This window comes from Oncorhynchus nerka, linkage group LG9a (genome assembly GCF_034236695.1).
Source record: "Oncorhynchus nerka isolate Pitt River linkage group LG9a, Oner_Uvic_2.0, whole genome shotgun sequence".
Taxonomy (NCBI): Eukaryota; Metazoa; Chordata; class Actinopteri; order Salmoniformes; family Salmonidae; genus Oncorhynchus; species Oncorhynchus nerka.
This window is the reverse complement of record NC_088404.1, coordinates 49,810,840-49,882,928: the sequence shown is the minus strand read 5'-3', so window position 1 is coordinate 49,882,928 and position 72,089 is coordinate 49,810,840. Positions and strand designations below refer to the sequence as shown.

The window sequence follows — 72,089 nt, the reverse complement described above, 5'->3', positions numbered from 1 at the left end:
ACCTGTGGAATTGTCGTTAAGACACTAACAGCTTAGACGGTAGGCAATTAAGGTCACAGATATGAAAAATTAGGACACTGAAGAGGCCTTTCTGCTGACTCTGAAAAACACCAAAAGAAAGATGCCCAGGGTCCCTGCTCATCTGTGTGAATGTGCCATAGGCATGCTGCAAGGAGGCATGAGAACTGCAGTTGTGGCCAGGGCAATAAATTGCAATGTCAGTACTGTGAGACGCCTAAGTCAGCACTACAGGGAAACCGGACAGACAGCTGATCGTCCTCACAGTGGCAGACCATGTGTAACAACACCTGCACAGGATCGGTACATCCGAACATCACACCTGTGGGACAGGTACAGGATGACAACAACTGCCCGAGTGCTCATACTGTCTGTGAGAGGCTGGACTGAGGGCTTGTAGGCCTGTTGTAAGGCAGGTCCTCACCAGACATCACCGGCAACAACATCGCCTATGGGCACAACCCCACCGTCGCTGGACCAGACAGGACTGGCAGTTTTGTCTCACCAGGGGTGATGGTTGGATTTGCGTTTATCGTCGAAGGAATGAGCGTTGCACCGAGGTCTGTACTCTGGAGCGGGATCGATTTGGAGGTGGAGGGTCCGTCATGGTCTGGGGCGGTGTGTCACAGCATCATCGGACTGAGCTTGTTGTCATTGCAGGCAATCTCAATGCTGTGCGTTACAGGGAAGACATCTTCCTCCCTCATGTGGTACACTTCCTGCAGGCTCATCCTGACATGACCCTCCAGCATGACAATGCCACCAGCCATACTGCTCGTTCTGTGCTTGATTTCCTGCAAGACATGAATGTCAGTGTTCTGCCATGGTCAGCGAAGAGCCTAGATCTCAATTCCATTGAGCACGTTTGGGACCTGTTAAATCGAAGGGTGAGGGCTCGGGCATTCCCCCCAGAAATGTCTGGGAACTTGCAGGTGCCTTGGTGGAAGAGTGGGGTAACATCTCACAGCAAGAACGGGCAAATCTGGTGCAGTCCATGAGGAGGAGATGCACTGCAGTACTTAATGCAGCTGGTGGCCACACCAGATACTGACTGTTACTTTTGATTTTGACCTCCCTTTGTTCAGGGACACATTATTCCATTTCTGGTAGTCACATGTCTGTGGAACTCAGTTTATGTCTCAGTTGATGAATCTTGTTATTTTCATACAAATATTTACACATGTTAAATTTGCTGAAAATTAACACTGTTGACAGTAAGAGGATTTACATTTTTTGCTGAGTTTATATGCTGTGTGTGTGTATGTATATACTGTGTATATACAGTACCAGTCAAAAGTTTGGACACGTACTCATTCAAGGGTTTTTCTTTATTTGTACCATTCATTCATTGTATAATAATAGTGAAGACATCAAAACTATGAAATAACACATGTGGAATCATATAGTAACCAAAAAGAGTGTTCAAAATACATTTGAGATTCTTCAAAGTAGCCACCCTTTGCCTTGACATCTTTGCACACTCTTGGCATTCTCTCAACCAGCTTCATGAGGTTGTCACCTGGAATGCATTTCAAATAACAGGTGTGCCTTAAAAGTTAATTTGTGGAATTTCTTTCCTTCTTAATGCATTTGAGCCAATCAGTTGTGTTGTGACAAGGTAGGGGTGGTATACAGAAGATAGCCCTATTTGGTAAATGACCAAGTACATATTATGGCAAGAACAGCTCAAATAACAAAGAAACTACAGTCCATCATTACTTCAAGACATGAAGGTCAGTCAATCCGGCAATTTCAAGAACTTTGAAAATGTCTTCTAAGTGCAGTAGCAAAAACCATTAAGCGCTATGACGAAACTGGCTCTCATGAGGACCGCCACAGGAAAGGAATACCCAGAGTTAACTTTGCTGCAGAAGATAAGTTCATTAGAGTTACCAGACTCAGAAATTCTTACCCAAATAAATGCATCACAGAGTTCAAGTAACAGACACATCTCACCATCAACTGTTCAGAGGAGACTGCGTGAATCAGGCCTTCATGGTCGAATTGCTGCAAAGAATCCACTACTAAAGGACACCAATAAGAAGAAGAGACTTGCTTGGGCCAAGAAACATGAGCAATGGACATTAGACTGGTGGAAATCTGTCCTTTGGTCTGATGTGTCCAAATTTGACATTTTTGGTTCCAACTGTCATGTCTGTGAGACGAGACTAGGTGAACGAATGATCTCTTCCATGAAACATGGAGGAGGAGGTCTGATGGTGTGGGGGTGCTTTGCTGGAGACACAGTCTGTGATTTGTCTGTGATTTATTTATTGATCCAAATCAGTCAGGTTTCAAGACTAGTCATTCAACTGAGACTGCTCTTCTCTGTATCACGGAGGCCCTCCGCACTGCTAAAGCTAACTCTCTCTCCTCTGCTCTCATCCTTCTAGACCTATCGGCTGCCTTCGATACTGTGAACCATCAGATCCTCCTCTCCACCCTCTCCGAGTTGGGCATCTCCGGCGCGGCCCACGCTTGGATTGCGTCCTACCTGACAGGTCGCTCCTACCAGGTGGCGTGGCGAGAATCTGTCTCCTCACCACGCGCTCTCACCACTGGCGTCCCCCAGGGCTCTGTTCTAGGCCCTCTCCTATTCTCGCTATACACCAAGTCACTTGGCTCTGTCATAACCTCACATGGTCTCTCCTATCATTGCTATGCAGACGACACACAATTAATCTTCTCCTTTCCCCCTTCTGATGACCAGGTGGCGAATCGCATCTCTGCATGTCTGGCAGACATATCAGTGTGGATGACGGATCACCACCTCAAGCTGAACCTCGGCAAGACGGAGCTGCTCTTCCTCCCGGGGGAAGGACTGCCCGTTCCATGATCTCCCCATCACGGTTGACAACTCCATTGTGTCCTCCTCCCAGAGCGCTAAGAACCTTGGCGTGATCCTGGACAACACCCTGTCGTTCTCAACTAACATCAAGGCGGTGGCCCGTTCTTGTAGGTTCATGCTCTACAACATCCGCAGAGTACGACCCTGCCTCACACAGGAAGCAGGTCCTAATCCAGGCACTTGTCATCTCCCGTCTGGATTACTGCAACTCGCTGTTGGCTGGGCTCCCTGCCTGTGCCATTAAACCCCTACAACTCATCCAGAACGCCGCAGCCCGTCTGGTGTTCAACCTTCCCAAGTTCTCTCACGTCACCCCGCTCCTCCGCTCTCTCCACTGGCTTCCAGTTGAAGCTCGCATCCGCTACAAGACCATGGTGCTTGCCTACGGAGCTGTGAGGGGAACGGCACCTCAGTACCTCCAGGCTCTGATCAGGCCCTACACCCAAACAAGGGCACTGCGTTCATCCACCTCTGGCCTGCTCGCCTCCCTACCACTGAGGAAGTACAGTTCCCGCGCAGCCCAGTCAAAACTGTTCGCTGCTCTGGCCCCCCAATGGTGGAACAAACTCCCTCACGACGCCAGGACAGCGGAGTCAATCACCACCTTCCGGAGACACCTGAAACCCCACCTCTTTCAGGAATACCTAGGATAGGATAAAGTAATCCTTCTCACCCCCCTTAAAAGATTTAGATGCACTATTGTAAAGTGGCTGTTCCACTGGATGTCTTAAGGTGAACGCACCAATTTGTAAGTCGCTCTGGATAAGAGCGTCTGCTAAATGACTTAAATGTAATGTAAATGTAATTTATTTAGAATTCAAGGCACTCTTAACCGGCATGGCTATCACAGCATTCTGCAGCGATATGCCATCCCATCTGGTTTGGGCTTAGTGGGACTATTATTTTGTTTTTCAACAGAACAATGACCCAACACACCTCCAGGCTGTGTAAGGGCTATGTGACCAAGAAGGAGAATGATTGAGTGCTGCATCAGATGACCTGACCTCCACAATCACCCGACCTCAACCCAATTGAGATGATTTGGGATGAGTTGGACGGCAGAGTGAAGGATAAACAGCCAACAAGTGCTCAGCATATGTGGGAACTCTTTCAAGACTGTTGGAAAAGCATTCCAGGTGAAGCTGGTTGACAGACTGCCAAGAGTGTGCTAAGCTGTCATCAAGGCAAAGGGTGGCTACTTTGAATAATCTCAAATCTATAAAATATTTTGATTTGTTTAACACGTTTTTGGTTAATAACATGATTCCATGTGTTATTTAATAGTTTTGATGTCTTCACTATTATTCTACAATGTAGAAAATTGTAAGAAAAACCCTTGAATGAGTAGGTGTCTAAACATTTGACTGGTATTGTATGTAGGTATACCATCCATTCACAAAAATACTTTGCTCCAAGCAAAACAGCAATTCTACACCTTTTTCTACGGGGTAAAGAGAAAAATGTACGGTTGTATAGCTAATGTCATGCTATTCTACATATTTTGCCATGAGGCTGAGAGAAAATGTTGCTGTTATAATGCTAATTTCTTGCAATTCTACACATTTTGACATGGAGCAGAGAGACACATTTTCAGTTTTATAGCTAATCTCATGCTATTCTATGATTTTGCAGTTTTAAAGCTCTTTTCCTGTAATTCTAAACATACCTTTCTTTACTCTAAGGGGTCATGGACTTTATCACTTTTTTATTCTGGTCAGATAATTTATCTATTTTCTCTTCTTGTCATCCATATTGTTCAACTGACAGCCTCATGGTGATCCATGCTGTAGATTGTTTGGTCTGTTGGCACACTGTCACCCTGTGCGCATCAGTGCTCCAAGCCATTAGTCTTATCGAGTTCAGCTATTTATAACTGTATTAAGTGGGAGGAATTCACAGGGTTATGAAGGCTGTCATCTAATGATAGCACTGTTTCCACAAAGGCTGTGTAATGACTTTTGGAAGACTGTTTCAGTTTTATTTGTAGCATCATATGCGTACAACTGAGTTTTGCTCATGTCTGCTGAAAGTCTTTTTTGAACAATGATCCAGATGTATGTGCTAATAAAAATAATTCTGTCACTTGTTCATGATAGGATGTTTGTGCGTCTGTCATACTTACACTTTTGAGTGATCTAATGCTGCTACCACGAATGGCCGCCATCAGATCATCACGGGTAGAGCTCAGAGATGCTGGTGGCCGGGGTGGGTTGTCTTTCTTCTTTCGTGAAGAAGGCTTCAAGGCATTCTTCAGCTCCTTGAGAATGTCAGAGCTGCACTTCTTGTTGGCCCCATTTTTTCCCTTCTTGGATTTGGGTTTCTTTTGGCCTGATTGACCCTTTGTACTCCCTTCATGTTGTTTGATCATCTCTGCAATCTTCCTGGTTGGTGTATTCCTCTCAGACTGAAGGCCAGTGAGTGGGGGAGGTGGAGGAGGGATGTTATTTGGGGTCTGGTCATTCCTCGCATGTCTTGGAGAGAACCAGGGTGGTTTGTTTGAAGGAGGCGATCCAGAGAGGCCTGTTGTCCCGGCATCGGCCTTGGGCTGGACTATTGCTTCTGGATGGCCTTTCTCCCTCTGTTGTTGCAACCGTCTCTGCCTCTGTCGGTCCTGGTTGCGGGTGAGAATACTGGTGGCGGTCATCCTGGGGCCTGGCAGATCGAACTGGTAGCCCAGCTTGAGGAGGGTGTTGTTGTCCCTCAGGAGGTGAACCATCTCCATCTCAACCTGCCCCCCGCATATGTGCCTCTGGTTGTGGAAGCGCAGCTCCACCAGAGTACTGTTTTGTTGGAGCGATGCCATTAGCGCCAAGATTCCCCGGCCAGACACAAAGTTGGACTCAATGTTGAGGTTGGTGATGGAGCAGTTTTCTCTGAGCATCTTGGAGACGGCGAAGGCAACCCGGTCATTGGCTCGGGTGTTAGAAAGGCTAAAAACACGTACGTGTGTGTTGGCGCTCAGTGCTTCGGAGATACGCAGCAAGGTCTCCTGAGAGATGTCTTCGATGTTGTTGAAGTTGAGCTCGCTCATCGTTGGATCATTGCGAAGGATCCGTTCAAGTGCCTCGTCAATCACGATAGGGTTCCCACAAGGTCTCTCTGGAGTCACATTTAGGTTTTGGTCAGTCATTGTTGTTCTCAAGTCTCCCCTTTCAGAACAATTCCCTAGGTTTCTTGATAGGTGGTCAACAGCGTTCTGCCCATGTCTACCAGAAGTTGGTAAAGGTTCCTGTTTGCATTTGTCCTTCTTTTCCTCTTCATTTTCAGCCTCAATTGAATCATTCTCATCCTCATCTGCCTCGTCTTCACTCCCTTCCCTTCTATTTTGGCATTCCTCTTCCTCATCACTGTCCTCAGACTCTGTGCTGTTACTGTCACTCTCTGTCGCACATTCCTCTTCGCTCTTATCAGTCTGTCCTTCCTCCATTCTATCCTGTATTTTTGAACAGGGTGGAAAATTAGGTTGAGACCTAACATTCTCCAGTTACTGTCTCTTAATGAGGAACACCTCCAGAACTCTGTGAGCACACATAATCATTATAGCTGGTATTTCAGAGACAATGTATTTTTTGATTGTTTTCCACTAACTTATCAAAATAACACAGTAGGCAATGAACACAGTCTTCATATTGTTTGAACTCTTATACAACGATAAATGTTTGGCACACTTCATTTGCATATATACTTCAACCTTTCCCTTATAATCTTCAATCATTCTTATTTAAAATATTGAATCTCAAATTATTGTGATTTCTATCATTGGCAAAAGTAAAACCTCTTCATCTGTCTTTATCTTTTATTTTCAGATAGGCTGGTGGCAAAAGGTAATTTATCTGTAAAATTATACTGTAATGCAGAATATAAGTAATCGGCCATTTCAATCAGCGAGACACTGAATTCCAAAGATGTCCCTGCTATTTCACAATTAGAAATGAAATAAATAAACCTTTTCAAGTTACACCTAAAATATTTAAGTTTGATTGAAATAAATGGTATTTTTTTCATCACCGAAATAGGAAAAATGTTGTTAAGGAGTCAGACATATCAACCTAACTTCAGATTGTTTCGTTCTGCCAATAGTTTTTGAGATGCCTGAAATTGATCTTGTTGCATCTGGAAGCCCTCTGAAGTTAAGGCATCTATATAATAATATATATATATATATATTTGTTTTCTCTGGTTTAAGCCTTGAAATACCATCCCCTTTCTTACATGTTCAGGGGATGATTCAGATCTGTCATCCTCTAGTAGTTTGCGTGTCTCGTCCTCCCAGTATTTCAGCAGTGCCTCTCTGGAGAAGGTGCCTGTGGGGGTCTTGGCGGTCTGGTCTTTCTGCCTCAGCCCGATAGGTACGTTGTCATCCGGGTCCATATCCGCCAGCTCCCTCTCCAGCTCCTGAAGCTCCTCAAACGACAAGCCAGCCAACACCTCATCTTCATCCACTGATTCATACTTCTTCAGCTCCTTTCGGTACCCAAAGGTACTCATGATGGACTTGTCAGAAACGCTTGGATCTTAGTGAGGATCTTTTTCAACTGAATCTCCGCACACTCTCTTAAAGCTACTGGGTAATGGTAAAGGCGTGTGGCCAGGGGTGCTGTGGATGTAGGGAGTCTGAGAGGAAGACTGATGGCGAAAGAGAGACTCTGTTTGTCTAATCTTCCCAGCTGCCATAAGACCCTTAAAGGGAGGGAAATGTGTAAAGTGTCTGCCAATGATGTTCTTTTTTTAGGGTGTGGGGATCAACAAGATAGGTTTACAGGAGCAATGTGAGGCCACTTAGTGACTCTGAAGAGACCTATCACTATAGCTCGTACCCAGGGAGAAAAAAATAGACCAACAAAGCCTGAGGGAGACATCAAAGATTAACGTGAATGATGTTACATAATGTTTCAGAACATGCAGTACAGGTTGTTGGGTAAAAAAACTTGTTTCCCAGAGGAGGAAGAAGATAATGAACAAAAACAAATGAAAAGTGGGTATCTGTTTAGAGGGAGTAGACAAAACTACAATAATGGAAGAAGAACAAAAGAAAGTCATAAGATTAAATTTTAAAAAATTTTTTTAAATGGACACTGAATAAAGAAAGACAAATTGTCAATCCATTGCAATATAGTGGCTCTCTAAGCAGCTGATGGGTCAATTCTTAAATTGGGGTTGCATTTGCAGTCCTCACTTTTGCAACCATGAAAAACAGTTTAGCAATTTTTAAACATAATGCAAGTCCTTTACACCGCAAAACTTTATTGTTCATACATTGTTTAATGTACTTAGGACAAGCAAATTGGCTTAGTAGCATTGTAGTGACATGTTTTGTGAATTTATAGTTATCTATCTATTCTTTTGAATGCCACTAGAAAGTAAACAAACGTGTTTAATATTTTGTATAGCGCAATATTTTGTATAGCGCAATAAAAATAAAGATGAGTCTGAGCATGCCTGGCAGGATTGGTCCAACAAAGCTAAAGACCCCAGATGGGAGAGTATAATATACAACGATTTTCTCAAAGCTGCTAAAGCATGTTGACAACATCGTACTTAGCCAGTGGGAATTCGCTGGAGTACCCCCACCCAGGTTGTGGCGGTGCTGGCACCACTGACTGTGGTAACCCATGGGCGGGGGGAGGGTTACACACTCGGACGATCAGAGAGGGTGGGCAAATTATTGTGGCCTTGGCAGCACAGATTAATAAAATGGACTGACTGCACAGAGGTACCTGGGAAGAAGTGTCACAACGGGGGACCAGCGTGTGTGTCTGTTGGGGGGAAGGAGGGTAGCTGAGTTCCATCAGCTAGGACTAGACATTGTTTAATCAAATCTTACCATTCCTCCTCAATTTGGCATGCCTTCTCAAATAGCTACAATGGTATACACATTTCATTACATTTTACATTTAAGTCATTTAGCAGACGCTCTTATCCAGAGCGACTTACAAATTGGTGCGTTCACCTTAAGACATCCAGTGGAACAGCCACTTTACAATAGTGCATCTAAATCTTTTAAGGGGGGTGAGAAGGATTACTTTATCCTATCCTAGGTATTCCTGAAAGAGGTGGGGTTTCAGGTGTCTCCGGAAGGTGGTGATTGACTCCGCTGTCCTGGCGTCGTGAGGGAGTTTGTTCCACCATTGGGGGGCCAGAGCAGCGAACAGTTTTGACTGGGCTGCGCGGGAACTGTACTTCCTCAGTGGTAGGGAGGCGAGCAGGCCAGAGGTGGATGAACGCAGTGCCCTTGTTTGGGTGTAGGGCCTGATTAGAGCCTGGAGGTACTGAGGTGCCGTTCCCCTCACAGCTCCGTAGGCAAGCACCATGGTCTTGTAGCGGATGCGAGCTTCAACTGGAAGCCAGTGGAGAGAGCGGAGGAGCGGGGTGACGTGAGAGAACTTGGGAAGGTTGAACACCAGACGGGCTGCGGCGTTCTGGATGAGTTGTAGGGGTTTAATGGCACAGGCAGGGAGCCCAGCCAACAGCGAGTTGCAGTAATCCAGACGGGAGATGACAAGTGCCTGGATTAGGACCTGCGCTGCTTCCTGTGTGAGGCAGGGTCGTACTCTGCGGATGTTGTAGAGCATGAACCTACAAGAACGGGCCACCGCCTTGATGTTAGTTGAGAACGACAGGGTGTTGTCCAGGATCACGCCAAGGTTCTTAGCGCTCTGGGAGGAGGACACAATGGAGTTGTCAACCGTGATGGCGAGATCATGGAACGGGCAGTCCTTCCCCGGGAGGAAGAGCAGCTCCGTCTTGCCGAGGTTCAGCTTGAGGTGGTGATCCGTCATCCACACTGATATGTCTGCCAGACATGCAGAGATGCGATTCGCCACCTGGTCATCAGAAGGGGGAAAGGAGAAGATTAATTGTGTGTCGTCTGCATAGCAATGATAGGAGAGACCATGTGAGGTTATGACAGAGCCAAGTGACTTGGTGTATAGCGAGAATAGGAGAGGGCCTAGAACAGAGCCCTGGGGGACGCCAGTGGTGAGAGCGCGTGGTGAGGAGACAGATTCTCTGATTCTCTGATTCTCTGATTTGGATCAAGAAGGTCATTCTGAGAGAGATAGCGGGAGAGCTGGCCAAGGACGGCACGTTCAAGAGTTTTGGAGAGAAAAGAAAGAAGGGATACTGGTCTGTAGTTGTTGACATCGGAGGGATCGAGTGTAGGTTTTTTCAGAAGGGGTGCAACTCTCGCTCTCTTGAAGACAGAAGGGACGTAGCCAGCGGTCAGGGATGAGTTGATGAGCGAGGTGAGGTAAGGGAGAAGGTCTCCGGAAATGGTCTGGAGAAGAGAGGAGGGAATAGGGTCAAGCGGGCAGGTTGTTGGGCGGCCGGCCGTCACAAGACGCGAGATTTCATCTGGAGAGAGAGGGGAGAAAGAGGTCAGAGCACAGGGTAGGGCAGTGTGAGCAGAACCAGCGGTGTCGTTTGACTTAGCAAACGAGGATCGGATGTCGTCGACCTTCTTTTCAAAATGGTTGACGAAGTCATCTGCAGAGAGGGAGGAGGGGGAGGGGGAGGAGGATTCAGGAGGGAGGAGAAGGTGGCAAAGAGCTTCCTAGGGTTAGAGGCAGATGCTTGGACTTTAGAGTGGTAGAAAGTGGCTTTAGCAGCAGAGACAGAAGAGGAAAATGTAGAGAGGAGGGAGTGAAAGGATGCCAGGTCCGCAGGGAGGCGAGTTTTCCTCCATTTCACACATCAGGTCAACTCTCGAGTTGGGCTCGGGGATGGAACAATTGTTGAAGGTGTGTGTGTGTGTGTGTGTGTGTGTGTGTGTGTGTGTGTGTGTGTGTGTGTGTGTGTGTGTGTGTGTGTGTGTGTGTGTGTGTGTGTGTGTGTGTGTGTGTGTGTGTGTGTGTGTGTGTGAGCTCGCAGGGGAGGTTATAGGCGGGGGGGGTTATAGGTTATAGGTTGGTCCATGGGTGGAAGGGGAGAGAAGTGTAGAGGTGTTTGTGTGGGTGGGTGGGTTATTAAAATACGTTTATATATATATATATATATAAAAGTATTTTAATATATATATATATATATATATATATATATATATATATATATATATATATATATATATATATATAGTACAACCGAGGTAAAAGCGCTAGAAATGCTGTTTGCGTCTAATCTGGTTTTGTTCTGTAGGTGGCACCTTGTGCTCTTTTCAAGGGGTGAGGCCAATCTCTTAAAGGCCCTAGGATCCATGTGTACAGGGGTGGTCTGCCAGTCACCTAGACGACAACCCAACTTGGGATGGGAGGAGGTTTTAGCGGGTGAAAAATTGGAGGACAATTGGAGGTTTACTCAGTCATAGTTACAGTATGCTTAACAGTGCAGATATTATGGTACGCTATATGGGCGTTCAGTCATCTTGGTACTTTTTAATGGTAAGTTTACAAACATATTATTGTAAGTATAATTGAAACGTGTATCTCATTATGGTAAGTGGTGAAATAAGTATAGCTAGTTATAATTGTAATGGCTAAGCAGATGATAAGAAAAGACGATTGGTCTTTACCTGGCTAATAGAGAAAGAATATAATATCTATTGTTTACAGGAAAATCATTCTACATCTTTAGATGAAGTTGTGTGTAAAAGGGACTGGGAGAGGGGGATGATATACTTCTCTCATGGTCAAAGAAACTCAAAAGGGGTGATGACATTAATTCAAAAAGAATGTCTAAATGTGCTAATTGTCCAAACAGCTCGGCATCTTTTTAAATATGCTAATGGCTGTTAACAGATTTGGCTCATTAATCTATACAGTCCAAATTATGATGATCCACACTTCTTTGAAATATATATACTATTGTATCTCGCTTACAGGCAATACACAACTCTAATATTAAGTAGCTCAATGTTCTGTAAAGGAAATCACACTACAAACTATCCCCCTCATGCACTTAAATCACAAATATTATGGACATATTAGAACTAGTGGTTATATTGAGGCTCAAATATCCTGACCTAGTGAGATATACAGTACATGGAGGAGGCTCAATCAAGCTAGTCGTCTTGAATACTTTCTTATGTGATTCTCGCTGCTACCAAAAGTTCCAAAAGTGTTCAAAGGGGACAGAATGTGGTCAGACCATCAAATAATTGGCATACACATTACTCTTACAGAATGTCCACATGGCTGAGGATATTGGAAATGTAATCAAAGCCTATATGGATTACAACTTGTTTTTAACCAAGACACAATCATTTATAATAGACTTTTTCCTACATAACAGATCCCCTTTCAAATGTGCCTTCAGAGGCCATGCGATTCAGTACTCATCTTTAAAACAAAAAAAAACATTTTGGTCAAGAGTTCATATTATTAACTAAGGAAATAGAAGAACTAACCGTTCAGATGGATAGCAATAAAAACTGGACCATAGAGGCACAGAATATGTTTGAGGAAAAACAAAAATAACTGGAGGAACTTATTCAAGAAAGATCAAGTGTAATATATTATAAAAAATAAAGCCAACTGGATGAAATATGGGGGAAAATGCACCAAATTATTTTTAAATCTTCAACATAGTCATCCATGATTGACCAAACAATATATTTAAAGAGGAAGCAAAATAAACTCCATGACCAAAAGTATGTGGACACCTGCTCATCGAACATCTCATTCCAAAATCATGGGCATTAATATGGAGTTAGTCCCTTTTTTGCTGCTATAATACCAAACACTCTTCTGGGAAGGCTTTCCACTAGATGTTGGAACATTGATGCGGGGACTTGCTTCCATTCAGCCATGAGCATTAGTGAGGTCGGACACCGATGTTGGGCAATTAGGCCTGGCTCGCAGTCGGTGTTCTAATTCATCCCAAAGGTGTTTGATGGAGTTGAGGTCAGGGCTCTGTGCAGGCCAGTCAAGTTCTTCCTCACCGATCTCGACAAACCATTTCTGTATGGACTTCGCTTTGTGCACAGGGGCATTCTCTTACTGAAGCAGGAAAAGGCCTTCCCTAAATAGTTGCCACAAAGTATGAAGCACAGAATTGTCTAGAATGTCATTGTATACTGTCATGCTAAGATTTTCCTGCACTGGAACTAAGGGGCTTGAACCATGAAAAACAGCCCAAGACCATTATTCTTCCTCCCCCAAACTTTACAATTGGCACTATGCATTCGGGCAGATAGCATTCTCCAGGAATTAGCCAAACCCGGATTTGTCTGTCAGACTGCCAGATGGCGAAGAAAGATTCATCACTCCAGAGAATGCTTTCCCACAGTAGCAGAGTCCAACAGCAGCGAGCTTTACACTACTCCAGTCCACGATTTGCATTGCGCATGGTGATCTTAGGCTTGTGTGCGGCTGCTCGGCCATGGAAACCCATTTCATGAAGCTCCCGACGAACAGTTCTTGTGCTGACGTTGCTTCCAGAGGCAGTTTGGAACTCGGTAGTGAGTGTTGCAACCGAGGACAGACTATTTTTTACGCACTACGCGCTTCAGCAGCTGGCGGTCCCATTCTGTGAGCTTGTGTGGCCTACCACTTCATCCGTTGTTGCTCCTAGATGTTTCCACTTCATAATAACAGTACTTACAGTTGACCGGGGCAGCTCTAGTGGGGCAGAAATTTGATAAACTGACTTGTTGGACAGGTGGCATCCTATGACAGTGACTTCAAAAGCCATAGTCAATTGATCGATAATATAATATTAACTGAATGGTGGTATTAAAAAAATATACTTTAACTAATGTACAATGTACCATGTCCGTAAAATGTATATAGTATGTATAAGCTGGAAATAGAAGTCTTGTTGTCAATTAGTTTACTCCGATTGGGGGGGATGGTAGGGTTAGGGGAAAATAATAAAGAAGGAAAATATATACTGATCAAAAATATAAATGCAACATGCACATTTTTTTACGATTTTACTGAGATACAGTTCATATAAGAAAATCCGGCGACTGAAATAAATTCATTAGGCGCTATTCTACAGATTTCACATGACTGGGCAGTGGGGAAGTCAGCCCCAGCCAATCTGAATGTGTTTTTTTCACACAAATGGGATTTATTACAGACAGAAATACTCCTCAATTTCATCAGCTGTCCAGGTGGCTGGTCTCAGACAATCCCTCAGGTGAAGAACTCGGATGTGGAGGTCCCGGGCTGGCTGGTTACACGTGATCTGCGGTTGTGAGGCTGGTTGGACATATTGCCAAATTCTCTAAAATGACCTAGAGAAATTAACATTAAATTCTCTGGCAACGATTCTGGTGAGCATTCCTACAGTCAGCATGCCAATTGCATTCTCCCTCAAACTTGAGACATCTGTGGCATTGTGTTGTGTGACAAAACTGCACATTTTAGAGATGCACTTGGGTAATTATCATGCTGTTTAATCAGCTTCTTGATACATTTGAATCAAATGTAAAAGGACATTAAGCAGTAAATATTGTAATATGATATAATACCCTACAGACAGTGATCTAATATATATGGCAGTTACTACCCAAACAAGACCTGGCAATGTCCAATTTTGAGTAGATTGACCATGAACAGTTCAAGGTCCCATATTCCCCCAGGACATTTCCATGGGTTCCGCAAAAAAGTGAGCATAGGTGTGTAGCATAAATGCTAACGTTGCACTCTAGTGGAAGATTACAACATATTGGGTGGACAGTGAAACATCTAAGAAACTCTCAGGAAGACAATTGACTGAAGTATCCTACCTCCTCTGGCTCCTGTTATGTATTTTGTATTTTCAATCCATATAAAATCATTTCTGGTGTTAACATGGTATAATTCTTTCACATGGAAGTCAGAGGTCTGCCGGTCAGGTTAGAGTGCATGTTTGTTGTTTGCACTCCAGGCAATATATGGTTATAATTAGAGTTGACCTGTTTTCACTATCTGTCACTTAAGGAATGCAGGTCATCTGTCACTTAAGGAATGCAGGTCATTCCACTTCACTCCTGAAGTGTTGTGATGTTCCATGCAGCAATCAACTGGAGTCAGTAATCAGCATTAACCTCAATGTTTTGATAATCAAAATATTTAATTAGATGGCCAACATCTAGACAGGTGTTATTTTCAGTACTAACAACATAATATAAGTTGTTTTAAAAACAACAGCAACATGGGATGAGCCTTCTTGCCATGCATTGAATTCACTGTAAAAGCAAAGACGAACAGTAAATGAAAATAAATAAAATATTGAAAAACGACTTTGTAAAATGAATGTAAGACAAGTTTATGAATACAGATGATTGTTTTCATAGTTAAGTGGTCTAGTCTCTTTCTAAATAAAATAAACATACATACTCTTATTCTGGATCCAATTAAATGCTATCATTTACTATAAGAACCATCATCCCTCCTTCCTTATGTGAACTATTTCCTTGTGCCTCACCCTAACCATGAAACACAACAGACATCGGATCATTACACCAGATCATTACTCCGGATCATCGCAGCTAGCTATCTGCAAACGAGTGGCTACTGTTAGCTAATGCCTCTGTCCCGAAGCAAGCACCATCTAGCCTCGAGCTAGGCCCATATACCAGCTAATTCTAGGGCTACAATACCTCCTTGGCCAATTGGCCTGGATCCTTTATTGTCGACACAGAGCCCCATCGATCCATCACGACTGGACTGGCGACATGATCGCCCGATGTGGTCTCAACAGGCTACTAGCCCCGACCTGCTAGCTTTCAGAACGCTGTGTCCCCTGCTCGCCTAGCGTAGTAGTGATTAGAAAACAGCATCCTGACTCACCTACTGCTGTTTTTTGACCCCATGGTCACTCGGCTACACAGCTGATGCCCCCTGGACTGTTTCAATAACACGGTACCTCATTTTGTTTACCTGTCGGCACAAGCCTCGAAATCAGGTCCTGTATGTAACTAACAGACCCACTCTGCCCGCTCTGCCCATTCATCGCCATTTACCCGTTGCTGACTTAGCTCTCCTCCTCCTCCTCCTCAACACCTGTGATTGCTTTATGCCTCTCTCTAATGTCAATATGCCTTGTCTACTACTGTCTTGGCTAGTTTTTACTGTTTTATTTCACAGTAGAGCCTTCAGTCCCGCTCAAAATGCTAGAGCTCTTTCGTCCCACCCCACACACATGCGGAGACCTCACCTGGCTTAACTTGTCCCTCCAGAGACGAAACCTCTCTCATCGTCACTCAATGCCTAGGTTTACCTCCGCTCTACTCACATCCTACCATATCCTTGTCTGTACATTATGCCTTGAATCTATTCTAACATGCCCAGAAATCTGCTCCTTTTATTCTCTGTCCCCAATGCACTAGACAACCACTCCTCCTCTGTTCCTCTGGTGATGTAGAAGTTAACCCTGGCCCTGTATCCCTTAGTTCCACTCCTATTCCCCAGGCGCTATCTTTTGTTGACTTCTGTAACCGCAAAAGCCTTGGTTTCATGCATGTTAACATCGGATGTCTCCGCCCTAAATTTGTTTTATTCACTGCTTTAGCACACTCTGCCAAGCCCGATGTCCTAGTCATGTCTGAATCCTGGCTTAGGAAGGCCACCAAAAATGCAGAAATGTCCATCCCCAACTGCAATATTTTCCGGCAAGATAGAACTGTCAAAGGGGGTGGAGTTGCAATCTACTACAGAGTTATGTCATGCTATCCAGGTATGTACCCAAACAGTTCAAGCTTCTACTTTTAAAAATCCACCTCTCCAGAAATAAGTCTCTCACTGTTGCTGCTTGTTATAGACCCACCTCAGCCCCCAGCTGTGCCCTGGACACTATACGTGAATTAAATGCCCCTCGTTTATCTTCAGAGTTTGTAATGTTAGGTGACCTAAACTGGAATATGCTTAACACCCCGGCCGTCCTATAATCTAAGATAGATGCCCTCAATCTCACACAAATTATCATGGAACCCACCAGGTACAACCTTAAATCCGTAAACACGGGCACCCTCATAGATATCATCCTGACCAACCTGCCCTCTAAATACACCTCTGCTGTCTTCAACCAGGACCTCAGCAATCACTGCCTCATTGCCTGCATCCGTAAGGGGTCCACGGTCAAACCACCCCTCATCACTGTCAAACGCACCCTAAAACACTTCAGCGAGCAGGCCTTTCAAATCGACCTGGCCCGGGTATACTGGAAGGATATTGAACTCATTCCGTCGGTAGAGGATGCCTGGTTATTCTTTAAAAATGCTTTCCTCACCATCTTAAATAAGCATGCCCCATCCAAATAATGTTGAACTAAGAACAGATATAGCATTTGGTTCACTCCAGACCTGACTGCCCTTGACCAGCACAAAAAAGATCCTGTGGCGGACTGCATTAGCATCAAATAGGCCCCATGATATGCAACTTTTCAGGAAAGTTAGGAACCAATATACACAGGCAGTTAGGAAAGCAAAGGCTAGCTTTTTCAAACAAAAATGTGCATCCTGTAGCACAAACTCCAAAAAGTTCTGGGACACTGTAAAGTCCATAGAGAATAAGAGCAACTCCTCCCAGCTGCCCACTGCACGGCGGCAAGAAAACACTGTCACCACCGATAAATCTACGATAATCAAACATTTCAATAAGCATTTTCTACGGCTGGCCATGCTTTCCACCTGGCTACCCCTAACCCAGTCAACAGCTCTGCACCCCCCACAGCAACTTGCCCAAGCCTCCCCATTTCTCCTTCACCCAAATCCAGATAGCTGATGTTCTGAAAGAGCTACAAAATCTGGACCCTACAAATCAGCCGGGCTAGACAATCTGGACCTCTCTTTCTAAAATGATCTGCTGCAATTGCTGCAACCATTATTACTAACCTGTTCAACCTCTCTTTCGTATCATCTGAGATCTCTAAAGTTTGGAAAACTGCCACGGTCATCCCCCTCTTCAAAGTGGGTGACACTCTAGACCCAAACTGTTACAGACCTATATCTATCCTACTCTGCCTTTCTAAAGTCTCTGGAAGCAAAGTTAACAAACAGATCACCGACCATTTCGAATCCCACTGTACCTTCTCCGCTATGCAATCTGGTTTCCGAGCTTGTCATGGGTGCAACTCAGCCACGCTCAAGGTCCTAAACGATATCATAACCGCCATCTATAAAAGACAATGCTGTGCAGCCGTATTCATCGACCTGGCCAAGATTTCCGTCTCTGTCAATCACCACATTCTTATCGGCAGACTCAACAGCCCTTTTGAGTCAAATGACTGCCTTGCCTGGTTCACCAACTACTTCTCAGTTAGAGTTCAGCGTGTCAAATCAGAGGGCCTGTTGTCTGTTCTGACTGTTCTGACTTAGAATATGTGGACAACTGCAAATACTGAGGTGTCTGGTTAGACTGTAAACTCTCATTCCAGACTCACATTAAGCATCTTCAATCCAAAATTAAATCTAGAATCTGCTTCCTATTTCGCAACAAAGAATCCTATTTTGCAACAATGCAACAAAGCATCCTTCATGCTGCCAAACATACCCTCGTAAAACTGACTATCCTACCGATCCTTGACTTCGGCAATGTCATTTACAAAATAGCCTCCAACACTCTACTCAGCAAATTGGATTTAGTCTATCACAGTGCCATTCGTTTTGTCACCAAAGCCCCTGCGACCAAAGCCACTGCGACCTGTATGATCTCGTTGGCTGGCCCTCGCTTCATATTCATTGCCAAACCCACTGGCTCCAGGTCATCTCTAAGTCTTTGCTAGGTAAAGCCACGCCTTATCTCAGCTCACTGGTCACCATAGCAGCACCAACCCGTAGCATGCGCTCTAGGTATATTTCTCTGATCACCCCCAAAGCCAACTCCTCCTTTGGCCGCATTTCCTTCCAGTTCTCTGCTGCCAATGGCTGGAGAATTATATCTCCCTCATTAACTTTAAGCATCAGCTGTCAGAGCAGCTTACCTATCATTGCACCTGTACATAGCCCATCTGTACATAGCCCACCCAACTACCTCACCCCCATGTTGTTATTCATTTATTTTGCTATTTTTCACCCCAGTATCTCTACTTGCACATTCATCTTCTGCACATCTATCACTCCAGTGTTAATTGCTAAATTGTAATTATTTTGCCACTATGGCCTATCTAACCTCCTTAATCAAATCAAATCAAATCAAATCAAATTTATTTATATAGCCCTTCGTACATCAGCTGATATCTCAAAGTGCTGTACAGAAACCCAGCCTAAAACCCCAAACAGCAAACAATGCAGGTGTAAAAGCACGGTGGCTAGGAAAAACTCCCTAGAAAGGCCAAAACCTAGGAAGAAACCTAGAGAGGAACCAGGCTATGTGGGGTGGCCAGTCCTCTTCTGGCTGTGCCGGGTAGAGATTATAACAGAACATGACCAAGATGTTCAAATGTTCATAAATGACCAGCATGGTCGAATAATAATAAGGCAGAACAGTTGAAACTGGAGCAGCAGCACAGTCAGGTGGACTGGGGACAGCAAGGAGTCATCATGTCAGGTAGTCCTGGGGCACGGTCCTAGGGCTCAGGTCCTCCGAGAGAGAGAGAAAGAAAGAGAGAATTAGAGAGAGCATATGTGGGGTGGCCAGTCCTCTTCTGGCTGTGCCGGGTGGAGATTATAACAGAACGTGGCCAAGATGTTCAAATGTTCATAAATGACCAGCATGGTTGAATAATAGTAAGGCAGAACAGTTGAAACTGGAGCAGCAGCATGGCCAGGTGGACTGGGGACAGCAAGGAGTCATCATGTCAGGTAGTCCTGGGACATGGTCCTAGGGCCCAGGCCAGTTGAAACTGGAGCAGCAGCATGGCCAGGTGGACTGGGGACAGCAAGGAGTCATCATGTCAGGTAGTCCTGGGGCATGGTCCTAGGGCTCAGGTCCTCCGAGAGAGAGAAAGAAAGAGAGAAGGAGAGAATTAGAGAACGCACACTTAGATTCACACAGGACACCGAATAGGACAGGAGAAGTACTCCAGATATAACAAACTGACCCTAGCCCCCCGACACATAAACTAATGCAGCATAAATACTGGAGGCTGAGACAGGAGGGGTCAGGAGACACTTAATCTTACTACATTTGCACACACTGTATGTAGACTTTTCCATTGTGTTATTGACAATACGTTTGTTTATCCCATGTGTAACTCTGTGTTGTTTGTGTCGCACTGCTTTGCTTTATCTTGGCCAGGTCGCAGTTGTAAATGAGAACGTGTTGTCAACTGGCCTACCTGGTTAAATAAAGGTGAAATTAAAAAATGTAATTAAAAAAAAAGTTTGGGTGGGAATGGGGCGGAGTCCCTGATGTTTAGATCCTCCAGTCTCTTTGGAGTCATCTGTTTCCTGATCACCAGTCTGCACAGATGTGTCAGTGAACGGGGTTTCGCTTGGTCAGAGAAGAAAGACAGAAGAGAGGTTTCAGGTTCAGGAGCAAAGGTAGTTATTTTTTGTGGGCCATGTCCCCTACTCATGGTCATTGCATTGCCTACACATTTATCTTGCTTTTTCCTTCTCACCTAATATGCAGCTGATCTAAGCCACGCTTTGCGCTTATCCAGGATCTGTCTCAGCTTTGGACAGAGAGGCACGTGACTGACGTAGTCCAGAAGGATCATGTCACGTTCTGACCTTAGTTCCTTTTTTATGTCTTTATTTTAGTTGGTCAGGGCGTGAGTTGGGGGGGGGGGCATTATATGTTGTTTTTCTATGTTTGGTTCTGTTGTTATATTTCTATGTGTTTGGCCTAGTATGGTTCTCAATCAGAGGCAGGTGTCAGTCGTTGTCTCTGATTGGGAGCCATATTTAGGTAGCCTGTTTTCTATTGTGTTTTGTGGGTGGTTGTATCCTGTGTTAGTGGTTTCACCATACGGGACTGTTTCGGTTGTTTGTTTGTACTTTTGTTATTTTGTTCAGTTGATTTATTAAATATATCATTATGGACACTTACCACGCTGCACATTGGTCTGATCCTTGCTACTCCTCCTGTGAAGAAGAGGAATTCCGTTACAGATCCACACTGCTCTCCCAGCCAAGTGCAACAGCCAAGAAACTGATGAAATTAGGGGATCAGGGATGACAAAAGAGATTTGTTAGGGCATTTATTACAATCGTTAATATGTGGATTTTATGAGAGTTTATGGATTTAAAGTGATAACTCACAGAAACCTTTTCTTGATAATTGGAATCAGTCTGGTCACTCAAGTCATCCCAGGTGCTGTCATGGTTACAGCAGAAACTTTTATCTGCGTCATAGCCGTTGTTCAGCAGCAGACGCATCATCATCCCGTCCCGCAGGCAGTACTGCAGAGCCTGTGGGAAACACTGTCACTCACCACGGAAAAGTAACAATTGATGTCTGCATGTCTTGCCAAAAGCAGCTTTGCAATCTCGTACTGCCCATCTCTCACCACCACCACGAGGCAGAATAGAGCGGCCAGGTCAGGTTTGTCTCCTGTGTTCAGCAGCATTTCAGTGCAGGTCACATCTCCATTAGAGACAGTAAAGTACAATGCACTTTTTCTCATGTCTCTGTAGTCTTCAGAGATTTGAAAGTCTAGAAGAGCGTTGACATCAAAGCCCTTTTCCACGAGTAGCTCCAGGCATTGTACATGGACTCCGTCGGCTGCAGAGTGAACGGGACTCTTGCCTGAAAGTTTGATTGCCCTTCTAGTGGTTATCAGAATAAAAATTCTCAGTGACCTGATAAAGAAAAGTTAACTCTGATCAGTGAAGTAGTTTTCCTTCGAACTACATTCGGTTCCTCTTTATTTTAAAGATAAATAATGGACTCCAGCAGAGGAGGCTGGTAGGGGGAGCCATAGGAGGAAAGGCTTATTGTTATGGCTGGAATGGAATAAATGTGGTTTCCATATGTTTGATGTGTTTGATACTGTTCCATTTATACCATTCCAGCCATTACAATGAGCCTGTCCTCCTATAGCTCCTCCCACCATCCTCCTTAGAGTACTCACAGGTTGTACTCACAGGTAATGGCCCTCATATGCTGTTCGATGAATGGGTAGCTCTGAGCACAGGCTAGGTACATTGGGGTTGGCTCCATGTCGCAGAAGGAAATCTATACAGTCTGGATTCCCAGATTGTGCAGCATCATACAGCACACTGTCCCCATTGGGCGCCTGTGCATTCACATTACCACCTAGTTGTAGGGAGAGGAAATCCAGCTTCTGCTTATTGTCATTTCTCAGACAATTTTAATGTATTTTTTATTTTACCTTTATTTAACCAGGTAGGCCAGTTGAGAACAAGTTCGACCTGGCCAAGATAAAGCAAAGCAGTGCGACACAAACAACACAGAGTTACGCATGGGATAAACAAACGTACAGTCAATAACACAATAGAAAAGTCTATATACAGTGTGTGTAAATGTAGCGAGAGTAGGGAGGTAAGGTAATAAATAGGCCATAGTGGCGAGAGTTAGCAATTAAACACTGGAGTAATAGATGTGCAGAAGATGAATGTGCAAGTAGAGATACTGGGGTGCAAAGGAGCAAAAAATAAATTACAATATGGGAATGAGGTAGTTGGGTGTGCTATTTACAGATGGGCTATGAACAAGTGCATTGATCAGTAAGCTGCTCTGATGAGTAAGCTGGTGCTTAAAGTTAGTGAGGGAGATATAAGACTCCAGCTTCAGTGATTTTTTCAATTTGTTCCAGTCATTGGCAGGCAGCAGAGAACTGGAAGGAAAGGCAGCCAAACGAGGAGTTGGCTTTGGGGATAACCAGTGAAATATACCTGCTGGAGCGCGTGCTACGGGTGGATGCTGCTATGGTAACCAGTGAGCTGAGATAAGGCGGGGCTTTACCTAGCAAAGACTTATAGATGACCTGGAGCCAGTGGGTTTGGCAATGAATATGAAGCGAGGGCCAGCCAACGAAAGCATACAGGTCGCAGTAGTGGGTAGCATATGGCGCTTTGGTGACAAAACGGATGGCACTGTGATAGACTACACCCAATTTGCTGAGTAGAGCGTTGGAGGCTATTTTGTAAATTACATCGCTGGAGTCAAGGATCGGTAGGATAGGTAGGATAGATACAGTGGGAGAATCTCAATTGCATCGCCTTAATTTGTCTGGTCCTCTCTCCTCGCCTCCTCAAAACCCATTGGATGAAAAGGTCAGGTGTCCCTCCCGTCTGTCCAATGGGTTTTGAGAAGGCGAGGAGAGAGGACATGAGAAATCAAGGAAATTCCATTGAGATTCTCACGATGTCCCAAATCACACCTTACCCCATAGTCATTTGACGGCGTTCACGCAGTTAACCCAATTCTGATATTCTTTCCACTAACTGGTCTTTTAACCAATCACATCAGATCTTTTCACATGATATCTTTTTTAAGCATATCTGAATGATCAAAATACCAATTAGTGAAAAAAAGATCAGAATTGGGCCACTTGTCTAAATGCAGGCCAAGTGTCTGATGGGTTTGGGCAGAGCCATATATTAAGAGAATTCGGCCAGGTTTTTAGAGCGCACGCCATGTTAGCGCCTTTATACTCAAAATGTTGGTGACATAACAATACGAGAGTGCCTCCAACAATTCCCTATGAAATGACCCGCTGTAAACAAGCTAAACAGAGCAGCGGATTTCCGATGCGTTTTTAGTTATTAGCATTTGGGATAATGTGTATCCAAGTCGGTCCTGTGTTATGGTGTTAATAAATTGCATATCTGCTTTCACTGGACATCTTCATAGGTTTTGAAAATGATCAGAAATAAACGGCACAAAGCGGAAGCATCAATTATCACCTAGCAACGACTATGGAGGAGAAAGTGGCACTCTTGTAACATTCAGACAGAAACCGCATTGGCCCAACTCTCTATATAGATATGACTCTGGTTTTGGGTTGTTTTATGCAAAATGTTGAAAGTTATATATAGCTCTAGCCTATCAGAGGGCAAACTGGAGCTATCATGCTTATCCATACTCACCATTGTGAAAAAAGGATCTCAAGAACCTCTGAGTGGGCGTGCTGTGCTGCAATGGCCATTGGAGTCACGCCGTCTTGATCTATCTCAGAGACCTGGCCACCATGTTCCAACAACAGCTCCATGATATGAGAGTAGCCTACCTTTGCTGCCTCGTGCAGGGCAGTCGACTGCTTCAGACAGACCTGCTCCACACAGGCTCCTCTCGTGATCAGGGCAGATGCCATTTCATACGACCCAAATCTAACAGCTGACTGGGAGAAACCACAACAACTGTTGAATATCAGGGGAACAATGTGGTAGGAGTCATTTCAACAACAATACTTGTTGTGACAACAAGGATGCCAAGGACACAGACTTTATACCTTTCACTATTACCTAGCAGTAGAGGGCATTCTCTCTTGCTGTTGGTGTTATGCGGAAACGCTCCATGTTCAAGTAACATCTTCACATTGTCCACCAGACCAGCCATAGCTGCTAGAGTTAGCAGTGTTTCTCCCTCCATTGTCTTCTCCTCCAGGGACAACCTAAAAGACGCTGTTGGACACAACCCAAGAGATCAGGAACCAGTTCTAGCACGTCCAACAAAACAAAACAAGTCATGTCGCAGATAAATCAGTAAATATCCACATTCATGCCAGTAGATTTATAGGATATGCAGTACGTGTCCAGAAATGCAGCCCATGATGTAATTGCTCTGTAATAGCCTACCACACAACACTATCTAAACCCACTGGCTCCATGTCATCTACAAGACCCTGCTAGGTAAAGTACCCCCTTATCTCAGCTCGCTGGTCACCACCTGTAGCACGCGCTCCAGCAGGTATATCTCTCTGGTCACCCACAAAACCAATTCTTTCTTTGGCCGCCTCTCCTTCCAGTTCTCTGCTGCCAATGACTGGAACGAACTACAAAAATCTCTGAAACTGGAAACACTTATCTCCCCTCACTAGCTTTAAGCACCAACTGTCAGAGCAGCTCACAGATTACTGCACCTGTACATAGCCCACCTATAATTTAGCCCAAACAACTACCTCTTTCCCTACTGTATTTATTTGATTTATTTATTTTGCTCCTTTGCACCCCATTATTTTATTTCTACTTTGCACATTCTTCCACTGCAAATCTACCATTCCAGTGTTTTACTTGCTATATTGTATTTACTTTGCCACCATGTCCTTTTTTTTGCCTTTACCTCCCTTATCTCACCTCATTTGCTCACATCGTATATAGACTTGTTTCTACTGTATTATTGACTGTATGTTTGTTTTACTCCATGTGTAACTCTGTGTCGTTGTATGTGTCGAACTGCTTTGCTTTATCTTGGCCAGGTCACAATTGTAAATGAGAACTTGTTCTCAACTTGCCTACCTGGTTAAATAAAGGTGAAAAGGTTGGACAGCTGCCTTGTGCAGAGGGTACCAGCCCCTGTCATCTGCCTCACTGAAGCTTTCTTGAAATTCTGACAGCTCTTGGAGGGAGAGAATGTCACCTGGGTGGAGAATGTACCAGAAAGAATGATGACTTGTCACAGGAGCATTAGTGTCTTATGATTAAGTATCAGCCATTCAATATCAGTCTACAGTTTCGTAGCAGTTTTCTTTTGTCAAGTAATTGGACATGATTCATCTAAGCTACATAAAATGGTGTCGAGCCGGCCCAGCCCCCAAAATAGTAGTGGAGGTGATGATGACTCTCTCTCACCCTCTCTCTCCCATGACCAATGGGCCATGGCACAAGCCAAGGGTTCCTTGTCTCTCTCCCTCTCCGATCATGCCCAGATTATGAATGCTACGTTAATGCCCTGTATAATGTAATCATTAATTTTACAATGATATGAGATACTTGCATTTAGTATTCAATTCTCAGATATTTCTTGATTCTTAATGTAAGTCATCAATAGTCCTGCTTCAATATTGCCAAATCATCGGTATGGAGTCAGATAAACAGTTTAATAGACTTTGTCATTATTAATTACATAGTCTTATCACGGGTCGATGTGGGACATGTATAACATAATATAAACTCAGCAAAAAAAGAAACGTCCTCTCACTGTCAACTGCGTTTATTTTCAGCAAACTTAACATGTGTAAATATTTGTATGAACATAACAAGATTCAACAACTGAGACATAAACTGAACAAGTTCCACAGACATGTGACTAACAGAAATTGAATAATGTGTCCCTGAACAAAGGGGGGGATCCAAATCAAAAGTAACAGTCAGTATCTGGTGTGGCCACCAGCTGCATTAAGTACTGCAGTGCATCCCCTCATGGACTGCTCCAGATTTGCCAGTTCTTGCTGTGAGATATTACCCCACTCTTCCACCTGCAAGTTTTCAGACATTTCTGGTGTGAATGGCCCTAGCCCTCACCTTCCGATCCAACAGGTCCAAGATGTGCTCAATGGAATTGAGATCTGGGCTCTTCGCTGGCCATAGCAGAACACTGACATTCCTGTCTTGCAGGAAATCAAGCACAGAACGAGCAGTATGGCTGGTGGCATTGTCATGCTGGAGGGTCATGTCAGGATGAGCCTGCAGGAAGGGTACCACATGAGGGAGGAGGATGTTTTCCCTGTAATGCACAGCATTGAGATTGCCTGCAATGACAACACACTCAGTCCAATGATGCTGTGACACACCGCCCCAGACCTTGACTGACCCTCCGCCTCCAAATCAATCTCGCTCCAGAGTACAGACCTCGGTGTAACACTCATTCCTTCGACGATAAACCGACCATCACCTCTGGTGAGTCAAAATCGCGACTCGTCAGTAAAGAGCACTTTTTGCCAGTCCTGTCTGGTCCAGCGACGGTGGGTTTGTGCCCATAGGCGATGTTGTTGCCGGTGATGTCTGGTGAGGACCTGCCTTACAACAGGCCTACAATCCCTCAGTCCAGCCTCTCTCAGCCTATTGCGGACAGTCTGAGCACTGATGGAGGGATTGTGCGTTCCTGGTGTAACTCGGGCAGCTGTTGTTGCCATCCTGTACCTGTCCTGCAGTTGTGATGTTCGGATGTACCGATCCTATGCATGTGTTGTTACACGTGGTCTGCCACTGCAAGGACGATCAGCTGTCCATCCTGTCTCTCTGTAGCGCTGTCTTAGGCGTCTCACATTACAGACATTGCAATTTATTGCCCTGGCCACATCTGCAGTCCTCATGCCTCCTTGCAGCATGCCTAAGGCACGTGACCCTGGGCATCTTTCTTTTGCTGTTTTTCAGAGTCAGTAGAAATGCCTCTTTAGTGTCCTAAGTTTTCATAAATGTGACCTTAATTGCCTACCGTCTGTAAGCTGTTAGTGACTTAACGACTGTTCCACAGGTGCATGTTAATTATTTGTTCATGGTTCATTGTACAAGCATGGGAAACAGTGTTTAAATCCTTCACAATGAAGATCTGTGAAGTTATTTTGTTTTTTATGAATTATCTTTGAAAGACACCGTCCTGAGAAAGGGATGTTTCTTTTCTTGCTAAGTTATTGATAAATATCACTTTACTACAATGGGACAAGTGGGCTTGATGCATTTTCATTGCAATTTTTGTTTTGTTGCATACAGCTCATCCGCAGCCATGGTTTGCTTTGTGTGGGCTGTGCATTCATTTAGTGGGCCAACGTAATATAATTTTGCAAAAAATGCCTACCCAACCTGGTTTATAATTTAAATAAAACAGTACGACTTTACATGACACCCAGCATCATAACAGTCATAACCGTGTCATATGTCATAATAGCTGACATAATATGGTCATAGCACTGTCATAACACATATATTTAGACCTGTTGTGACATATATTGCGTTATTTTATGTCTGGTTGTGACACCCTACATTAGAGTGTCAAAACCCACAAAGCCTACCAAACAAGGCAAAACATTCCATTACACCATAGCCTACTTGTGAACAGTATGTTTTTGTTATACAACATTTTCTGAAATGTACCATATTAAATTATCATTGTAATTGTGCACACATTGATGTCAGACATGCGCCTACCCCAAAGCTCGGTTTCTGATGACTGGGATGAATGCAGGAGCAGGACAAGACACACTCTTTTTAACTGACATTTATTTTATTTATTTAACCTTTATTTAACTAGGCAAGTCAGTTAAGAACAAATTCTTATTTACAATGACGACCTGCCCTGTCCAAACCTTAACCCGGTTGATACTGGGCTAATTGTGCCCTGCCCTTTGGGACTCCCAATCACAGCCGGTTGTGATACAGCCTGGAATCGAACCAGGGTCTGTTGTGACACCTCTGGCACTGAAATGCAGTGCCTTAGACCAAGGGCATGTAGGTGATAGGCTTATCTGGCTTATATGATTTTGATGGTAATACTACTTTTTGACTGTGTCATAAAGTTCATTTTCTACAAGTTATTTAAAATATGATGTAAAAAAAACATGACTGTAAAGAATTCATTTTCACAACAACAAATGACTTAGGAAACAAACTCTCATACAAAAGGAAACTTCTTGGCAGGGAAAAAAACACATTTGAATAAATGTGGGTTTTGACCCTCTTAAGTAGGTGTCATAATCAGCCATAAAAGAACGCAATATATCTCACAACAGGTGTAAACATATTGGTCATGACAGTGTTATAACCATACTATGACAGTTTATAACAATTTATGTCAGATGTTATAACATATTATGACATGGTTATGACCATGTCATAATGTGTTATGATGCTGGGTGTCAAGTGTTACCCATAAAACCCTGCATGTGAAAATGTGAGTCACAATGCATTTACCTCGATCAATAGCCTTTAGGATCTTCAGATGTTCATCACTGAGAATATTGAAACAGAGGAGATCATGTTTAGACAGTGTTCCAAAATAATTGAAGTAAAGCATAATATGAATAATTGTTCATGTCATTTTGATATAAAAAAAGACAGCATATAGCAAAATGCAAAAGTAGCCTAGGACATGGAGTATTTTCAGAAGTGTATTCGTATCATGCATTACCTCTCTAAAGATGATAATGATATTTAATTCAAATCAAATCAAATAAAATAAAATTGTATTTGTCACATACACACGGTTAGCAGATGTTAATGCGAGTGTAGCGAAATGCTTGTGCTTCTAGTTCCGACAATGCAGTAATAACCAACAAGTAATCTAACTAACAATTCCAAAACTACTGTCTTATACACACAAGTGTAAGGGGATAAAGAATATGTACATAAAGATATATGAATGAGTGATGGTACAGAGCGGCATAGGCAAGATGCAGTAGATGGTATCGAGTACAGTATATACATATGAGATGAGTATGTAAACAAAGTGGCATAGTTAAAGTGGCTAGTGATACATGTATTACATAAAGATGCAGTAGATGATATAGAGTACAGTATATACGTATACATATGAGATGAATAATGTAGGGTATGTAAACATTATATTAGGTAGCATTGTTTAAAGTGGCTAGTGATATATTTTACATCATTTCCCATCAATTCCCATTATTAAAGTGGCTGGAGTTGAGTCAGTGTGTTGGCAGCAGCCACTCAATGTTAGTGGTGGCTGTTTAACAGTCTGATGGGCGTGAGATAGAAGCTGTTTTTCTGTCTCTCGGTCCCAGCTTTGATGCACCTGTACTGACCTTCTTCACAATGCTGTCTGTGTGGGTGGACCAATTCAGTTTGTCTGAATGTGGCACGACTCCTGAATGCTCATCTGAATGGTGTAATCAAGCAGTCGATCTTCGTCCAGGTCGTCAGGATCCATAGCTTCAGAGGAAATAGCGATGTTACCATGTGGCCTACTATCACCGTGCTCCCGACTTTTAGGTGTGCAAAGGTAATTGACTCCAGAAACATCTAAACACTATGTTCTGTTTTATTAGATATATTGTCCTTTTCACCAGTCAGGCAGATTTCAGTTCTCACCTGTGAAATCTAGTTCTGGTGAAATCACAGGTTCCACCCGGTCCAGACAGAGAGAGTGTAATTTGAGCCATGCCTGAACTGAATCCCCTCTCTACCACACACACACACACACACACAGAGCAGGGCAAAGTAGTCCCTGCACTGGGGGTTCATCCGCATGTTCATCCACACACGCCTAATGCTATTTTTAGGTGTCATCTGCTTCCGTTGAAGTCGTTTGTTTAGCATGCAGGCCATACCACAACATCCAAATGTTGTGTCTTATGTTCACTCATTTTCCATAATGTCAACTGTAATAATTACAGAGATATTTATACGACTAGTGCAGAAAGAGACAGCAATGTTAAAATAACAGATGGCAAATATTAGCCTTGTCAGAAGAGAATTGTTCAGGGAAGATCCATTTTCTCTGGCAGACCATCAAAGGGGCTTGAAGAACTCCCTGCTGGGTAGTATTAACATGTGATTAAAATGTAGAAAGACATCCAGTGTTGTTGATTTTCCGAGACGCAAAGATGATTCAAGACTATTGTGCTGATTCTGAATAGGATCTCTCAGAAGCTGCATCAGAACTGCTAGAGCTCCAGCATCAATTCCCTTTCAAAGGCTTTATCAAACATCCATGCTTTACTTATTGCTTTTTTGACTAATATGTTGCTCAAAAAGAGACAGGGGAAGACGTTATCCAATCAATAAAAATAAAAAAAGACTTTACAACATGTAAAAACGTGTGAAACAGAAATGTAATAATATGTTCAACAATTCAAACATACTGTATACAAGCTGCATAGTCAATAAGGTTGCATGGTTGGTAGTTCACAGTCGTCTCTTCTCCCTACATGGCAAACACTTTGGCCATTCAGATCATTCATCAAGTAGCTCTTCAGTCTGGGAGGGAAAAGGTCACAGCTCATGAACATGGGCAGGGCCGGATTAAGAAATCATAGGCAACGGAGCTTTGGTCTTGAATTCAAGCAAACAACAGCCCAGGCCAATGAAGCGACACACATATTGTACAATATTAGGAGGATATACATCTATATACAATACCAGTCAAAAGTTTGGACACACCTTCTCATTCCAGGGTTTTTCTTTATTTGTACTATTTTCAACATTGTAGAATAATAGTGAAGACATCAAAACTATGAAATAACACATATGGAATCATGTAGTACCCCAAAAAAGTGTTAAACAAATCAAAATCTATTTTATATTTGAGATTCTTCAAAGTAGCCACCCTTTGCCTTGATGAGAACTGTTCAGGAGTTTTATTTTTTAAATTGTACCTTTATTTAACTAGGCAAGTCAGTTAAGAACAAATTCTTATTTTCAATGACGGCCTAGGAACAGTGGGTTAACTGCCTGTTCAGGGGCAGAACGACCTTGTCAGCTCGGGTGTTTGAACTTGCAACCTTCCGGTTACTAGTCCAACGCTCTTAACCACTAGGCTACCCTGCCATTATGGCTTGGCGGTAGAAGCTGTGAAGAAGCCTTTTGGACCTAGACTTGCTGCTCCGGTACCGCTTGCCGTGCGGTAGCAGACAGAAAAGTCTATGGCTAGGGTGGCTGGAGTCTTGGACAATTTTTAGGGCCTTCCTCTGACACTGCCTGGTGTAGAGGTCCTGGATGACAGGAAGCTTGGCCCCAGTTATGCACTGGGCCGTAAGCACTACCCTCTGTAGTGCCTTGAGGTCGGAGGCCGAGCAGTTACCATACCAGACAGTGATGCAACCAGTGCTCTCGATGGTACAGCTGTAGAACGTTTTGAGGATCTGAGGATCAATGCCAAATCTTTTCAGTCTCCTGAGGGGAAATAGGCTTTGTCGTGCCCTCTTCACGACTGTCTTAGTGTGTTTGGACCATGATAGTTTGTTGGTGATGTGAACACCAAGGAACTTGAAACTCTCGACCCGCTCCGTCGATATGAATGGGGGCGTGCTCGGTCCTCCTTTTCCTGTAGTCCACAATCATCTCCTTTGTCTTGCTCACGTTGAGGGAGAGGTTGTTATCCTGGCACGGCACGGCCAGGTCTCTGACCTCCTATCTCCACTCATTGAAAGCGGGCTCCTGAATCCTCCTGTGGTTGGCTGGTGCAGTAAAAACATACTACATATATAATATATACTGTATATATTTCCTTATTTGTTTATACATTTTTTTGCTGCCTCTTGGGCCGCCCAGGGGCTTCAGCCCCAGTAAGCCCCTGCATTAATCTGACCCTAATCATGGGGTCATTCAGTCTTTTCAAGGTCAGCTGCTTCCTGATCTCCAGTCAGCACAGGTGCTTGAGTGATCGGGTTTGCCTAGGTGAAAGGGAATAAACAGAAAAGTACAAATTTTGAATGTGATATACTCCATGTAAATGGTGCATTTAGAATAGTAAAAGCATTGTATTTGAACATATATTCTTGCCAGTATATAATCTTACCCAGAACGTCACATATGTCAGGCCATTCTTTCTGCTTCTCCAGGGTGAGTTTGAATTGTGAAGAGAAATGCACATGACTAACATAGTGCAGAAGAATGCGCACCACACACCCAGACAGGTGCATGAGGCATGAGAGACTCATGAATTCACAAAACTGCATAAAGGATAGACAAGATTGGAAAATGTTTTGTTTGTCACTCAGTCGAGAGAAGCTTAATAAACATCCCACAATGGAAATAATGAAAAAAAGGTTGACAACTCACTGGAATTCCTTCTTCCTCTACACATTTCATACTCAAGCTGTCGTCATTTACATTTACATTTAAGTCATTTAGCAGACGCTCTTATCCAGAGCGACTTACAAATTGGTGCTTTCACCTTATGACATCCAGTGGAACAGCCACTTTACAATAGTGCATCTAGGTCTTTTAAGGGGGGGTGAGAAGGATTACTTTATCCTATCCTAGGTATTCCTTAAAGAGGTGGGGTTTCAGGTGTCTCCGGAAGGTGGTGATTGACTCCGCTGTCCTGGCGTCGTGAGGGAGTTTGTTCCACCATTGGGGGGCCAGAGCAGCGAACAGTTTTGACTGGGCTGAGCGGGAACTGTACTTCCTCAGTGGTAGGGAGGCGAGCAGGCCAGAGGTGGATGAACGCAGTGCCCTTGTTTGGGTGTAGGGCCTGATCAGAGCCTGGAGGTACTGAGGTGCCGTTCCCCTCACAGCTCCGTAGGCAAGCACCATGGTCTTGTAGCGGATGCGAGCTTTAACTGGAAGCCAGTGGAGAGAGCGGAGGAGCGGGGTGACGTGAGAGAACTTGGAAAGGTTGAACACCAGACGGGCTGCGGCGTTCTGGATGAGTTGTAGGGGTTTAATGGCACAGGCAGGGAGCCCAGCCAACAGCGAGTTGCAGTAATCCAGACGGGAGATGACAAGTGCCTGGATTAGGACCTGCGCCGCTTCCTGTGTGAGGCAGGGTCGTACTCTGCGGATGTTGTAGAGCATGAACCTACAGGAACGGGCCACCGCCTTGATGTTAGTTGAGAACGACAGGGTGTTGTCCAGGATCACGCCAAGGTTCTTAGCGCTCTGGGAGGAGGACACGATGGAGTTGTCAACCGTGATGGCGAGGTCATGGTTACAAGTGAAGCACCTTTCAACATCATAGCCATTGTTGAGCAGAAGACACATCATCTCGTCCCGCAGGCAGTAATGCAGAGCCGGGGGAAGCACTGTGTTACTGACCACTGTGAAGTAACAATTGACGTCTGCCTGTCTGGCCAGAAGCAGCTTCACAATCTCATACCTCCCAGCTCTCAAATTCAAATTCAAATTCAAGCTGCTTTATTGGCATGAAAAACATTGTGTCAATATTGCCAAAGCAACAATGTATACAATATACATTGTAACAAAATTATAAATGATAGCAAATAATAATATAAAATGGTAGTAAATCTCACCGCCACCAGGAGGCAGCATAGAGGGTCCAGTTCAGGTTTGGCTCCTGCGTTCAGCAGCATTTCGAAGCATGGGATGTCCCTAGAGACAGCAAAGTATAATGTGCTTCTTCTCAAGTCCATGTTCTTGTCTGAGAGGCGTGGCGTCAGGAGGACGTTGACGTACAAAGCCATTTTCTATGAGTAGATCCATAAATCAGAATGGTTGCTATCAACTGCAGAGTGAATCGGGCTTTGGCCAGTGAGTTTTATAGCAGTGAGAAATGAAAAAGGTTTGGTGGAGATGGACATGTCATTCAACACCTGTGAGGCCTGGCCGAATGTCTTTGAACTGTGTTACGGGAGATCTTGCCTTTACTCACTCATAGTGACCCTCATGTGCTGCCTTGTGGATTGGTAGTTGTCCAAGCAAACTGGGTAGATTAGGGTTGGCTCCATGCATCCGTCAGAACACTCTTCGCATTTAAAGCTTGGGAATTGACTCTGTTTCCTTATATGACATGTAAAAACAAAGTCACACCAGCTGAGAGAATACAGTACATGAGACAAGTTTACAAGCAAGACCTCTGTAAATTCACCGAACCTATGACTAGATGGATACGTTAACATTCCGAGCTGATTTTACCTCACTGGTTACGTACCATAGTGGAGAACAATGTCTAGCATGTGGACATGGAAACACCCAACAGGGTCGCGCCCTGGTGATCTTTCTAGTTAACCCGACCTCCGCGCCTTAGCAACACCATCATGACCTCAGAGCAGCCCACCTTGGCTGCTTCCTGCATGAAGGGCCACTTCTTCTGACAGATCCGCTCCACCCAGGCACCGCTCGCAATCAAAGAATAGGCCATTTCATATGAACCGGCCCTAACAGTTTCAGCAAGCTCTGTGGTTTTAAAAACTCCTTAAAACACAACAATGGTGAATACAACTCAAAGATTGTGTTTCTATGAACTTCTGGATTCATCACAAATCATTGTGAAGACATTTATCTCTAACTGAATATTTGTCTGTTATTACTTGACCAAATGAAATGCAGGTCTACACCTATTTGTTTTAAGGTGATTTGATAACAGTGTCATGATCAATGTGATTATACAACACAATTGTTTACAGTTTAAGTGTGTCATTTTCCTCAGATTGCAGTACACTAATTTTACCCAGCAATAGTGGGTAGTCGTTTCTGCAGTTGGTGTTGTGTGGAGAAGCTCCCACGCTCCAGCAGTCTCCACATTCTCCACCAGATCGGCTTTAGCTGCCAGAGTCAGTGGCGTCTCTCCCCCCATTGCTGTTCTCTCCTCCAGCGTTAGCCCATGTGAAGCTACTAGAACAATTCAAAAGGTCTCGGCAGAAATTCCTGGGCTTAATGTCTGACCAACCATTATGGGTGCCATCCTGACTGGCAAATGTCTATTGCCATCTAGATTGGTTGAGCCAGACAGGGGAGGGGCTCAATCTGGAATCCAGGCTACCAAATTGGGTAGGTATTTTAATGTATGGAACAAACTGCAGGGCTTTGTTGACGTAAACAAAGTATAGTACCTTGTTGGTACTATAAAAGGTTTTGTACTTACTGCATTTAAATCAATTGGAACTACTTGGTGCCAGTGTATAACTATGAGTCAATTATCATGGGCTGTTTATCATAAATATGGCACACTTACATACATCATTGTCTGTTTTAAGCCTGCTCTCAGTTATGTTTGGCTTGAATCCCACCATTCATGTCATCAGAGATCAAGCTCATAGATGCAATGGATTATTCTCTTTTGTGGCATGTGTGTGTGTCCGTGCAGACAACAGGCCTCTAAAGTTCAGTAACTTATAAATTGCTATGAGCTCTTGTGTCTGTAACCACATAGCAGTGGGTACTTGGTTCTTGAAGTGTGGATTATCCCAGTAGTAGAGGCAGCCGGCCACAATAGAGCTGTTAGATTACCATGGCTTTTGAGGAGCCATCATTGGTATTTGGTGTTTTATTAGGATCCCCATTAGATGTTGCGAAAACATCAGCTACTGTTCCTGGGGTTTACACAAAATTCGAAACATGACATATTACAGAACACAGCTCAATGACAGACAGAACTACACACATATTTTAAATCGTGTCGCGTACTCCAGACTCAGATCACCCATCAGACCCATTCAAACTCCAAGCTTTATAACAGTATTCTACAATAACAAATACCTTAGCAGAGCTGTCAAATCTGACCAGACCAGTTCAGAGTTTCTACTGTTTATATTAACAATATTGACTTGTCAGTAAAAAATTGTAACCTGCACTTGTATGCCAATGATACTGTTGTGTATGTTATTGCCCCCACAGTTGACCAAGCTCTATCTGAACTAGAGTCTGCCTTCATTGTTTTACAAAAAAACTTTGTTGACTTTAAATTAATACTGAATGCAGGTAAAACTAAGTATATGTTCTCTAGAGTGCATAAAAATAAGTCTGATGATTTAAGCATATGCACTTTGGATGGTGTCCATATTGATCGTGTCCGTGCTTACACATATCTGGGCATCTGGATAGATGAAAAGCTGTCTTTTAAAAAGCATATTGATGAGTTAGTGAAGAATCTGAGAATAACAATGGGCTTCTTTTATAGAAATAGGTCCTGTCTCTCGTTCAATAGTAGAAAGCAGATTATTCAGTTGACGTTCCTATTGGTCCTAGACTATGGAGACGTCATGCGTATGAACACAGATGCCACTTCATTAAAACCATTAGATGCAGTTTATCATAGCGCACTGCGCTTTTTTTACGGCTGACAATTTTTTTAACTCATCACTGCATTCTCTACCAGAAAGTTGGTTGGCCCTCTTTGATGTCACATAGATTGATACTTTGCCATTTTACCATTAGTCTCACTGTACATAACATCATTATTAAACTTTAGACACTTTAGGCACTTATGGCACTTAAGCTAGTTAGCTTGCACTTACTAGCTAACGTGTCCTATTTAGCTAGCTTGCTGTTGCTAGCTAATTTGTCCTGGGATACAAACATTGAATTGTTATTTTACCTGAAATGCACAAGGTCCTCTACTCCGCCAATTAATCCACACATAAAACGGTCAACCGAATCGTTTCTAGTAATCTCTCTTCCATCCAGGCTTTTTCTTCTCTTGACTTTATATTGCGATTGGCAACTTCCATAAATTAGGTGCATTACCACCACTGAGCTCGTTTGTTCGTCTTTCAGTCACACTTTAAACCAATGAAGAGATGGGAGAGGCAGGACTTGCAGTGCGATCTGCGTCAGAAATAGAACGGATTTCTATTTTAGCCCTTGGCAACTCAGACGCTCGTTGGCGCACGCGAGCATTGTAGGTGCAATAATTGAATAACATAGATTTCTACATTTATTTTGCAACGCTCGCGCACGTGACGCGAGCGTTGCTTTGAGGATAGTGGAAGTGGATAGAGTTCTTCAAATGGGAAAAATGTAGGCTTTTATAAGCTTCAATTGGTTTGCATTTCTCATCATGTTGTGTGTCATACCCCCATTGTAATTGATCCCTGACCTAGGAGGCCATTTTGAAATATACAAAAGCCTCCTTAATTTATCTCTCTGAAAACTTAAGGCCAAATAATTTATTCTGGTGCCAATTTTTTTTAATAGACATCACATGTGTGGTCAACTCTATAAATGCTTGCAAAAATAAACATTGTGTAGTGCTACCTGATAACTACCACACTAATACCAATTATAAGATATACTGCTACCATTCATTTGAAATTAATTAACGTTCAAAGATTGTAATGCTGATTTCGCAAGGGATGGTCCCCACTTGGACTCTGCTAACCTTTGTGGGCAGAGATATTTCATTGGTTACATTTTAGCAGAGATCACATGGTCGTTACCATGGCAGCGACCAAGCACTTGCTGCACAAACAGCAGTCGGTTGCTGTTGAAAATACACAGGGAAATAAAAGCTAGCGTGCTTCTATCCAGCTTGCTTATCGACTTTTTGAGAGTAACTGGCAACAAAAATAAAGTAAATTCAAAATCCACTCACATTTACTGACGCTTAAAAACGTATTTTTTCCCACTATTGCTGTCAGCGGCTAACTAGCTACGTGTCATGTCCGAAGAAGACGCAGAAACGTCGTGGCTCAACGGGATTGCTGATGAACAAAATGTGAAAAAAGAGGGGATAGGTCCTGAAGCAGAATTAGATGAATCTCAGGTTGAAAGCAACACCACTGAACACCCGCTTCCAGATGTACAAGATAGCGATACTGGAGTAAAGACTGAAACTGGCGAGCTGGTGGGGGAAACGGTGCACAAGTCAACTTTTTTGACATCAGGTGAGGAGGACACAGTGGAGGCGACAGCTCAAGCGGACCTTCCCGAGGACAGCAGTGAAGATGGAGCATCACCAAAGAAAACAACCTTTTCTAATGAAGTTGGGAACTCAACAGCCACTGGTAAGAAAGAGTATTTACAAAGTATCACAATAATTATAGACCACAATAGTTTCATGATAGGAAGGGCATTTGTCTGCTTTATCATATTATGTGTTGGACATGTTGTTTATCTTCTCTATTGTAGTGAAGATCATGCTGATGCCGGAGGGACACATGATGACGATGGCCTTTGCAATTGGGCTGACCGTCAAGGAGTTGAAGTATCACTTCGCAACTGAGCTGAAAGTGCCATCAGAACTCATACAGATTTCTCAGAGCGGTAAGCCTTTCAACTAACTGCTAAGGCCATGACTTTCTTTGTTTATACATTATGATTTAGGTCCTTCTCCATCCAGGTAGGATGGTAGAGGACCATAGGACCCTGGTAGAGCTGGGAGTGCAGCCTCATGGCACCATCCAGTTGGAGATGACCTCGTCTGACCCTGAAAACCACCCCATCCGTCCTGTCAAGCCCCAGCAGGACTACAACATGCCTGACGTAATCACTGTCCGTGTCCAGACAGGTATTTTTTTTACTAGTCTTTCTCTACCAGTCTTCTGGGAGACAATACCATACTTTTGCAGGGCCAACATTCATGGATGATAGTCATATGCGTTGCATCCTTTATCTGTGTATTTCTGTCTCCCCCCTTGCTCTCCCGCTCTCCCAGACCCAGAGACAGAGACTTTCCAGGATGTGGTGGTGGAGATTGAGAGGGCCACCCATAGGAAGGCTTTCCTGGGAGGCTACAGACACAAGGCCACAGAGACCGAGTACCACCATGCAGCTGTACAGACCATAGCTAAGAGGAAACCTATTAGGGGGGTGGGAACCTTCAGCCGCGATACACAGGTACATACACACACACTATTGGTGAGTGATTAAAAAATGAAATATAACAAATGTCAGTTAAACAACTAATTGACTGATGTCGGTTAAATTATTTGAATTCCATTTAGTTCCGTTTTTTTCTGTGCGCTCAATGCACAATTTCCTTAGATATACACTACATGACCAAAAACATTTCTGTATGGACGTCGCTTTGTGCATTGTCATGCTGAAACAGGAAAGAGCCTTCCGTCTGGAATGTCATTGTATGCTGTAGCATTAAGATTTCCCTTCACTGGAACTAAGGTGCCTAGACAGAACCATGAAAAACAGCCCCAGACCGTTATTCCTCCTCCACCAAACATTACAGTTGGCTCTATGCATTTGGACAGGTAGCTTTTTCCTGGCATTCGACAAACCCAGATTCGTCTGTTGGACTGCCAGGTGGTGAAGCATGATTCATCACTCCAGTGATTGCGTTTCCACTTCTCCAGAGTTCAATGGCGGCGAGCTTTACACCATTCCAGCCGATGCTTGACATTGCGCATGGTGATATTAGGCTTGTATTTGGAAACCCATTTCATGAAGCTCCCGACAAACAGTTCTTGTGCTGATGTTGCTTCCAGAGGCAGTTTGGAACTCAGTAGTGAGTGTTGCAACCGAGGACAGACGATTTTTATGAGCTATGCGCTTCAGCACTTCTGTGAGCTTGTGTGGCCTACTACTTTGAGACTGAGCCTTTGTTGCTCCTAGACGTTTCAAATTCACTATAACAGCACTTACAGTTTACCGGGGCAGCTCTAGCAGGGCAGAAATTTGACGAACTGGCTTGTTGGAAAGGTGGCATCCTATGAAGGTGCCACATTGAAAGTGACTGAGTTCTTCAGTAAGGCCATTCTACTGCCAATGTTTGTCTATGGAGATTGCATATCGCTTGATTTTATACACCTGTCAGCAACAGTTGTAACTGAAATAGCTGAATCCACTAATTTGAAGGGATGTCCACATACTTTTGTATATATAATGTAAATCAGATCAAGCCCGAACTGTGCAATGTAGTAGGTTGTTGTAGTTTCCAACAGGCCAATATTCTACATAGTTTAGCACAGAAAACGTGGTAACTAACAATGTCCATAATCCATTGCGTGCCTACTTGTCCGGTCTGTGTGGGGCAGGCACGGAGAGGAGCAATCGAGAGGGATAGAAAGCAGTTGCTTCGTGGGGTATCTACCTAAAAATACATTATCTAAGTGATTGATAGTTGGTATCGGGAATTGTGATTTTTGTCAGACAGCATAAGCAGCAGCTCTATAGAAATTACATGATGTCGTTGAATAAAATAATAGTCATCAAATAAAACAAATGTAATATACACAACAACTGAAATATTTTATTAAAGTAAAGTAATGTGAATAAATGTTGCCGTTACAGCATTCAACCCACATAGGGCATAGTGCATTTAATGTGTAAAAATGTTGAAGTTTGAAACCAAAATTCTTTTCAAACATAATTTTTTGCACCTGGAGCTGCATAAGGTATGCGAACAACCAAATGTTCTCCTTCAGACAGTGACGGTGAAGAGCCAGTCCCAACAGTGCACCAACAGCACATCCACCCAGATGACCAAGATCGGCTGCTACGTGTCCAACATGGAGGACAAGCTCATCTCCCCTGGCTCCTACATCACTGCCGCCCAGTACCATAGCAAGAGACTGAGAGCTGTACGTCCTCTGAACTATACATAGACAGACAGAGCTGCCTTTGTATCTCTGTGCTCACACCTTTACCCCCACCTATAGGTGATCACTCTGCAGATGTACACGCGGCGCTGGCAGGCCAAGCGGATAACGGACCAGCTGAGGCAGGACAGGGAGCTGCGTCTGGCCTGGATGGAGAGAGAGGGGAGGAGGAAGAGGGAGGAGAAAGAGGAGCAGATCAAGGCTGAGTACCACAGAAGGATGAACCCCCAGTGCAGGGACGACTTTGCCCTGCTCTACAGTGCCCTGGAGAGTAAGCAGGGACCACCATCTGCTGCTCATATATGTGTGTGTGTGTGTGTGTGTGTGTGTGAGTGTGTGTGTGTGTGTGAGTGACAGGAGGTTGGTGGCACCTTATTGGGGAGGACAGGCTTGTGGTAATGACTGGAGCGGAATAGGTGAAATGGCATCAAACACATGGTTTCCATGTGTTTGATACCATTCCTTTCGCTCCGTTTCAGCCATTATTATGAGCTGTCCTCACCTCAGCACCCTCCACTGGTGTGTGTTTGTGTGTGCGTGAGTGGACTTGTTTAACTATTCTTGTGGGGACCAGAAGTCCCTACAAGAATCGTAAACAAACAAACATTTTACCAACTGGGGACATTTTGTTAGTCCTCACGAGGTCAAATGCTATTTCTAGGAGGTTTAGGGTTAAGGTCAAAATTCAAATTATGTTAAGGGTTAGGTTTTGGGGTTGTGTGTAACCTTTATTTAACTAGGCAAGTCAGTTAAGAACAAATTCTTATTTACAATGACGGCCTACCCCGGCCAAATCCGGACGACGCTGGGCCAATTGTGCTCCGCCATATGGGACTCCCAATCACGGCCGGACGTGATACAGCCTGGAATCGAACCAGGGACTGTAGGGACGCCTCTTGCACTGAGATGCAGTGCCTTAGACCACTGCGCCAATCGGGTTAAGGTTAGGGTAAGTGTACGGGTTAGGGAAAATAGGTTTTTGAATGGGACTGAATTGTGTGTCTCCACAAGGTTAGCTGTACAAAACTGTGTGTGTGTGTTTAAATCCTCTGTATGTGTTTGTAACAGAGTGGAGGAAAGAGGAGGTAGAGCACATCGATGCCACTCTGGATGGTGCTGAGAGGAAGGCTGCTCTGTGTGCGCTACTGGAGCAGGAGAGCCAGCTCATTGCCTCCATCGGACGCCATCGCATCGCCGCCGGAGAGAGGAATTATGACAAGGCCGTACAGGCCTTCCTTGAGAAGGTCAAAGGTCCCCTCTTATCTCTCCCACTGCTCTGGGATATGTGCGCTGTCCCATTAATTCTCTCCCAGAGTTTTCCATAGCATTGTATAGGCAATGCAGGCCCTCAGTTTCAAATAAAACATTTGACCAAACAATATATTATTTTTGTATTTGCCAGTGTGCTGCCCCTAAGAGGTGGCGTGCATTCGATGGGAAGATGACCCAGGTGGACACCCAGTACACCATCAGAGCCAAGGAGCTGAGAGACCTGTACTCCAGCATCAACCTGCACTACCTCAACCAGGAGGAGAGGCTTGACGTGCTGCTCACACTCAAACACACCGTCAAGGTGGGAACACTTACCCTCAACCCATACTGACTGAAAATATATATTAATCTTGAGTTGTTTTTAGATATGAAATATACATACTGATTGATTGTGAATTGACAATTGGCCATTGTTTTCTATGAGGATTCTTTAATTTGTGAATCATAAAAATGCTTCATAATTGTACAGGAGCACGACTGCAAGCTGACCCAGAACATTGTGGAGTTGATTGACAGGGAGGCGGACCTCCTGATGAGGGGGGTAAAGGAGACCAATCTGGAGGGGCTGAGGAAGAGAATCTCCACCCTCTTCCTCCAATACATCAAAACCCCCACCTTTAACCCTGAGGTGGCCAAACTGCTCAAGGTACATTACATGGCCAGAAGTATGTGGACACCTGTTCTACGAACATCTCATTCCAAAAATCCTGGGCATTAATATGGAGTTGGTCCCCCCTTTGATAAACAGCCTCCACTCTTCTGGGAAGGCTTTCCACTAGATGTTGGAATATTGCTGCGGGACTTGCTTCCATTCAGCCACAAGAGCATTAGTGAGGTTGGGCACTGATGTTGGGCGATTAGGCCTGGCTCGCAGTCAACGTTCCAATTCATCCTGAAGGTGTTCGATGGGGTTGAGGTCAGGGCTCTGTGCAGGCCAGTCAAGTTCTTCCACACCTATCGACAAACCATTTCTGTATGGACCTCGATTTGTGCACGGGGGCATTGTCATGCTGAAACAGGAAAGAGCCTTCCTCAAACTGTTGCCACAAACTTGGAAGTACAGAATCGTCTAGAATGTCATTGTATGCTTTAGCGTTAAGATTTCCCTTCACTGAGGGAGCTGTACAGTGGGCACTATGCATTCGGGTAGGTAGCGTTCTTTTGGCATCCTCCAAACCCAGATTCGTCCGTCGGACTGCCAGATGGTGAATTCATTCCTCCGGCGTGATTCATCACTCCAGACAACACGTCTCCACTGCTCCAGAGTCCAATGGCGGCGAGCTTTACACCACTCCAGCCGACGCTTGGTATTGCGAATGGTGATCTTAGGCTTGTATGCGGCTGCTCGGCCATGGAAACCGATTTCATGAAGTTCCCGACTAACAGTTATTGTGATGACGTTGCTTCCAGAGGCAGTTTGGAACTTGGTAGTGAGTGTCAGCACTCGGCGGACCTGTTCTGTGAGCTTGTGTGGCCTACCACTTCGCGGCTGAGCCGTTGTTCCTCCTAGATGTTTCCAATTCACAATAACAGCACTTACAGGTGGCCGGGGCAGCTCTAGCAGGGCAGACATTTGACAATCTGGCATGTTGGAAAGGTGGCATCTGATGACTGTGCCATGTTGAAAATCACTGAGCTCTTTAGTAAGTTCTACTGTCAATGTTTGTCTATGGAGATTGCAAGGCTGTGTGCTCGATTTTATACACCTGTCAGCAACGGTGTGGCTGAAATAGCCGAATCCACACATTTGAAGGGGTGTCCATATACTTTTGTATATTGAGTGTACATATCTGAGACCGTATGGTGTATAGGTGTTATATGGTGTATTTTTTTGTCAATAAAATATAATTATTGAACCTTCCCACTGGGCACAGACGTCAATTCAACATCTATTCCACATTGGTTCAACGTAATTTCATTGAAATGACGTGGAAACAACGGTGATTTAACCAGTGTGCGCCCAGTGGATTCAATTAGGCCAATTTAAGAAAACGGTATTATTCTGACCCTCACCCTCCTCTCCATCCCACTCATTCCTCCTTCAGGTCCCCCAGGACCCAGCCCAGTTGAGGAAGAACATCTACTTCTGCCGCGGCTGCAGCCGCTACCTGCTTTCCACTGACTTTGCACTTACGGCCAATGCTCGCCTGGTAGGCAAGTGTCGCAGTTGTTCGGAGCTGGACAACGAGGCTCGCCGCCGCGAGGACTTCTCCCACTACAAGACCATCCTCAGGAGGCTCCGCAAGACTGAGGCCCAGAGGAACAAAGAGGCGAAGATTACCTACCTGCTGCAGGTGTGTGTGTGTGTGTGTGTGTGTGTGTGTGTGTGTGTCTGACTGTGGTCGTGTGTATCTTACAGGAGCAGGACCTGCGGTACCTGGTAGATGTAGTGTGGGGGGCCCAGTCGGCCCTCAGTGCGTGGAGCGACATGCATGACTTGGTAATGGTGAGGTGGGATTGCCAGTGGGAGTGGAGTCCCTGGAACTGCATCCTGCTCACCAAGGGAGAAGCTGCTGCTCACATCAAAATGGAGAACATTGAGAAGGTAAACACACACACCCGCACACTTGAGGGTTTAAAATGAATTGCCTAGTTTCTCCAGCAGATTTTGTTTTAACTAAGTAAACATAACCTATATTAAGAGATAGTATTAGAGTACCAGAGAGAGAAAAAAATCAGTCTAGGCAATATAATGTCATAGATTATGATACTACTATGGGAGGAAAAGTCTAAAGTATCAACCCCTGTTGACCATGGACAGGCCTATGGAGTGGTGTTCATTCGGAATGTTAAACACAAACACACAGTGGCAAAGAAATACTTCTCCAAGATCCCCGTCATGGCCAAATACCTCCAGGAAGTGGACTTGCAATCAGCCACCCACGGTAACCTGTTAGTCACCAAGCCCATCAACACGGTGGCAGCCAGGATCCTGACTACCATCCCACAAGCCGCTGGTGGCAAGGCCACGCAGTGAAGCCCTGTTCCTCCCTCTTCCCGTCTCTGTCTGTCCCCCTTTCCCCTCTTCCTCACCATCTCTCTTGTATGTCAAATAAAAATAGTGTATTTGATGATCATTGAACTGGTTTGGCTTATGCAACTTTGAAATGGATGTCTAATTTCATGATAGAAGTGATGATATTAAATAAATACTGTAAAATACAATCTGAATGGATCTTTGTGTGCATGATCTTGGTAAGAAGCTGGTACATACCTCAGTGCTAGATACAACAGTGTTACACTGGAAAATCAGAAGATCCTTAAAAGGATCTTGGGTTTGGATTTTTACCAGCCATTCAGAATGTTCAAAATCCAATGTGATAGTGTACTATACCCACCTTACCAAACTGCTCACTTTCAGGTGTGATAAACTTATCTTCTGGTCTGATTAATAAATCCAGAAATTCATAAAGGAGTATTTATTACATTGTTTTTACATCACATTGAACATTTAAAACCTTTGTGTTCATGTCTGTCCGTAATAAGTTATTGAGGCACATTTCTTATCTGTTATCCAAATGATTAACAGTCAGGTGGCATAGGGTCATTCTCAGTGCTTTGTACTGTATGGTCAAAGACTACTAGCCTGATCTACGTGTAAGTTCACGAGATCAGGATGGTCGTACCAGGCTAAAATACTACAATAGCAAAAAGACAATGTTCTCAGTACATACAGTGAGGTCCAAAATGATTGGCACCCTTGATAAAGATGAGCAAAAAAGACTAAAATAAATAATACAAATACTGAGCTATATTGTATGCTCCAAACAATGGGGAAATGATATTGTTTTATACTAAGCACAGACGTCAGCTCAATGTCTAGTTTTGGTTGAGTTGTAAAATAATGTGAATTCAACAAAACATTTCACCATCATTGGATTTAGGTCAAAAATTGGGTGAAAAAAATACTAAATTCTCTTATGTTGATGACTTTTTGCAAATCCAATCAGTTTTCCACATTAATTCAACGTACCGGTATTTATTTTATTTTATGGACAAGGAAACATCGTTGATCCATCCAGTTTTTGCCCAGTGGGATGTGGTGAATATGCTAAACTCTTAATACAAAACTTCAAACTGGTAACACGTGTAACGCAGCAAGTCTTTTATTCAAAACCTTCTATTGTGCATTCATTTGGTTTGGATACAACTTTCACCACACAACCATTGATCCTAAATATATCATTTGGATGTGAAATACCATGAGAACATTGATTTAATCACCAAAATATAATGACAACCAGTTAATCCAATAGCAAAAAAATGCCAGATACAGGTTTCAAAATTACCCTTTGAATTGAATATGCTACAGTACTGTCAAAATTGTAGGAAAATATATAATAATATATCATTATATTCCATGTGTGATGATTTAAGACTATCACTATCATTAATGCAACAAATATACATGTATTGTTCAGATATAATTACAACATAGGTTTGTAGGCACTAGTTGGCATCAAGCCTGTCTTGAGAATTTGGCCATAGGTTCTCATCGACATCGCAGTAAATGTTTTCATTGTTCATGCATCTGATAAGAAAATCGAATCTAGTGCCTACTAAATGCAGGGCAGGTCGATCAGGACCTGATGCAGCTGCCGAAGTTGTGTTGTCAGACGGGCTAATTGCAGTGGCGTCGGACGGATCGGTTGTGGCGGGAATCGAACGGGCCAGTTGCAGTCAGACGGACCCGTTGTGGCAACGTCGGGACAGCCCAGTTGCAGCGGCGCCGGACGGACCACCACAGCTTCATCGGACAGGCCATTCCCCCTATCTCCCTTAATGGTTGATTATTGTTACAATGTCCGCTGGTCATGTGAGTACTTGTGCTGTGTTGTTTTGGCTTTCGTGCCACTTGTATTGTGCAGATGATTACAGGTTTCGTCCCGTGTGGAATCATTGTGTGTGTGTGTGTGTGTGTGTGTGTATGTTACGGGTCTCTCCCCGGTGTATTTATTCAAGGTACTCTTCGTTCTTTTGTTTTGGTTTCAACCTTGTGTTTTGTATATGTGTTTGTTTGGTCTTCGTCCCCGGCACAATGTAATTTGGGTCAATAAAAACCCCTATTACGCATTCCTGCGCCTGTCTCCCGATCCCTGTATACCAACATGACAGAGGGATACCTAGTCAGTTGTACAACTGAATGCATTCAATTGAAATGTGTCAGCAATAGACTCTTACAAAAATGATAATTTGACTCTACACATTATAGGGATGTGCAATTGTATTAATCCTCCCAGCTTGGTTGGCTTTACTGCCACTTCTGCATGAGATCAAATCTCCATCCAAAAGGTTCATGTCACCTTGAAAGCCTTGTGTAAAATACAAGTCAAGATACTCCGTTCTGTTCAGTTCTTAAACATATTAACCATTATTTATTTTAATGTCGATTCCCACTTCACCACATGTAAATGAAAGGTGATTGGCCATTTAATTACAGATGTACAGGACTCACTCCCTCACAAGATACGCACAAGACTCACTCACTTAGATAGTTAAGCCTCTTTGTCATTTTCATGACACAAAGTCAGACATTTACAGTGCAGATATTTTACCTTGAAAGGGTGACACAACTTTCATTTTGTGAGGTGAGGGACATCACCTCCAAAGCCAAATTTATTGTTGAGGTGTGTGATTATCTTTTCAAGAGGTGAAGAAAGTGTAATTCCCTACTAGACCTGTTCATTGACCTATCCTGGCTGAAACTACTTAATAATACAAAGATAAACTCTGTTTAATATTCTTTTAAAGATTTCTTTCAACCCTTAATTGAAAAGTTCGTAGGAGTCCAGTGTGGAATGGAATGAAAAATAGAAAGGCCAAGTTGTCATTCCACCTCTTAATTTCTTGCTTAGAAACTATGTGAGAAAAGGTTAATTATGTCGGTTTCCAGGGTTACCCTTTGAAATCAAGGACTCTATAAAAGCCAAACACGGATAGAAATGACAACCCTTCCAACACAATAAGACAAACCAAACACTTTACCAAAGCGACTAATTTCCCTATTGTAAACAAGCCCAGTTTAATGGGAGAGTAGATTGGTGTCTAATGCTGTGCATTATTAGTCTGTCTAATAACCTGGGGGTCAAAGTTTACAATGTCAATTGAGGTTACCATTTAACAACCCACTAAGAAGCTAGCTACAAATAAAGGTCCGGTGTTAAAGAACGAAGTAGGAATGTTCTGAAGGGAAAGACGGCACATGTTTATCGGGTCTGTTTTTGTGACGATACAGTAGCACGTGGAAAGGCGTGAGAGTTTAAAAGAACACACAATGCTTCCTTGGGCTTTGGCAGAGGTGTCCATCTTCAAAAGATTAAATCTAATGGGTGATAATGTTCAGTAAATAAAGATTTGCTATGCAGACACATGCACACCCACGTCATGTCAGAGACGCCTGATAAACATTGAAATGACGTCAGACACAGGTCTCTAGGAGAATGATCATTATCGCGAGGATAATTCGATTATGCCCTCAGCACGCTTTAGAATCTAGTCGCGCGCACGTTGATTTTGTTCAACCACACCAGAAGCGATCAGGACAACAGATTGAAATATCAAAACAAACTCTGAACCAATTATATTACTTTGGGGACAGGTCAAAAATCATTAAATATTTATGGCAATTTATCTAGCTAGCTTGCTGTTGCTAGCTAATTTGTCCTGGGATATAAACATTGCGTTGTTATTTTACCTGAAATGCACAAGGTCCACTACTCCAACAATTATTCCACAGATCAAACGGTACACTGAATTCGTGCTCATCAACTCTCCTTCCTTCAGGCTTCTTTTTCTTCTTTGGACTTTATGTATCGATTGGCAACCAACTTTACATGCATTACTACTAGAGGTCGCCCGATTAATCGGAATGGCCGATTAATTAGGGCCGATTTCAAGTTTTCATAACAATCGGAAATCGTACATTTTGGACGCCAATTATTTTTATTTTTTTATACCTTTATTTAACTAGGCAAGTCAGTTAGGAACACATTCTTATTTTCAATGACGGCCTAGGAACGGTGGGTTAACTGCCTTGTTCAGGGGCAGAACGACAGATTTTTTACCTTGTCAGCTCAGGGATTCAACCTTGCGGTTAACTAGTCCAACGCTCTAACCACCTGCCTCACAAGGAGCCCGCCTGTTACGCGAATGCAGTAAGAAGCCAAGGTAAGTTGCTAGCTAGCATTAAACTTAATCAATCATAATCACTGGTTATAACTACACATGGTTGATGATATTACTAGTTTATCTAGCATGTCCTGCGTTGCCTATAATCGATGCAGTGCGCATTCGCGAAAAAGGACTGTCGTTGCTCCAACATGTACCTAACCATAAACACTGATGCCTTTCTTAAAAGAATAGAATAAACGTCTTGTTTTCGAGATGAGTTTCCGGATTCGACCATATTAATGCATTTCTATTTTAATGCATTTCTATTTTTCCAGCCAAAGAGGAGTCACAAAAAGCACAAATAGAGATAAAATTAAACACTAACCTTTGATGATCTTCATCAGATGACACTCATAGGACTTCATGTTCCACAATACATGTATGTTTTGTTTGATAAAGTTCATATTTAAAGTTCACTAGTTCCCAAAACATCCAGTGATTTGGCATAGCCACATCAATTTTACAGAAATACTCATCATAAATGTTGATGAAAATACAAGTGTTACACATGGAATTATAGATATACCTCTCCTTAATGCAACCGCTGTGTCAGATTTCAATTTTTTTTTACAGAAAAAGCAAACCATGCAATAATCTGAGAACGGCGCTCAGATTTTTTTTTATCCGCCATGTTGGAGTCAACAGAAATCAGGAATAACATAATAAATATTCCCTTACCTTTGATGATCTTCATCATAATGCACTCCCAGGAATCCTAGTTCCACAATAAATGTTTAATTTGTTCGATAATGTCTATTATTTATGTCCAAGTAGCTACTTTTGTTAGGGCGTTTAGTACACAAATCCAAACGCTCGTGCAGGTCCAGCCGAACGTCGGACGAAAAGTAAAAAAAGTTATATTACAGGTCGTAGAAACATTTCAAACTAAGTACAGAATCAATCTTTAGGATGTTTTTATCATAAATCTTCAATAACGTTCCAACCCGAGAATTACATTGTCTGTAGAAAAGCCATGGAAAGCTGGTTGCTCTCATGTGAAATGCGTATGACCAGGACCTGGCTCTCTGCCAGACCACTGACTCAAAGAGCTCTCATCCGGCCCCACATCACAGTAGAAGCCTCATTCAAGTTCCTAAAGACGGTTGACATCTAGTGGAAGCCCTAGGAAGCAACATAGCCCTATCCAATACACAGTGGGATATTGGTTGAGTAAAAAAATTACTAACCTCAGATTTCCCACTTCCTGTTTGGATTTTTTCTCGGGTTTTTGCCTGCCATTTGACTTCTGTTATATTCACAGACATCATTCAAACAGTTTTAGAAACTTTGGAGTGTTTTCTATCCAAATGCTACTAATACTAATAATATGCATATATTAGCAACTGGGACTGAGGAGCAGGCTGTTTACTCTGGGCACCTTATTCATCCAAGCTACTCAATACTGCCCCTGCAGCCATAAGAAGTTTTAAAGCGGCAATTTCGCAGTTGAAACAATAAAAGTTATTTTGGTAAAAAGCTGGAGGGATGGGCCTGGATAAATATAAATTCATAGATAGAGCAATGGATACAAGGACTGATCATCCATGATATCAAAATTATAGTGGGCCGCGCCCACCTGTGGGAAAAACAACCTTGGTTACCTTAGCTCACAGCAAAAACGTTACTTGTTTCAAACGCAATTTTCTTGCATGCTTGTTTTAGTCAATTGCAAAACTACATGTCTAAAGATGAACACTTAAGAGCAGGTCTCACTACTTAGAAAAACGTAATATTGTAGGGCTTCCCACATGCCCATTTTCATGTCAGTGCTAACAGCCACATGAGTGAGTGCTAGCTAGCGACCGGAACATTAACCTAGCCAAGACCAACAACAAACGGACTATACAGCTACAAGCAGTGAGTGGAGTTACAAACAGACTGTACAAGTTAAATGTCTTACCCGTGATTAAATGTTTTCCACACACATAGTTACACCGAATAACCTAAATAGAGTCCAGTGTGCGCTCTAAAGCGCTCAGAGAGCAAGGCACTCTGAATTTAAACGGACCTAGTCCTGTCACCATGACTATGATAAGCTACTTTGACTGGAGCTAACTTTAGCTTCTATGCTAACAGACTTTTATAAATTAATTAAACTAATCAAAAAATTATCATTATACTCCACTTAACTTGGTGTTTCATATCCTATGCTTTATAAGTCGCTCACCGTGATAATGTTTAAAATATTTTGTTTATCTAGTGCTTCGCTCTTCAGTTAGCTTTGCTTTCTCATTCAACTGACACACTGACTAGGCAGGCTAGCAAGAGAGCCCTCTGCGGGCCGAAACAAGCACAACACCCCTGGACTATAAACAATGTCAATGATTACAAAATGCCAAAGATTAGGCTACATTATGTCACATTTCAGGTTTGCATCACAGGGATCCTGAGCAAACATGAGCAAAAAAAAAAAACTGTACTATTAAAACAAAGTATTACCCCTTTTTCATAGAAACGAATGACCTTTTATGTTACAGAAACTAAGACCAACAATTGTCGGCTGCCTCTGACTATCAGAAACTTGCCCATACTGGTATATAAATTAATTTCATACATACATGAACTCAGCAAACAAAGAAAAGTCCTCTCCCTGTCAACTGCGTAGATTTTCAGCAAACTTAACATAACGTAAATATTTGTATGAACATAAGATTCAACAACCAAGACATAAACTGAACAAGTTCCACAGAGTGACTAACAGAAATGGAATAATGTGTCCCTGAACAAAGGGGGGATCAAAATCAAAAGTAATTCAGTATCTGGTGTGGCCACCAGCTGCAATAAGTACTGCAGTGCATCTCGTCCTCATGGACAGCACCAGATTTGCCAGTTCATGCTGTGAGATGTTACCCCACTCTTCCACCAAGGCACCTGCAAGTTCCCAGACATTTCTGGGGGGGGAATGGCCCTAGCCCTCACCCTTCGATTTAACAGGTCCCAAACGTGAACAAGGGATTGAGATCCGGGCTCCTCTCTTGCCATGGCAGAACACTGACATTCCTGTCTTGCAGGATATCACTCACAGAACAAGCAGTATGGCTGGTGGCATTGTCATGCTGGAGGGTCATGTCAGGATGAGGCTGCAAGAAGGGTACCACATGAGGGAGGAGGATGTCTTCCCTGTAACGCACAGCGTTGAGATTGCCTGCAATGACAACAAGCTCAATCCGATGATGCTGTGACACACCGCCCCAGACCATAACAGACCCTCCACCTCCATATCGATCCTGCTCCAGAGTACAGGCCTCGGTGTAACACTCATTCCTTCGACGATAAACGCGAATCCGACCATCACCCCTGGTGAGACAAAACCGCGACTCGTCAGTGAAGAGCACTTTTTGCCAGTCTTGTCTGGTCCAGCGACGGTGGGTTTGTGCCCATAGGTGACATTGTTGCCGATGATGTCTATTGATGACCTGCCTTACAACAGGCCTACAAGCCCTCAGTCCAGCCTATTGCGGACAGTCTGATCACTGATGGAGGGATTGAGCGTTCCTGGTGTAACTCGGGCAGTTGTTGCCATCCTGTACCTGTCCCGTAGGTGTGTTTGGATGTACCGATCCTATGCAGGTGGTGTTACACGTGATCTGTCACTGCGAGGACGATCAGCTGTCCGTCCTGTCTCCCTGTAGCGCTGTCTTAGGCGCCTCAGTACAGGCATTCAAATATTGTGCCCTGGCCACATCTGCAGTCCTCATGCCTCCTTGCAGAATGCCTAAGGCACATTCACACAGATGAGCAGGGACCCTGGGCATCTTTCTTTTGGTGTTTTTCCAGAGTCAGTAGAAAGGACTCCTTAATGTCCTAAGTTTTCATAACTGTGACCATAATTGCCTACCGTCTGTAAGCTGTTAGTGTCCATAGGTGCATGTTCATTCATTGTTTATGGTTCATTGAACAAGCATGGGAAACAGTGTATAAATCTGTGAAGTTATTTTGTTTTTTACGAATGATCTTAGAAAGACAGGGTCCTGAAAAAGGGACGTTTATTTTTTTGCTGAGTTTACATACATACATACATACACACACACAACAAAAATAAAACGCAACATGTAAATGTTGATCCCATGTTTTCATGAGGACCACACAAAGAAATTCCACAAATGAACTTAAGACACACCTGTTCATTGAAATGTATTCCAGGTGACTACCTCATGAAGATGGGTGAGAGAATGCCAAGAGTGTGCAAAGCTGTCAAGGGTGGGTATTTGAAGAATGTCAAATATATTTAGATTTGTGTATATATTTAGATTTTTGGTTACTACATGATTCCATATGTGTTATTTCATAGTTTTGATGTCTTCACTATTATTCTACAATGTAGAAAACAGTCAAAAGTAAAAGAAAAACCCTGGAATGAGTAGGTGTTTTAAAACTTTGGACCGGTAGTGTAAAAGAGCCCAGAAATGTCCCATATGCACAAAATGTTATTTCTCTAAAATGTTGTGCACATATTTGTTACCATCCCTGTTAGTGAGCATTTATGTTATTAGCATTGACAGGTGTGGCATATCAAGTAGCTGATTAAACGGCATCATCATTACACAGGTGCACCTTGTGCTGGGGACAATAAAAGGCCACAGAAATGTTCACTTTTGTCACAACACAATGCCACAGATGTCAATTGCACACTCCCTCAACTTGAGACATGCTGATTGCAGGAATGTCTACCAGAGCTGTTGCCAGATAATTAAATGTACATTTCTCTACTATAAGCCACCTCCAACGTCATTTTAGAGAATTCAGCAATACGTCCAACTGGCCTCACAACAAATTAAATCAAATTTTATTGGTCACATGCAGATATTATTGCAAGTGTAGCGAAATACTTGTGCAGTGCAGCAATATCTAAAAAGTAAAATCTAACCATTCCACAACAAATTCCTAATACAAACAAACAAATATATATGGATGAGCAATGACAGAGTGGCATAGGCTAAGATAGAATACAGTATATACAGTTTAAGTCAGAAGTTTACATACACTTATGTTGGAGTCATTAAAACTCATTTTTCAACCACTCCACAAAATGTCTTGTTTAACAAACTATAGTTTGGGCATGTCGGTTAGGACATCTACTTTGTGCATTACAAGTCATTTTTCCAACAATTTTTTACAGACATATTATTTCACTGTATTACAATTCCAGTGGGTCAGAAGTTTACATATACTAAGTTGACTGTGCATTTAAACAGCTTGGAAAATTCCAGAAAATTATGTCATGGCTTTAGAAGCTTCTGATGTGTACCTGTGGATGTATTTCAAGGCCTACCTTCAAACTCAGTGCCTCTTTGCTTCACATCATGGGAAAAATCAAAAGAAATCAGCCAAGACCTCAGAAAAAAAATTGTAGAGCTCTACAAGTCTGGTTCATCCTTGGGAGCAATTTCCAAACGCTAGAAGGTACCACTTTCATCTGTACAAACAATAGTACGCAAGTATAAACACCATGGGACCACGCAGCCGTCATACCGCTCAGGAATGAAAAGCGTTCTGTCTCCTAGAGATGAACATACTTTGGTGTGAAAAGTGCAAATCTATCCCAGAACAACAGCAGACGGCACCACCCTCTGGAGAGTCCTGCGGTTGTGGACGGTGCAGTTGCCTTACCATTTACATTTACATTTAAGTCATTTAGCAGACGCTCTTATCCAGAGCGACTTACAAATTCAGTGATACATCCCGACAGGTTGCTCAATTGTGCATCTGTAAAAGTTTGAGGGGTTTTAGGTGACAAGCCACATTTCTTCAGCCTCCTGAGGTTGAAAAAGCTTTGTTGTGCCTTCTTCACCACACTGTCTGTGTGGATGGACCATTTCAGTTTGTCCGTGACATGTACGCTGAGGAACTTAAAATGTTCCACCTTCTCCACTGCTGTCCCATCGATGTGGATAGGGGGGGGTGCTCCCTCTGCTCTTTCCTGAAGTCCATGATCTCCTTTGTTTTGTTGATGGTACGTGAAACCACGTGTAACCACGCAAGCCCAGGATCTTGACATCCGGCTTCTTCACCTGCGGGATTGGAGATCAGCCACCCAGACAGCTGATGAAACTGCGGAGTATTTCTGTCTGTAATAAAGCCCTTTTGTGGGGGAAAAACTCAAATCGTATTGGCTGGGCCTGGCTCCCCAGTGTGTGGGCCTATGCCCAGCCATGTGATATCCATAGATTAGGGCCTAAGGAATTAATTGCAATTGCGTGATTTTCTTATATGATCCGTGATTCAAAATGGCACTCAAATCTGAGCTCTCTTTGTTACAGGTGCATGGTAACAGTTGAATAAGAAGAGGAAAAACGAAACCTGCACAATGCTCTTGCTAGTATCACTTATTTTCATTTAAGCTTTATGTATCGGCCTCAAGGAATTCGGCAGAGCTTTTGTGAGTGTATAATTTGCACCCTTATGTAGTCATTGCTCAACTCACATCTGTTCAATGAATCAAATGGAGCTGTGAAATCGATTCATTTTGCGGTTAAATTTTTGTTCCCTATAATAATCTGACCTCTTGACCTTGTTGACGGGTATTTATTTAATGCATTATACGGCCGTTAACAGACAATTCAAATCAAATCAAATTTATTTATATAGCCCTTCGTACATCAGCTGATATCTCAAAGTGCTGTACAGAAACCCAGCCTAAAACCCCAAACAGCAAGCAATGCAGGTGTATAATGGTACCATTATAATTCTTGGTACCATTTATGATAATATGGTAGAATGTATAATGCAGGTTAAAACCTTGGTATTTCCATGAAACCATGGTAAAAATGAGGCAATACCATGGTATTATTTAGGTGTGCATGGCAGTACCGTCATAAACTACATGACCAAAAGTATGTGGACACCTGCTCATCTGACATCTCATTCCAAAATCATGGGCATTAATATGGAGTTGGTCCCCCCTTTGCAGCTATAACAGCCTCCACTCTTTTGGAAAGGCTTTCCACTAGATGTGGGGACATTGCTGCGGGGACTTGCTTCCATTCAGCCACAAGCGCATTAGTGAGGTCTGGCTCTCAGTTGGCATTCCAATTCGACTAACAGTTCTTGTGCTGACGTTGCTTCCAGAGGCAGTTTGGAACTTGGTAGTGAGTGTTGCAACAGAGCACAGGCGATTTTTATGCTCTTCAGCACTCGGTGGTCCGAGTGCTGAAGCTTTTTGTGGCCTACCACTTCAGCCGTTGTTGCGCCTTCCCAATAAAAGCACTTACCATTGTCTGGGGCAGCTCAAGCAGGGCATACATTTCACAAACTGACTTGTTGGAAAGATGGCATCCTATGACGTGCCATGTTGTTAGTCAATGAGCTCTTATGTAAGGCAAGGCCAGTCTACTGTAAATGTTTGTCTATGGAGATTGCATGACTGTGTGCTTGATTTTATACACCTGTCAGCAACAGGTGGCTGAAATAGCCGAATCCACTCATTTAAAAGGTGTCCACACACAATATATATATAAATACACAACTTAAATGCTAAAACCATGGTACATGTCCATGATTCAGACTATACCATGGTATAAGTGAAAGTACCATAGTTGCCCCTTTGAGAGGCAAGGTACCGCACACGTGTTGCCCATGCTACAGGTTGTCCACCTAGATTGCCTCCCTCGGACTGTACCGGCAGCAACACAGTTCGCGCAGTCGTTACAAAGGAGAGGACTTTCTATTATATTGACCGTAGGAGGCGAGATCAGGTGGACCCTTTCTAGCCAATGAGAGGACAGATACGTGTGAATAGGCTCAACTGAAAGTCGCCCCCCCCAAAGTTGCTACTTGAGTCCACTTATATCGGTGCATTCGTAACAACCTAACCATTACGAAACATATTTTATCAAATATGCTTCAAGTAGCAAATTATAAATTATTTGTATTCGACCTCTACAGAAAAATTAATCGTCTTATTTTCGTGGACAGATTTTGGTCGCAGTAAACCCTCTCGCCTCTTCCTCTCTGAGATGACTAACGTTAAACTAAATCCACCGACTCACGTTCCTCAAAACTCCGCCCTCGCATTTATGTCAAGAAACATTTCACTCAAGAGTCGTCACAGCTCCAATAAACACCGAGGAGTTTAGACAATTCAAGGGAAGCGGTCAGGAGTTTACCTGTGTTGGTAAACATGTTAGACCCATCCTCCAGCGAAGACTCGGGGGGAGAAATTAACGAGGACACTCAAGTTCCAAAAGACCCCCCGACTTCCTTGGGTCAAGGAGGTAAACATAAGAAACGACCACCTGCGGACCAAGCACAAGCCGAAAAGTCTCCTGTCGAAGACAAGGTGAAAAATGAACAGGAAAGACTTCAGAAAGAGGAAGCGGAGAGGAAAAGTAAACTACAGATGTATGTATTTTTGTTGAGATGTATAGCGTACCCTTTCAATGCCAAACAACCCACGGATATGGCACGCAGGCAACAAAAGGTGAGTGAGCGCAAACGCCCAGCCACAGCGAGAACACTTTTTAAATAGCCAATTAATGCACCTGTTTTCTTTTCAGTTTAGCGCCCCATTTGCAAGCCAGAGCCAGGCGACATGAAACAGTTTTAAACTTGAAGCAAATGTATATGTAGGCAAGTAACATGTCAGAGGAACCTCATCTCTAGAGCGTTTTCATAAATTAATGAATAAAATTTGCCATTAAGTAATTCATTTGTTGTGACAGGGCTCAGTGCTGGGCTGCATTCAATACGAAAAAACGTACTACAACGTTCAATTAAAGGAAACGGTGCTGTTCTGTAGGATCAGTTGAAAAACGGTGAGGGGTTGGGGAACTCTCCGCTGCCTTTTTAAAGACGTCGCTCATTGCTTCAAACCAAACTGACCAAATGTACCTCAAAGTCTAATCAAGAAGTTCAAATAAGGTTTTGGGGAAAGGTGTCGTTTAGTACATAACGTCACGCAACGTAGCAAACGTTAAATTAACCTTAACACACCCCAGGTGTCCACTCCATTCTTTGCCCCACATAAATGTTATGAATGATGGATGTTCATTATGGTAAATATTAGAGGCGTACATTCGTTATTTTCAGGGTTGGGTAGGTTAGTTTCTAAATGTAATCCATTAGTTACTAGTTACCTGTCAAATTGTAATCAGTAACTTTTGGATTACCCAAACTCAGTAACGTAATTTGATTACATTCAGTTACTTTTAGATTACTTTCCACTTAAGAGGCATTAGAAGAAGACAAATGTATGTTACCAATTGAATGACATTTTTTGCAGGATAAATCAATGTTAAAGTTTAGATAGCTGGCCATATATGGATGTTACATTTGACTTTATTTTTTTTAATTTTTTTTTGGTTATGTAGGCTTCTTCTAACCCACTGCTATCTACTACATGTAATAATGATTAAATTATATCTTTACATTAATATTTATAAGTCCAAAAATGGATGTAGCAACTACAGATTGCCCCTTGAAGTCTATCAAACGTGGCAATTTTGAGCATGTGTTCATTAGGCCTTTTTTTTGTTTTGTTTTTATCAGCATGAATTAGATTGAGCAATAAAAACCCTACTTTTGTACCGTAGGCTGGGATCCGCACTAATGTAGCTGTTGCAAGAGTGAATTTTTCACTGTCTGTCTACTGGTTTTCAAAAACAATGATTGATAGGCAACTTAAACTTCTTGAATTCAACCATTATTGGGTTCAAATACACATTTAGATTTCTGAACAGCCATCCCCAACAACCACAATCCGTAAGGCGCAAAAAGCTAAATGAGAGCAGCAGTGTGATTCACATCAATGCGCTATGTAGATCTCAAAAATAAGTGATATCCGTATTGTTGTAGACTACACCACTGCTCTTGTACTTACCTTCAAGCATTTATTCAAGTAGGATAATCTTTGGATGCCGACAGCAGTCACGCCATTGGAAGACATAGCTTGGACTGAAAGCCTACAAAAGCTTATTCCTGCTCTTTTCCCGCGATCCATCAAACACATTTGGTGTGTCAACATAGTGGTCACGCTCAGGTGGAATACATTTAAACTTGCGCCTTTTTTCAATGCTGATTTGAATGTCATTGAGAACAGAAGTGTCAGATATTGTTTTTTTGCAAACATCCTTTCTGAACTGAAAACTAATCCTTGAATCAATCATCTAGTTTTTCAAAAGTATCTAATCTGATTACAATATTTTTGCTGTTAACGGATTACAGTTGTTTTGTAATCCCTTTGTAATCTCCATTCCTGGTTATTTTAATTTTCTTGGGGGCTTAAAACAAATGTAAACTATTTGCAGACAAATTAAGTCTTTTTGATATGTCAAATGGGTCCTTCACTTTATTTGGACTGGTTTGTCACTGTGCCCAAGTGCTCGACTAAGCCCAGAAGCTATTTTTAAGAATTCACTCACAGATACCGAGATTGTTCTTGGAACCAGGCAGCAACTGTTTATTTTCTACACATGTAATCCTGATATGCATCTGCCATCACATTATTGGACATGGATTTCATATATTGGTCACATGGTCCTAGTCTATCCTAGATTTGCTTACATTCCTGTTCTCACAGAACTTGGGACATAAAAAAAAGAACAGGTGTGTGTGTGTGTGTGTGTGAGAGAGAGGCACACAGTGAAACATAACTTTGCGAGACTGATACACCTTATACTATATGTCTTTGCTTACATTTGTGTAAGACTTTATGTATGGGTGTCGTTGTGGTTTATATCGCTACTGTGTGCATTTTATCAATGTGAGATATTCATTCAGCATTCCCTTTGCCCCGCAACACTGACAGTAGTAGCACACTTCGCTATTTGACCCTGGGCTGCGGCTTGACGTAGAAAAGGAAAAAAAGCCCACCCTGCTTACGATTTGCACACTGAGGCAAAAAAAAATTGCCTTTCACAGCGCTCATGAGTGATTCCTCACGAAACCAGGGTGACATTTAATCCAAATAATAGTCCTTTTGGAGGAAGGATTGTTGAGACATAAATTTGACATTTGTATGTAAAAGCATAATGGAGAAACAATTAGTCATGTTTGGCATATTTATTACATTTTGGCCTTAACCAGGACCCCTTTAAGACTCCATTATGTTTTATCTGTAGGTGCTACAAAGCTACATTTGGTGTGAAGCTTTACCACTTGCTCTGTAATATGAGCAGTATTTTGATTTCAATAGCAATTTTCTTGCATTCGTTTATGAATATTGAAAAATCTAAAAATTTATATTGAAAAAAACACTATTTTGTTGTTGAACATAATATACTCCACTGCAGGGCTCTCCAAACCTGTTCCTGGAGAGCTACCCTCCTGTAGGTTTCTGTTTCAACCCCAGTTATCACTAACCTGATTCAGTTTATCAACCAGCTAATTATTAGAATCAGGTGTTCTAGATTAGGGTTGGAGTGAACACCTACAGGACGGTAGCTCTCCAGGACCAGGGTTGTAGAGCCCTGCTCTACAGGCATATTAAAGTTACATAGTGGGATCTCTGCTAATTTTAGAGTTATGATCCAATTTGTAAGCATTACCAACCGAGTGAATGTGAAAATGGATTCAAAATGGTCAACCTCTGCTGGTGATTTGCAGGATGTGCAACAATACAAATAAAAAGGGCTGTAATTGGTTACATTGCCTATTATGCCAATTTATCTGTATAAAATGGGCCATAACTTTAAAACTAGCAGATATCCCACTTTGGAACTTTTGATATGCCCGTAGAGTTTATGTTGAACAATATAAGGAAAAATTGGCCAAATCAATATACAAACAGAATGCAGACACAAGTCAACATAGATATCATACGGAATATGCAATATCAGAACAGTAAGCATAAAATATGAAACTCTGGAGTATAGGCTAATTACAGTGGGAATATACCATTTATAGAGGGGATATATATATTTTATGTATGAGGAGGGAGGGATGCTGCCGTGACAAATATAGACAGTTCGTATACAGTGTTGTGCAAAGGTGTATTAGAGGTAATTGATGACAAGGTGCAGTGTTTGGGCCCAATGCAAAGTCACTTAATCCCTATGAGCCCGATGGCTGCATAATGAGGGCCATAGCACAGGGGGAGGAAAATGTTCAGGTGTTGGGTAGTTTTGGTCATGATTGACCTAATCCGTTTGCCAGAAGGGAGGCTTTGAAAGATGGTGTGTCCATGGTGGGCGAGAGGGGGGGGTCTGCTTTAATCGACATCCACGTCATCGGCGCCCGGGGAACAGTGGTTTAACAGCCTTGCTCAGGGGCAGAACAACATATTTTTACCTTGTCAGCCTGGGGATTCGATACAGCAACTTGTCAGTTATTATGCTCCTACCTGCCAGAGCTTATGACCTCTGTGTTTCCCCTATATTCATTTAGCAGAGGCAGGACATCTCCACAGTTTTGACTGTGTTGAGTTCAGGTTGTTGCGACTGCACCAGGCGGTCAACCTCTCCACTGTTCTTGGTTTCGTCACCATCGGAGATGAGACTGACCAGGGTAGGATCATCAGCAAACTTGAGTAGTTCGACAGATGTGGCATTGGAGGTGCAGTCATTTTGATGTTAGTTTTTGGTTAACAAACACTATTAAAAAAATAACCAGGAATTCAGCAAATTAATTTAGGAAATCTGTTCCCAAGTATTCATACAAATAAAATGAGATACTCTTGAGTGTACAAAACATTAGGAAAACGTTCCTAATGTTGAGTTGCACCCCCTTTTGCCCTCCGAGCAGCCTCAATTCGTCGGGGCATGGACTCTACAAGGTGTCAAAAGCGTTCCACAGGGATGCTGTCTCATGGGATATCTCCCACAGTTGTGCCATGTTGGCTGGATGTCCTTTGGCTGGTGGACCATTCTGTTGAGCGTGAAAAACTCAGAAACGCAGAGTTCTTGACACAACCCGGTGCACCTGGCGCCAACCACCATACCCCTTTGTCTTGCTCATTCACCCTCTGAATGGCACACACGGAGTGCATTCTGAGATTATTCAGATCCCTTGACTTTTTCCTTAATCTGATTAATTATTATCATCTATGACCATGAATTTTCAATTGATTAATTACTGAGATATTACATTTTAACAAACAATCCAAACATTGAAATACCATTATGTAAGGTGAAGTAAATATTCAAACCGGTCTGTGCATCAATACCGGTGTATATTCTATATTGGTGGGTTTGTTGTTGTGCATGAGCAGAAAAGAACCCTATAGACATGACCTGTAAAAGTAGGGCTATCTTCCTTCCACTGGTCCTGGGGACCTTGTTAAGGTCAACGGCATTATGAACTTTACCCAGTACCAGGATATTTTTGCCAAAACCTGGTTGCCTCTGCCAGGAGGCTGAAAACTTGGCCACAAGTGGATCTTCAAGCAAGACAATAACTGTTGATTGAAATCGACAAATAAATGATTAATTGGCCACAAAATCAACATTTTGCTCAATCTCATAATGTCACCCATACTGCACCATGAGCATAGCTTGCTGAAGTTTGGTCTGTGTCTGTCTATCCTTAGCAAGTGCTACTGCTATCCATCACTACCCACCTCTCACTACCTCCCCCGGGCAGAATGACTCAATGTGTCCCCATGTTTGGTCTCCAGAGAGATTCCAGATCCTCATTATATGGAATCAAGGTCTTGGCAACAGAGAAACTGACACACCCACATAATTGTTGCTCAAATAATTGTCATGTCCAATGATATCAATAAAAAGCCTCAAAGGACACAGATGTGGATCAGTTTTATTTCCGGAATGGAACGTGTTGTATCATTCCTGGAGGGATTTCAGGTATGATACGTTTACCTGAACTGAACAAACCAGCTCTACTGAATCTGTCTCCTCCTTGTTTGCATACTTGACTGGTTGTAGTGGGAATGAAGCAGTCACATGCCGACTAGCCATCTCAGTATCTCTCTCATGACAAACCAGTCCAGAATCAAAAACAAGCATTGGACTAGTGTATAGCAGTAGTAGCAGTGGACTAGTGTATAGCAGTGTATTAGAAACCACTTCAGAAAGCCTTAGTTACCTTTCCTCGTCAGACCTCCAATTGGTATATCTCAGACGACCAGAGATCAGGGCCATAGATCACTAACGGATAAGTCCATCAATGCAAAAAGTCAATTTGAATGAAGAGGATCAAGCTAGGGGGAAGGCTTATACCACAGAATGTGCGTAGCGGTATACTGAAGAATGGATTGACAGGACCACACACAGTTTTATGAGAAGTTGTTACTTATCACTGAACCCACATTTTTAGAATACCTTATTGCATTTTCTTTTTTAAATGAGTTACTATAAAGCACACGGGTTCCTCACACAAGTTGGTGCCAATGTGATACTGTTTGTGCTAAGGAGTTATTTCTGTTGCCTTACTTGTCAAATTGTTTCTTTGCAGTGGACTGTGAGTTGGCCCCAGTATTGCTCCCTGTCTAATGGAGGAGAGAGTAACTTGTCCACGAGGATATGAATCACACTCCCTCTCCCAAAAGGCTTGCCTTCTCCTCTTTCCTCAAAACGTTGGCTCTTTCACTGAAAGTCCATGAGGGGGCTGACTGCTTCATCCCTCATCTCATTCCTTTTTTCTGTATTTAATCTCTCTCACTTGCTCTCTCTCTATTAATTTTCATGTTTATTTAACTCAATAGAAACATGTCATTTAGCTACCATGATTAATATAATAATATTGAAGAGTTGATTAAACATGTATGATAATGGCAGGGAAGGTAAAATTTTATAATCGCCTTTCCTCTGTCTCTCGACAATCCTCACAGTAACCAGAGAGAAACCATAAGCCTCAAATCAAATCAAATTGTATTTGTCACATGCGTAGAATACAAGAGGTGTAGACCTTACCTTGAAATGCTTACTTACAAGCCCATAACCAGCAATGCAGTTAAGAAAATATTTACGAAATAAACTAAAGTTGAGAAGAAAAAAAAGTAACATAATAAAATAACAATAATGAGGTTATATACGGTGGTACCAGTACGTACCGAGTCAAAGTGCGGGGGTACGGGTTAGTTGAGGTAATTTGTACATGTACATAAGCATTTCACGGTAACACCTGTTGTATTTGGCGCATGTGACATAAAATTTGAATTTATTTTGATGTAGGTAGGGGTAAAGTGACTATGTATAGATAATAAACAGTGGGTGGGTTGTCAATGCAAAAAGTCCAGGTGGCCATTTGATTAATTGGTCAACAGTCTTATGGCTTGGGGGTAGAAGCTACTAAGGAGCCTTTTGGACCTAGATATATGGCGCTCCGGTACCCCTTGCTGTGTGGTAGCAGAGAGTATAGTCTATGACTTGGGTGACTGGAGTCTTCCTCTGACACCTCCTAATTTAGAGGTCCTGGATGGCACGAAGCTTTGCCCCAGTGATGTACTGGGCCGTATGCAGTACTCTCTGTAACACCTTATGGTTGGATGCCGAGCAGCTGCATACCAGGTGGTGAAGCAACTGGTTAGGATGCTCTCGATGATGCAACTTTTTGAGGATCTGGGGACCCATGCCAAATCTTTTCAGTCTCCTGAGGGGGAATAGGCGTTGTCATGCCCTCTTCACGACTTTCTTGGTGTTTGGCCCATGATAGCAAGTCTCCCCACAAATGTTTTGTCTCCAAGCCTGCATGACCGCCAAGGAGGGAAGCCAATGCCACAGGAACACCTTTCCGAGGTGTCTAACGCATCCTCATTTCCACATGTCTAATCCTCTGGCACCCGACTATTACACAAACAAACAAAAAAAACGACAAAGACCACAGGCACACTTCTGTGGTCTTTGTCGTCTAGCCTTCCCTTGTCAATTTCCCTCTCCCTGACATGCAGCGCTTCCCAGGGGCTTATGTAACTTGCTACCTCTCCACCCTCCGCTGCCAAAAAAGTGAATGGACAGTTCAGTGAGGCTTTCTGACAGCTAATTAGAGATGCTGTGAGGAGAGTTGTAGACTCTCCAAAACCCTGAGGGCAGAGCTGGCCCGATGAGATCCCCATGGTGTGTTGTGTTGCTACCAAGGTTTAGAGTCCAGATCTGGAAGGGACACTACGGTAGCTGGGCCCTAGAGATTTTTGGCTGTCAATGTGGCAGGACAAGATGATCCCAATAAAGCTCTTGGTTGGTTCAATGAGGTTGATAACAACTAATAGTTGTTGCTTATGCTGACATGCTTGGCATTGCTTGGAGTGACAAGTTTATACAGTACCAGTCAAAAGTTGACACACCTACTCAAATATTGTTCCAATATTCACCTTTTTTTACGTTAGAGGTTTTGTAACAAAGAAATTCCAATCTTGATACTAGAGACCAAATGGAGAGTTCTCTCTCACTTGATTTACGACAGTGTGAAGGTGTCATAAAACCAGTCCCAGCCCCCTCCCATCTCTTCTCCTGTAGGATAGAGGGAGGTCTGGATATTGGTCAGCCATTTGCCAAGCTGATCTGAGGTCTTGGATCCTCGACCAGGAGTGTCATGACAGTAGCCATCCTTTGCCTTGATGACAGCTTTTCACACTCTTGGCATTTTCTCAACCAGCTTCACCTGGAATGCTTTTCCAACAGTCTTGAAGGAGGTCCCACATATGCTTGAGCACTTGTTGGCTGCTTTTCCTTCCCTCTGCGGTCCAACACCCAACTACCTCATCCCCAAATTATTATTTTTTTGTTTCTCTTTTGCACCCCATTATCTCAACTTGTACATCACTATCTCCACATCTATCACTCCAGTGTTAATTCTAAATTGTCATTATTTTGCCTCTGTGGCCTATTTATTGCCTTACCTCCCTAATCTTACTACATTTGCACACACTGTACATAGATTTTTCTATTGTGATTTTGACTGTACGTTTGTTTATTCCATGTGTAACTCTGTTTGTGTCACACTGCTTTGCTTTATCTTGGCCAGGTCGAACTTGTTCTCAACTGGCCTACCTGGATAAATAAAGGTGAAATACTTTAAAAAAATAATAATCTCATCCCAAACCATCTCAATTGGTTTGAGGTTGGATGATTGTGGAGGCCAGGTCTTCTGATGCAGCACTCCATCACTCTCCTTCTTCATCAAATAGCCCTTACACAGCCTGGAGGTGTGTTGGGTGATTGTCCTGTTAAAAAACAAAAGATACATCCCATCTGGTCTGCACTTAGTGGGACTATCGCTGCAGAATGCTGTGGTGGCCATGCTGGTTAAGTGTGCCTTGAATTCTAAATTAAATCACTGACAGCGTCACCAGCAAAGCACCCACACACCATTACACCTCCTCCATGCTTCACGGGGGGAACCACACATGCGGAGATCATCCGTTCACTTACTCTGCGTCTCACAAAGACACGGCGGTTGGATCCAAAAATCTCAAATTTGGACTCATCAGACCAAAGGACAGATTTCCGTCGGTTCTAATGTCCATTGCTCGTGTTTCTCGGCCCAAGCGTCTCTTCTACTTATTGGTGTCCTTTTATTAGTGGTTTATTTGCAGCAATTAGTCCATGAAGTCCTGATTCACGCTGTCTCCTCTGAACAGTTGATGGTGAGAGGTGTCTGTTACTTGAACTCTGTGATGCATTTATTTGGGAAAGAATTTCTGAGTCTGGTAACTCTAATGAACTTATCTTCGGCAGTTGCTATTGAAATGTCTGTCACTTGAATTCTGTGAAGTATTTATATGGGCTGGTAACTCTAATGAATGTATCCTCTGCAGCAGAGGTAACTCTGGGTCTTCGTTTCCTGTGGCTGTCCTCATGAGAGCGAGTTTTATCATGGCGCTTGAAGAAACTTTAAAAAATTTTGTTATGTTCCGTATTGACTGACCTTAATGTCTTAAAGAAATGATGGACTGTCATTTCTCTTTGCTTATTTGAGCTGTTCTTGCTACAATATGGACATGGCCTTTTACCAAATAGGGCTATCTTCTGTATACCAACCAACCCTACCTTAATACAACACAACTGATTGGCTAAAACACAAAAAAGAAGGAAAGAAATTCTATAAATTAACTTTTAACAAGGCACACCTGTTAATGGAAATATATTCCAGGTGACTACCTTATGAAGCTGGTTGAGAGAATGCCAAGAGTGTGCAAAGCTGTTACCAAGGTGGCTACATTGAAGAATCTCAAATATGAAATATATTTTGATTTGTTTAAAATGTTTTGGTTACTACATGATTCCATATATTATTTCATAGTTTTGATGTCTTCACTATAATTCTACAATGTCAAAAATAGTAAAAATAAAGAAAAAACATTGAATGCGTAGGTGTGTCAACTTTTTATATGTATATATATATCTATATATATTAGTTCAGGATGGGACAAGTGACATTTTGTTTATGATACAGAACAGTGTAATGAAATGAGAATGCAGTGAAATGCCAAGGCTTTGGATTGTTTCATGAACAAAAGGTTGGACAACACCCAAGAGCCTAGTACACATTTGATTTGGAAACTACATCCCATTTTATTTTAAATCAATAAGTTTGTTCAGCGATCTTACTGTTGTATTTCTTCTGTCATACACAGTCATGCTTATTCCAATGGAACTCTTGTTATTGTGGCCACCTCAGAGGACACTTTCTATTAGGCCTATAACCTACATGTCAACAGGCTTTTTCCCCAAATTCCATTTTTTTGTCCTGTTTAGTGTCCCTCATTGAGAAACAGCACAATGTTTATAGTCCCCTGGAGTTGTGTATTACATCTTCTCATGTTATTATCTCCAGTTTTATGGGCAGAGAACAACGTGATTCTACCTCAAGCATTCTGACTATTGGCTTAATTTGCAACACACTTGGGTACATGGAGGTGATCATTTTTCTGTGTGTTTGTAAATGCTTATTGACAGATTGAATATCTGGCGTCATGTCTGTGAATAGTGTCAATATAGGCCTATGCCAGCAGTTCCAGTCAGTTGGTCTGCTTGCCAATGAAGTCCCTGTTGACGAATCCTGTACTACACAGTAAGCTGCACATGTGTGTTCAGGAGATCATTTGTGCTCCCAGAAGCTCTGGGAAGGGTCATCGGTCTTAAGGCTATCATGTGGCCATTTGCTAATTTGGATTGATCTCAGACAATAGACAGAATCAGACATATGGTATGTATTTGTAGTAACACTACCTTTTTCAATTGGTGGCACCAGGTTATGATTTGGTGGCATGCCCAAAAAAGGTTTTGCAGAGTCAAACAATAGAATACATTTGAGTCATCATCTTATAGTCTTTCACAATGCTTCATTGAGATGAGTAATGGGCTACTGGGATGTTAATACCATCTAACATGTCCATCCAGGAATGTATGATTATGAATATTTTGATGTGCAACCTAATCTAGTGATATTTGTTCAATAGAGATGAATTTGGTTTCATCTGACTGTGCGGTAATATTATACACTGCTCAAAAAATAAAGGGAACACTTAAACAACACAATGTAACTCCAAGTCAATCACACTTCTGTGAAATCAAACTGCCCACTTAGGAAGCAACACTGATTGACAATACATTTCACATGCTGTTGTGCAAATGGAATAGACAACAGGTGGAAATTATAGGCAATTAGCAAGACACCCCCAATAAAGGAGTAGTTCTGCAGGTGGGGACCACAGACCACTTCTCAGTTCCTATGCTTCCTGGCTGATGTTTTGGTCACTTTTGAATGCTGGCGGTGCTTTCACTCTAGTGGTAGCATGAGACGGAGTCTACAACCCACACAAGTGGCTCAGGTAGTGCAGCTCATCCAGGGTGGCACATCAATGTGAGCTGTGGCAAGAAGGTTTGCTGTGTCTGTCAGCGTAGTGTCCAGAGCATGGAGGCGCTATCAGGAGACAGGCCAGTACATCAGGAGACGTGGAGGAGGCCAAGGAGGGGAACACCCCAGCAGCAGAACCGCTACCTCCGCCTTTGTGCAAGGAGGAGCACTGCCAGAGCCCTGCAAAATGACCTCCAGCAGGCCACAAATGTGCATGTGTCTGCTCAAATGGTCAGAAACAGACTCCATGAGGGTGGTATGAGGGCCCGATGTCCACAGGTGGGGGTTGTGCTTACAGCCCAACACCGTGCAGGATGTTTGGCATTTGCCAGAGAGCACCAAGATTGGCAAATTCGCCACTGGCGCCCTGTGCTCTTCACAGATGAAAGCAGGTTCACACTGTGCACGTGACAGACGTGACAGAGTCTGGAGACGCCGTGGAGAACGTTCTGCTGCCTGCAACATCCTCCAGCATGACTGGTTTGGCGGTGAGTTAGTCATGGTGTGGCATTTCTTTGGGGGGGGGTACACAGCCCTCCATGTGCTTGCCAGAGGTAGCCTGACTGCCATTAGGTACCGAGATGATATCCTCAGACCCCTTGTGAGACCATATGCTGGTGCGGTTGGCCCTGGGTTCCTCCTAATGCCAGACAATGCTAGACCTCATGTTGCTGAAATGTGTCAGCAGTTCCTGCAAGAGGAAGGCATTGATGCTATGGACTGGCCCACCTGTTCCCCAGACCTGAATCCAATTGAGCACATCTGGGACATCATGTCTCGCTCCATCCACCAACGCCACGTTGCACCACAGACTGTCCAGGAGTTGGCGGATGCTTTAGTCCAGGACTGGAAGGAGATCCCTCAGGAGACCATCCGCCACCTCATCAGGAGCATGCCCAGGCGTTGTAGGGAGGTCATACAGGCACGTGGAGGCCACACACACTACAGAGCCTCATTTTGACTTGTTTTAAGGACATTACATCAAAGTTGGATCAGCCTGTAGTGTGGTTTCCCACTTTAATTTTGAGTGTGACTCCAAATCCAGACCTCCCATGGGTTGATAAATTTGATTTCCATTAATCATTTTTGTGTGATTTTGTTGTCCGCACATTCAACTATGTAAAGAAAAAAGTATTTAATAAGAATATTTCATTCATTCAGATCTAGGATGTGTTATTTTAGTGTTCCCTTTATTTTTTTGAGCAATGTATATAGGCCCATTTCAATTGGTGCTAATTCACCAACTCAAAACACTTTAGCAAGATCACTAAGTCTATAACACCAACTGCCAGTAGCCATGTATTAATCTATCAGCAAAATAAATGAAAATGATACCTACAGAAAGCCGAGACCGTCCTCTCTTTTACCCCTGCAATGACATTTTGGAAAGTTATTCAATCACAAGGTGCACAGCAGAGGGGAGATAAATGGAACACTAATCACTTTAATAATGTTTACATATCTTGCATTACTCATCTCATGTATATACGGTATTTTATACTATTCTACTGTATCTTATTCTATGCCGCTCTGACATTGCTCGTCCATATATTTATATTCTTATTCCATTCCTTTACTTAGGTTTGTGTGTATTGGGAATATGTTGTGAAATTGTTAGATATTACTTGTTAGACATTACTGCACTGTCGGTGCTATAAACACAAGCATTTCGCTACACCCGCAATAACATCTGCTAAACACGTACGTGTGTGTGTGTGTGTGCGTGTGACCAATACTATTTGATTTAGTGTGAGAGGCTCCCTCATTACAGCAGTCAGCTGTATATGCCTATATAGCATTTGTAGTAATTAAGAGCTATTGTTTCAGTTAACCCAAAATAAATAAAAACAATAGACAATACAATAGCCCTAGGGGGCCTACCTCCGGTTGATTTCAAATGTAATGCTAATTGTGTTTGATTGTCAACACAACCAAATATCAACATTTTGAAGGATAATTGCTTGGATAATTTCATCTGTGCCACTGACTTAGTCTGGCTTTAATTCCATTTTGACTGCAAATTAATAATTGCTACAGTATGTTGGATTCACATATCCATCTGAATTCACATCTCCATCTCAATCAAAAATCTAAGTTAAAGAACAGGACTAAATCAAATCAAACATTATTTTAAGTGTATTTAAAGTTTGATTTAGTCCTATTCTTTCATTTGGATTTTGGTTGAGATGGATGCGTGAATCCAACATATAAATGATTAATTATTATGTAGACAAACTGGAATTAAAGCCAGACTAAGTCAGTGGCACAGATGGAACTATTAGAGCAGAACATACATCTCCTTCAAATGTTGTTATTTGGTTGAGTAGTCAACCAAACACAATTCAATATTACTTTTGTAGTACAGTAAATAGCCTAAAGTTCAGGTATTTTACAAACTAATGTAACATTCAACCTTAAAATGAGTAACACATCCATAGCCACATTTAGAGGTTACTGTAACTATACATGTCTTATCTAATCATATAAAGTGTGCATGTTCACGATAGCATGCATAGATCGTCGCAGGTCTGTGGAGATCTTCACAATTGCTGCAATAATCTGCTTTTAAATGGTTGAAAGCGCAGTGATAGACATTCGGGTGACAACTAAACCAAAAATCACACATTGTTTTTCCATTGCAAATTGGTTGTGCTTTTAGATGTTTGAAAGCATAGTGACAACAAATTGTAAATCCCACAAACTTTTGGCTGTCTTTTTGAGTGGGTGAACATAGGTTGTAATGTCATTGATCAATGTCTCAACCAAATATTACCCAATTATCCACGTTGAAATGACATGAGGATAATGCAATTTACTGTTGAACAAATGTTTTATCTGCCTAAGAAAGAGGATAAAACGAAAATATATATATATATTTTTTATTAATTTTACCCCTTTTTCTCCCCAATTCCGTGATATCCAATTGTTTAGTAGCTACTATCTTGTCTCCCGTACAGGCTCGGGAGAGACGAAGGTTGAAAGTCATGTGTCCTCCGATACACAACCCAACCAAGCTGCACTGCTTCTTAACACAGCGCCATCCAACCCGGAAGCCAGCCGCACCAATGTGTCGGAGGAAACACCGTGCACCTGGCAACCTTGGTTAGCGCACACTGTGCCCGGCCCGCCACAGGAGTCGCTGGTGCGCGATTGAGACAGGGATTTCCCTACCGGCCTAACCCGGACGATGCTAGGCCAATTGTGCGTCGCCCCACGGACCTCCCAGTCGCGGCCGGTTACGACAAAGCCTGGGCGCGAAACTAGAGTCTCTGGTGGCACAGCTGGCGCTGCAGTACAGCACCCTTAACCACTGTGCCACCTTTGGGAGGCCCAAAAGAGGATGTTTTGATTCGGGTGACCAGGTAGAATGTGCACCTCTGTGACCAATTGAAAGTTTAACTCGCACAGCCAAGTGAAAGGGTCGCAAAATGCTACTAAAAGGTTGAAGTCTGGAACCTTGCCCACACTGATT

The 72,089-nt window shown here is 42.9% G+C and overlaps 2 protein-coding genes, 1 long non-coding RNA gene and 2 pseudogenes across 3 annotated transcripts in view; 1 reads left to right on the top strand and 4 right to left on the bottom strand.

Moving 5' to 3' along the window:
- Window positions 1-8,817, bottom strand: part of LOC115134471 (leiomodin-2-like) — a 12,184-nt gene extending 3,367 nt beyond the window's left edge. Inside the window, exons 1-2 of the mRNA XM_029668476.2 lie at window positions 7,079-8,817; window positions 4,989-6,299 (exon numbers count right to left, since the gene is read on the bottom strand). Of these exons, the coding sequence (XP_029524336.2) occupies window positions 4,989-6,299; window positions 7,079-7,354 (1,587 nt within the window). The 5' untranslated portion in view covers window positions 7,355-8,817. The remainder of the gene's footprint in view (window positions 1-4,988; window positions 6,300-7,078) is intronic.
- Window positions 8,818-19,844: 11,027 nt separating this feature from the next.
- Window positions 19,845-29,463, bottom strand: LOC115134794 (ankyrin repeat and SOCS box protein 15-like; annotated as a pseudogene).
- Window positions 29,464-30,415: 952 nt separating this feature from the next.
- On the bottom strand, window positions 30,416-34,833 carry LOC115134656 (ankyrin repeat and SOCS box protein 15-like; annotated as a pseudogene).
- Window positions 34,834-37,402: 2,569 nt separating this feature from the next.
- On the top strand, window positions 37,403-44,923 carry iqub (IQ motif and ubiquitin domain containing). The gene is made up of 12 exons (XM_029668473.2): window positions 37,403-37,939; window positions 38,064-38,198; window positions 38,275-38,442; window positions 38,590-38,771; window positions 40,313-40,468; window positions 40,547-40,757; window positions 41,555-41,730; window positions 41,889-42,059; window positions 42,228-42,404; window positions 43,804-44,052; window positions 44,118-44,303; window positions 44,520-44,923. The coding sequence occupies exons 1-12, from the start codon at window positions 37,594-37,596 to the stop codon at window positions 44,733-44,735; spliced, it is 2,373 nt and encodes a 790-aa protein (XP_029524333.1). The 5' UTR covers window positions 37,403-37,593; the 3' UTR covers window positions 44,736-44,923.
- Window positions 43,889-57,390, bottom strand: LOC135573415 (uncharacterized). The gene is made up of 4 exons (XR_010464739.1): window positions 57,300-57,390; window positions 57,034-57,192; window positions 44,136-44,271; window positions 43,889-44,005 (listed from the first exon to the last, which is right to left on the bottom strand). It is a non-coding gene; the product is annotated as an uncharacterized LOC135573415 (long non-coding RNA).
- Window positions 57,391-72,089: the final 14,699 nt, after the last annotated feature.

What these genes read in the sequence shown, in the direction of transcription:
- iqub (XM_029668473.2), top strand. Translation starts at nt 37,594, where the DNA reads ATGTCCGAAGAAGACGCAGAAACGTCGTGGCTCAACGGGATTGCTGAT. An exon ending in CACTGTCCGTGTCCAGACAG is followed by an intron (nt 38,443 to 38,589) that starts GTATTTTTTTTA and finishes CCGCTCTCCCAG; the next exon opens with ACCCAGAGACAGAGACTTTC. An exon ending in CCTTCAGCCGCGATACACAG is followed by an intron (nt 38,772 to 40,312) that starts GTACATACACAC and finishes GTTCTCCTTCAG; the next exon opens with ACAGTGACGGTGAAGAGCCA.